Source organism: Episyrphus balteatus, chromosome 3 (assembly GCF_945859705.1).
Source record: "Episyrphus balteatus chromosome 3, idEpiBalt1.1, whole genome shotgun sequence".
Taxonomy (NCBI): domain Eukaryota; kingdom Metazoa; phylum Arthropoda; class Insecta; order Diptera; family Syrphidae; genus Episyrphus; species Episyrphus balteatus.
The window spans coordinates 66,564,790-66,636,878 of NC_079136.1; the positions used below are offsets into that span (position 1 = coordinate 66,564,790).

At 31.1% G+C, this 72,089-nt stretch overlaps 5 protein-coding genes across 10 annotated transcripts in view; 4 read left to right on the forward strand and 1 right to left on the reverse strand.

The window, feature by feature from the left end:
- Positions 1-11,444, forward strand: part of LOC129916923 (uncharacterized) — a 59,300-nt gene extending 47,856 nt beyond the window's left edge. For 3 of the 4 annotated variants that reach the window (XM_055997136.1, XM_055997138.1, XM_055997135.1), the window contains 9 exons: positions 99-350; positions 3,556-3,662; positions 6,688-6,797; positions 6,877-6,955; positions 7,018-7,115; positions 7,181-7,384; positions 7,448-7,590; positions 10,466-10,614; positions 10,982-11,444. In XM_055997136.1, the coding sequence (XP_055853111.1) occupies positions 99-350; positions 3,556-3,662; positions 6,688-6,797; positions 6,877-6,955; positions 7,018-7,115; positions 7,181-7,384; positions 7,448-7,590; positions 10,466-10,614; positions 10,982-11,090 (1,251 nt within the window). In that variant the 3' untranslated portion in view covers positions 11,091-11,444. The remainder of the gene's footprint in view (positions 1-98; positions 351-3,555; positions 3,663-6,687; positions 6,798-6,876; positions 6,956-7,017; positions 7,116-7,180; positions 7,385-7,447; positions 7,591-10,465; positions 10,615-10,981) is intronic. The other variant, XM_055997137.1, reaches the window with a different exon arrangement.
- A 4,891-nt stretch (positions 11,445-16,335) lies between these two features.
- On the reverse strand, positions 16,336-42,222 carry LOC129913788 (uncharacterized). 3 transcript variants are annotated; one of them, XM_055992642.1, is made up of 17 exons: positions 42,039-42,221; positions 41,532-41,949; positions 33,290-33,921; positions 32,786-33,206; positions 28,825-29,300; positions 26,970-27,829; positions 25,548-25,705; positions 25,348-25,481; positions 25,029-25,280; positions 24,835-24,967; positions 24,653-24,768; positions 24,416-24,585; positions 24,273-24,354; positions 21,323-21,565; positions 20,710-21,258; positions 18,019-18,255; positions 16,337-17,959 (listed from the first exon to the last, which is right to left on the reverse strand). In XM_055992642.1, exons 2-17 carry the CDS (start codon positions 41,788-41,790, stop codon positions 16,955-16,957), a joined length of 5,727 nt encoding a protein of 1,908 aa, XP_055848617.1. In that variant the 5' UTR covers positions 41,791-41,949; positions 42,039-42,221; the 3' UTR covers positions 16,337-16,954. The 3 variants fall into 3 exon arrangements, with proteins under 3 accessions (XP_055848615.1, XP_055848617.1, XP_055848616.1); XM_055992641.1 differs by having other exon boundaries at positions 25,348-25,493; XM_055992640.1 differs by having other exon boundaries at positions 16,336-17,959; positions 25,348-25,705; positions 42,039-42,222.
- Positions 42,223-46,412: 4,190 nt separating this feature from the next.
- Positions 46,413-63,848, forward strand: LOC129914473 (uncharacterized). The gene is made up of 4 exons (XM_055993742.1): positions 46,413-46,666; positions 62,903-63,058; positions 63,117-63,353; positions 63,414-63,848. Exons 2-4 carry the CDS (start codon positions 62,903-62,905, stop codon positions 63,609-63,611), a joined length of 591 nt encoding a protein of 196 aa, XP_055849717.1. The 5' UTR covers positions 46,413-46,666; the 3' UTR covers positions 63,612-63,848.
- On the forward strand, positions 52,729-54,060 carry LOC129915049 (zinc finger MYM-type protein 1-like). Its single transcript, XM_055994505.1, has one exon. The coding sequence runs from the start codon at positions 52,729-52,731 to the stop codon at positions 54,058-54,060; it is 1,332 nt and encodes a 443-aa protein (XP_055850480.1).
- On the forward strand, positions 55,460-62,666 carry LOC129914471 (uncharacterized). The gene is made up of 4 exons (XM_055993741.1): positions 55,460-56,001; positions 56,102-56,920; positions 61,933-62,409; positions 62,481-62,666. The coding sequence occupies exons 2-4, from the start codon at positions 56,126-56,128 to the stop codon at positions 62,565-62,567; spliced, it is 1,359 nt and encodes a 452-aa protein (XP_055849716.1). The 5' UTR covers positions 55,460-56,001; positions 56,102-56,125; the 3' UTR covers positions 62,568-62,666.
- Positions 63,849-72,089: the final 8,241 nt, after the last annotated feature.

Below are 72,089 nucleotides of genomic sequence, written 5' to 3' on the forward strand. Positions count from 1 at the left end.
TTTTAAGTTTGTGCTATATTTTAAATTAAAGTTAAAAACATTTCAAAATTGATAAAATTTATACTAAACATTCCTTTTTTCTTAAACTTGTCTTACAGGTAACATGTCAGGAAGCATCATCAACCGAATTTGCACCACGCGTATCAGCAACATGCAAAGCCGGAACAATGAACGTCAAAGTCCATTTTAATGGACCATACTCGGGAGCCGTACATGCCAGAGATTTTCGCATTCCAAGTTGCATGGTGCTGGGCAATGGCTCGGATACAGTTGGATTTAGTTTGAATTTATTTGCAAACCAGGGACAGCCGGATTATTGTGGCATTCTGGTTAGCAACGTGAGTGCAGATGTAAGCTAACAATTTTTCATTACTAATACATACTACTTTGCTATATTTTTAGTATAATAAACATTTATTAATAAATACCTACAATATTCAGAGATATTATGTTTAACTGTAAATGAAACATAATTTGATGTGGATCGTTAATTTTGTGTTTTGGTCAAAACGAAGAAATGCGGAAGTCTTTTTTTTCCATAAAAGAGGTTTTATGATTTTTTTTTAGGAATGCAGCAAATCGGATAGTGACACATTCCTTTTCGCGAATATGGATACAAAATGTTGTTTATTATATTATGAGTGATGTTAACGAAATGCCCCATAATGAAAATGAAGTAGCTCAGTTCTCAGAACATCATCAGAACAGTAAATATGAGAAAAAAGGAGAATATAGGCAAATTTGTTGAATGTGGACGTTTCACGACCAGGAATGAATTCGTTATTTTTTTGATGCAATTAAGTCTTACATACATTGAGCAGAAGTTTTGGCCTTCTGAAAAGCTTCAGAAGCGGATAAAATGCATTTTTTCATTTAACACTTTATGTAGATTGTTATGTTATAACATTAACGTCTATTTTCAGTGCATGCTATTCCATTTTCCCTAAGTTTGAAAATCTTTATCTTGGATATCCGACCAATAGAACCCAAAATATTGGCTATATAAAACAACAATTTTCAGCCTGTTTTGTAAGTAGTGTTTTCTTCAATTTTTTGTTAGTTTAAATCGTTTGAAAACTCTCAAATAAAAGAAAATCTCGAATTTATTGGCTTAAAAAGCTAATATTTTGAGTTCTATTGGTCGCATATTCAAGATTGAGGTTATCAGATTTAGAAAAAATGATATAGTTCTTTCAATTCATTATTTTCATTAATGGCCGCCTAACGCCCAAAATGCCGATTACCCTTTAATCAAAATCTACCTTTTAATAGATTTAATTTTAAGACGAAACAAAATATATCTGTTTCGAATACGTCCAATGAGAGAGTTTCACATATAGATTTTAAATGAATTCCATTTCATTTGTAAGAAATAAAGTAGGATATGCATTATTTGTTTCCCATTACAAATTAAAAAAAAAATATTTGCTGCAAACAAAAAAATTTGAAAAAAAAAATTTTTTCAAATGAAAAATATTTGCATTGAAAAAAAATATTTTATTGCAAATAAAAAATATTTGCATTAAAAAAATATATTTTGCAAATAAAAAAATTTTATTGCAACTAAAAAATATTTGCATTGAAAATAAAACTAATGTAAACTAATGTATGGTCAAATAGCCAAAATTGTAAGAAATTCGACAAATATTTAAAAAAAAAATATTTAATGCACACATTTTTTGCATTGTTTTTTTGTTATGCATACAATTTTTTATTTGCAATACTCATTTTTTTTAATGTAAATTTTTTTCGTTGCAATAAATATTTTCTTTTTTAATTTGTAATGGAAAATAAATTACAAAAAAATATTTTTTACATCCCTGATTTAAATTTTAAAGACAAGAAAAGAGGATCACTTAACATTTACCGATTTATTAACACTTTTTGAACATAGAAAAGAAACTTAAATATCTTCAATGCATACATAAATATGTTAAGATGAAAAAGAAAAATAATTGGGCAAATCCAGCAATTTTCTTAATAAAAATTCTCGGCACATAAGACCTATGGAATTTTTTGGACATAGTTCTAATTTATTAATTTAATGCCCGATAATGTTTTTTTTTCCATTGAAATTATTATGCCGCTGGACTCTGGAATTCCCTTTATGTAATTTTGAACCATATATGTATACCGAAATTTAATTTATGAAAAAGACCTATGTGCTCTATGCTCTAATGTAAATATCTTCTAAAAATACATGTTTAAACCTGAGATCAGAAATAAATCTCAACCTTTTGAAATCTTCTTTAATAAATCTTATTTGTTGCCATTTTCAATAAAGTTCATAAAATAACCTCTATTTAAAAAAAGAAAAATTTCGGTCAAAGTCTGAGAGAAACCTTTATTATGTATTTTTTTATGTTTCGGTCAAACAGTGAGATTTGTCGCTGAGAGAAAAAACTTTGAGAGTCTATTCTTAGTTGAACTTAATAGATAAACTAAGAAAAAACATCCTTTTCATATTTATTTTTGCAAAATAAAGACATTTTTGACATATTCAACATTTTCCTATGAATTAACCATTTTTGATTTATTTTCAGCGAAAACGGTTAAAGGTTGACCTTTTCTATTTATTTTTTTTTTTGCAAAAATCTCAACCATTGAGAGGTATTTTAAAAATTAAAAAATAAATCTCAACCGATAACCTTTACTTTTTATTTTTCAAAATAAATCTCAAACCTTAACCGAAACCCCTCTCAGAGAGAAACCAATTGAAAATAAAGGTTGACTGTTATTTCTATTCTCTGGTTTAAACATTAATATTTTTCATATCTAAGATTTAAGATTATAAATTTACAGGATGTAAACAGTTTATATGTTAAAAAAAATTTAAGTACCTTAATTTGTTTTGTCAAAAAAGCATTGTACCATGCCACTCCATCTCAGAAACATATTCAAAAAATACTAGAAAGCTAGATATATCTTTTTTTGTGTCGTTAACATTTTTATATTAACCGTTTATGAGTTATAATGAGCCTATAAAACGAATGTTTGAAACTTGACCTAAAAGAAAAAACGTATGTCCTCTTTAACGACTCTTCACACGGTATCTTTTTTTTTTATTTTTTAAACGCAACATTAAGGGGTCACCGCTAAAAATTAAAAAAAACAAAACAAATCTTCAAGGTAAAATCATTAAATATAGTTTTTTTTATTAACTTTTAACAATGCGGATATTATTTCGCTTCAAAATTAACAACTTTAGCTTGTCACTACTTGAAACATTCCCGCTGGCTATGCTACTCAACCATAACTATGCCTCAAAACAATAATAATAATAATAATAATATTAATAAATAATTGAAGTGAATACACCCACAACCGTCACACTTCAAATTCAAAATAATTTGCTTCCTAATTCATGCCAAAAACTGATGTTCAACTGCCACAACAAAATAACCAGCCAAAAACTAGCTTTAATTATACTTTGCAAAGATGGGTTAAAATATAATATTTTGGTTTAATACAAGATTATTAAAAATTGATTAATATTTCAGTTAATGGTTGAACTACGTATAAATAACACTTTTGGTTTTTTTTTACTTTTCACAGAAAACTGAAGAAAGATCAATCCAACTTGCTGTCAGAGTTCACAAGACACTGGAATTGGCTGATGATAAGTTTTATGTGATAACCTGTGGCAAAACTGGATTTCCAAAGTAAGTTATTTTATTATTCTTTTGTATATCTAAATTTCCTTGTGAGGGGGTGGAATCTTAAAATCTTGATATCAATTTAACAATAGGAAGGTAGTTGATATCAATTTAACAATAGGAAGGTAGTTAAGGGCCATTTGCTGAAAGGAAACTTAAATATTTAAGGGAGCAGGTCGCATTTTAGTGCGCACTTTTTTCCATAATCAAAGCGATTTTTCAGACTCTTTATAGTAGGTACATTAGAGTGACCGCAACTCCCATAGAAAAAATTTTTTGTCGAATTTTTTTCGGGGGAACCCCATAAAATGTTCCGCCTTTGCAGATTTTTAGATAGCCAAAATTTCAGCTCGATTGGATAACTCTAAATGGTGCCGACACTCGCTCAAAGTATCAAAAATCTCTGTTTTTTCACTGTTTTTCGAAGAAAATTAGCTCTAGCTCCCAAACAGATCGGGTTATTTTCACTTTTTATATATTAAATTAAAGGTAGTGTTGTTACACATAATTCAGATGCTAAATTTGTTTAGTTTTACTAAAAAAGAAAAATATTGTCATCAATTTAAATTTTCAGTACTTACCGCAAAAAGAGCTGAAGTGCAAACTCGATTTAAAATTAAACTTTTTTTTAACTGTTTTATTCTGCGGATTGGGATAGAATGGATGTTTCTCTATCTCTGGGCCCTCGGGTAGCAAAAGTATGAGGTATAGTCGTGGGGTGAAAGAGCTATTAACAATGAAACTTTCTATGTTATTGGATCGATGTAAGGCATCTGATAGAAATGCTTCTCGCATAATTATAGCTACAATAGAAGCACTAGGGCAAAATCCAATTGACTTTGTAGTTTCAAAATCAAACTTACATTCAACAAGAAAAAACTTTTGCTTGGTTTAATGCCCCAAGAGCTTATCTGGCTCCTAAACAAGAAACCTGGTACATATATACTAGGGTGTCAGTTATTTCCCATAGTGATGTTTTCCGGGGAGACACCCCCTAGATCGAAAGCCTAGGGCCTAAATAAGTTTTATTGTTTTTTAATTATTATTGGTTTTTAATTCTTTTTAAATATTGCATTACAAAATTTGTGAATAAATCAAAAATTTCAATTTTTTGAAAATTTTTTTGGAAATTTTTGCCGTTTTTATAATAAAAAAATATTATTAAATACTTTACCCTTTCTTGTTTGCAACTTTTTTGATGTAATTTTTTAGGTGAATAATTTTTAAACAAAATTCAATAAAAATATTGTAAACATATCTTTTGTAGTTCGAGAAAAATAAATTTAAACGTATAAAAACGGCAAAAATTTCCAAAAAAATTTTCAAAAAATTGAAATTTTTGATTTATTCACAAATTTTTTAATGCAATATTTGAAAAGAATTAAAAACCAATAAAACTGCATTTAAAATTGTGTGATAGGTGAAAGCAAAAACTACGAAAATAGCTAATAATTTCAAAAACCGAAATAAAATATAAAAAAAATTTTTAACGGGAAATTTTGAATGTGATCTTTTAAAGTAACTGTTTTCCAACCAGTGCCTAGAGGCACGGGTTAATGACCTCCAAACATTTTTTTTTGCTAAATTCCCCTTATTTAGGCCCTAAGCTTTCGATCTAGGGGGTGTCTCCCCCGAAAACATCACTTTGGGAAATAACGGACACCCTAATATATACATACATACATTATGTGTTTTAATTTACAAAATTTTGAAAACAGAATTTTAATGCAGTGCCTTGACCTACCAGAATTTTGCAGCACAGTATTAAAGACATATAATTTTGTACATAAAGAATTTTTAAAAAAATTTTAAATTTATGTTTCAGGCAGTAAAAAAGATATTGGAAAGAAAATACTAAATATGCTCAAACAATTTTCCATATATAAAAGAATATGGTCCGAAGTATTGCATTTTCTAACGGTAATATTTCAAAAATTTTGACTTCGGATTCGAGTTCAGCACACCGAAAACATTCAGAAAAGTATATTTTTGTTTCGGCAACAAAAAAATGTTTAATTTTGTTAACCAGTGTATTCATCATCAAACAAAGTTTGAAAAAAATTCATCGACCCGTTTTCAAAAAAACAAATTTAAAAAAAAAAAAAAAATATATAGGTATTGAAATTTTTTTTTAAATCTAAAAAGGCGTTTTTCGAAAATTGTATTTATTTTAATTTTAAAATTACCTGCTAAAAAGCTTTCGTTGAAATTGTTTGAATAATTAAAATAGAGTCAGAAATGAAGAAAACGGAACCATTCATTACGGTTTAAATAATATTTGTATTTATTTCAAAAGTACGACGTTTATAGCCACACAGCACTCAAAAGGTTTAAGCGAAATCCTTAGAGCAATTTTTGAAAAAGAAAAAACAAAATCATTACAGCCATTTTTGAGAAAAAAAAATTATTTCATTAAAGTTTTATGGCAAGTACTTGACTTTAATTTCTTTTCTACTTTCTTTTAAATGTTTTTTTTTAATGATGAAATTGAATTAAATTCATTCTTTTATGGATACTATAAAAATCTTTTTGGTAAAAACCGAATATAATTTATTTTTAAAATGTAAAATCACAATCAAAAATTGCTGTTCGTGATCTCTTGAAAACTGAAACAATGGAATTTAGACACCTTAGCATTCTATTACATGCGCTGATATGCTATGCATATAAACTGAGTTGAAAAATCAACAAAGGTAAACACTTTTTACTTAAAATTTCGACTGACCACTACCTACATAATGTTTTATGGTCAAAAAATATTTCAAAAAAAAATCCCAGAAAAAAAATTGGCAAAAAAAAAGTTACACATGCACCATAGTGACCCACTGAATTTAATATTTCAATGACAATCCGACAGCCACAAATAAGGCTATAACTATTTTTTTATATATTTCCTCAAAATAAAAAAATCTTGGCTTATGGTATAAAGTGCATGATTTGGTATGAAAAAGGAGTGTTTTTTGTATCTTGTATCTTTGCAATGAAATTATTGTTTTTTTTTGGTAACAATGTTTCTATTAATTTTTTACAGAGACGACAATGCTCATGTAATTTTGAAATTTTTCGAAAAGGATCGACGAGTTCGGGAAACAGTTTACGGTCGTAAATATACAATTCGAGCCGAGTTAACGAAACCAAATGGTAATTCCAAATTTATTCAAATATTAGAGAGTATAGATAAGACTATTAACTATTTTTTTTTTTTTTTTCAAACTTATAGCAACCAACGGTATAAGGGTATCAAATTGTTTTGCTTTCGATAAAAAGAACGAGAGTTTTCTATTAATCGATGATAAAGGGTAAGATCATTTTAAAGAACGAATAAAATAAGGTCAAATGAGCACATATGTCCATTTTGCAGTTGTCCCTTCAACCCAGATGTGATAACTACATTCTCACCAAATTCCGATGGAACATCAGCAAGTGCTACCCTCAAATCTATGTTCAGATTTCCAGAAGGTTTGTTTTTGATTCAAAATATCAACATTTTTTTATATTAATCCATAACTTTTTTATGATCACAGGCTCTGAAGTTCATATCCAATGTGATGTCCATCAATGTTCAAACAAATGTGTCGACGATATTCAATGCGACGATCCAACTTCGATTGCTGGAATTAGTTGGGCATCATCAAATGTTAAAGGTGGTCGTACTTTGAATGACACAGACGAAGGAAGTCTTCTTGGTGCAACAACTGTATTTGTTCTTGATCCAGCAGAGGCTCGGTGTAGGATAAAAATTATATTTCCTTTAGAAAAAATCTAGAAATCTATTTACAATTTTTTTTTAGTATCATCACCTCTATGTGAAGATGGTATTCGACCATCATGGTTATTATGGCTAACAATTACACTTGGAGTGTTATTCCTGATTATGTTACTTATGAACATATTCCTTTGCACTGCAATGAGTTTCAGTTGTGCACGAACTGAGGTAAGATTTTATAGTGGAGTAACATATAAAGCAAATTATTAGGGAATCCAACAGCTCCGATTTTGATGATCTTTTTTAAAATAAATTTTTTTTAACGAAACCATTTTTTTTTTGCATACATTTCATAAATTAAATAAAAACAAAAGATTCTCTACGTAATTTAAGGAAAACAAATATCACAACAAAAACATTACTGTTAAAAAAAGAGCCAAGTTCTCCTATGTTGAAATTATGCTGGCACAAAAAGTACTGAAATGTAAAAGTGTACCAAGTTCTAAAGCTTGGCTTTAAATTTGTATAAATAGAATTCAAAATTCTATTTATAAAAAATTAAAGCCAAGCTTTAGAACTTGGTACACTTTTACATTTCAGTACTTTTTGTGCCAGCATAATTTCAACATAGGAGAACTTGGCTCTTTTTTTAACAGTAATGTTTTTGTTGTGATTTCACTACTTTTTGCAAGGTTTTGCTGTAGAACTTAAAATCTCTATAATTGAAGAAAATTCAGAGAAAATGGGCGGTTACCACGCCCCTTGTCTATAATTCTCAAATTTAAAATTTTTTCTTTTGTATGAACTACCAGGTCTAACATTCTACCAAATTTCAAGATTCTACGATAGTTAGAAGTGCTCTATAATACTTGATGAAAATTGAGCGGAAAGAGGCGGTTGCCACGCCCCCTGGCTAAAATTCTCAGATTTCAAATTTTTTCCTTTTTATAAACTACCAGATCTACTATTCTATCAAATTTCAAGATTCTACGATAACCAGAAGTGCTCTATAATATTTGATGAAAATTCAGCAGAAATGGGCGGTTGCCACGCCCCCTATCCAAAATTCTCAAATTTTAAATTTTTTTCTTTATATAACTTATTAGCTCTACCATTCTACGAAAATTCAAGATTCTACGATAATCAGAAGTGCTCTAAAATATTTTATGTAAATTAAGCGAAAATGGGCGGTTACCACGCCCCCTGGCTGAAATTATCAAATTTTAAATTTTTTTCTTTGTAAAACCTACCAACTCTACCACTCTACCAAATTTCAAAATTCTACGATAGTCAGAAGTGCTCTATAATAATTGATGAAAATTCGGCGAAAATGGGCGGTTACCACGCCCCCTGAATTGAAAATCTCAAATTTTCGATTTTTTCCTTTGTATACACCTCAAGTCCTATCACCATGTAAAATTTCAAGTTTCTACGATAGCGGGAAGTTCTCCATAATTTTGATAATCTGTCAGTGAGTCAGTGAGTCAGTTACGGTTTTCGCGATTTTTGAAGTCCTTTATCTCAGAAACTACTCATCGTAAGAAGCTGAAATTTTGTGAGGAATTTGGGTTCGGCGAGCTTAACAAATGTAGTGAGTTTGAAACTTCTGACATCTTTGGTGTGGAAGTTAGAGGGGGGTCGAAAATGGCCTGAGTTGTTTCCTGTAAATAAGGGTGTAGTGCCAGAGTTGCTAGAGAACTTGGCTGGGCACTATCGTGCCCCTTGATATGGTAGTAAAGGACAATCGCTTAAGCGATAAATGCAATTTTCTCACAAACTGATTTTAAACACAAAAAGAGATATTTGAAGACAACGGCAACACCTACAATATTTAAAAACACATTTTTAATAAGCTCATTCCTGTCTTTAAAATTTAAATCCACTAATTTTAATTAAGAGTTTTTGAAAAAAAAGGTCCTCAGAATTTTGAAAAAAAAAAATGTTGAAAACTAAATTTAAATGACATTTTTTAAAACTTTTTCGTAATAAAATATGAACTTATTTTTTAAATTTTTTTGAACCTTAATAATATCAGTTGAATTCGGAAGGTGAAAAGGTAATAATATTACACAGTTTTGAAGAAAAAAAAATATATAAAATTACTTGAATTTCATTGAATTTTTTTGATAAAAAAAACTAAATTTTTGTATTGAAATAATTGACTTTGAAATACGACTTTGACCTTCAAACTTTAGCTATTTAACTTTCAACAATAAGGACCTTATATTCAAATGTTGAACTTTAAAAAAAAAAATAAGTTAAATTTTTTTTCAAAAACTTCTGTTAAAAAAAGTTCTTCAAAAATGAAATACTTTCTAATTTTGTTCATAAACTGTAATAAATTTTTACATTTCCTTTTATAATTTTGAATAATATTTAATATGGCCAAAAAATCTTGAAAAATAAATGTATATTTTATTATGAAAAAGTTTTAAAAACGACATGTTAAAATTTGTTCAATAATTTTTTTTTTTTCAAAATTCCCTGAGTTTAAGGAGCAGTTTTTCAAAAACATTAAGGTCCATTTTTTTCACTCGGAGTTGAACATAACTTGAGAATTTTTATATTATATTTATATTAAAAACTCTCAAGTTATGTTCAACTCCGAGTGAAAAAAATGGCCCTAAATTAACTTAATTTTACAAGTATGTAGGAATAAACTTCTAGCTTTTGAAAAATGTATATTTAAATATTGTAGGTGTTGCCGTTTTGTTTCTATTTGTGTTTGAAGTCAATTTGTGAGAAAATTACATCTATCGCTTAAACCATGGAAAATTTTTGTTTCCTTTAATTTCCTAGAAAATCTTCTGGCATCAATTAATTTATGAATTTATTAAGCAAAAGTTTTGAAAACATTTTTTTTTTCTTTCACAAAATTTTTCAATTTAATTTTAAAAAATCAATACGGCAATATTGGCAATTTTGAACCTATAGAGGTTAAAGAACTTTTAATTACTGACGTTTGAAAAAAAAAAGATCATCAAAATCGGAGCTTTTCGGCCGGGTTACCTAATATTGCCATTTTTTGAGCTTTAGTTACTCAACTTTTGTTTTTTTTTTTTTTGTGAAATTTTACCAATTTTACAAATTTTTTTAATTTCAGATAATTGAAAAAGATGCATCAATCATTGAAGAATACGACCCATATAGAAGTTGGCATGGAAGCCAATATGGTTCAAGATATTCCCTACATGGACGTGAAGGTCATAATAAAGGATATGCGAGTGGTGGCTCAACGATTCAATCGAATAGGTCTGATAGATACTAAGCATGTACTACTTCCATTCTACTTCTCCTCAACAAAACACTCCACATAACATTTTTGTTTTTTGATTTTTTTTTTAAATATATTGCTTCTATTTTTTTTATAAAGATCTGTACAGTAGCAGCCTGCCAAAAAAAGACACAGTTAATTTTACTCATATTTAATTTAAAAAAAAAAACATTTTTGAAATATTCTAACAAAATTATGATATTTACTATATTTTTTTTTATTTTAAATCAATGATTTTTTGATACATTGTACAACTACTACTTTTTTTACTATTAATTATTTTAAAAAATTCAATTACTCCTAAAGATATGCAATAATATAAATCTTAAAAAACTGTTCTTGAAGGTCATTACCAATTGATACCGATCATTATGCAATTGTTCATTCACGTCCTGGCTCTAGACATTCCGGTGTTTATGGACATCGATCCAGAGGACCTCCTAATAACTTTTAAATTTGATTTGAAGAAATTTTTTTTCAAAAAAATAGAAAAAAAAACCCATTTCAAAGAAATCATATGTGTTCGAACTGAGAGAGAGAGTGAGAGTGACATACAAAAAGAGAGAAAGAAATACTGAAGTGAGTCTTGAAAAAAATTCTGTTTCAAAGAAACAAAGGAAAATAAACAAAAAAAAAAATTAAAATTTTAAGAAAATATTTTCGTACTATTTGCATGCATATGTCCAAGTATTTTGAATTGAATGAAAATTACTTTTTAAAATTTTATTTATTATTTATCTTATATAGACCTTCAAGGAACTCTGAGAGAGTGAGAGTGTAAATTTTTAAGAGAACAAACAAAACAAAATTCCTACTAACAACAATTTTGATGTATTATCCAGGATCCTTTGGATCGTGACTCTCTGATTTAAATGTTTTCTTTATTATTATCATTTAAGTGCTGTTAATATTCTTTTTGTAAAATATTGTGAAAAAAAAACAAATCTTTAAAAAAATCTATTCGTGATTCTAAATTTTAATTTAATTAATTTCAGCTGAAGATGAAAAAGAATGATATAAAAAAGAAGTATATCGTATTAAAATGCTAATATTAAATAATTTTGTTTTAATTTTTAAGTCACTAGATAAATAAGAATTTTTTTTTAGAATTAAGTTGAATAACACAAAATTGTATAAAAACTGTAATTATAAAATTGCACATATACATTATAGATCTGTAAAAAAAAAAAAAAACAAACAATAAATTTAAAACGAATAAAAATTAATAATTGAACTTACTGTTTTCTCTATGCATTTTCAATTTGTTAACCGATTTCTTATTTTGTTTTTATGTTCCTTACCTCAGAACTTTGAACTGAGTGAACCACTTTTGATGATTTTGTTTTGTATTTGAAAGCTGATGCTTGCAGTTGGATAGGTGGATTATGGCCACCATCATTAAACCATTATATAAGTATATGTTTCGATACATAGAAGTCGTTTTTTTTTTAATAAAAATGATTATTGAATTTAAAAACCGCAGATAAACTAACAATATGGCTCGTATGCATACAAAATAGTAAAAACTGGTACAAGAGAATTAATAAGTATAAACAAATTTTGATTAGCACAAAATTTGGATAGAAAAAGTTCAAACTTTACAATTTTTCAAGTAAAAGCATTTACTATTTTTTATGCATATCATTCTACGTAACAAAAAATATAAACAAAAATTGTTGAACACCGTAAAAACAGCATTTCTAAAATGATAAATTATATTTCCCACAACCAGAAACCTCTCCTTGTCAGTGAGAATGAAAAATTTAATCAGCCCTATCGGCAATACAATTTCCTTGGAAAAATTTCTCTATTCCGAAAAATCGGTATCGGCAATACTTTTTGAATGGAAAAATTTCCTAGGAAAAAATTCCCACACAAAAATACCTATCGTTAATGAAGTTTCTCCCCCGAAGTATTTCTATCATATTTTTTATGGGGAACAGATATTTTGAAGCCAAAATGTACGTGTTTTTCTTTCAAAATATTCTGTTAAAAATATTAAACTATTTACTTCCTTAATCCAACAAAAAGCAAATGATATTGCAACTGGATAACGCAAAATAGTAGACAAAAATAAAATATAAGAAAACCTTTAAAAAAAAACATGGAACTAAAGGAGACCATTCCGAGAGCATTAGTTTGCTGCTTTGGTCGAAGAAATGATCAAATTATGTGGAATGCCTCAATTTATTTCAGTTATTTGTTTATCATGTCAAAAAAAAACAAAGCTTAAGAAACTTTATTGATTGATTCTTTAATTAAAATTAAAAACACAAAACTAATTACATGTCCATCTGAAGAAACAAACAAAGTAATAAGTTGGGCAAAAAATAAAAAAAATTATTGAATAAAAATCCACAAATCAACACCAAAGAAAAAAATTATATAAATATTGACTATTAAACATTTTAATTGTTTTTGTGCACTAAATACAATCAAATTAGAGTTGTCAAAATTTTCGAAGACATGTGTTCGAAGGTTTTTTTGTTTTGTTAAGTTGGCTGTACTTCTTTCCCGAAAACGAAATTCCGATGGAGATTGCCGATAAGGAGAAAAATTCCCGGGAGAGAAAACCTACTCCCGGGGAAATTTCTCACGTGAGATTGCCGATAGGGCTGAATAAAATAATAAAAAATTTCAGTTTTGCACATTTACCTTACTTATTGTCAGCATCAATTTTACTTGAGAAGATTGCTGATTACACTACCCCATCACAAGCGAGGAACCAACGTAAGCACGTTACCATTCTATAATTTTACCATTCTGAAATACCCAAATACCTAAACTGTAAGTTCTTACCAAGTCGAATTCTAATCTTCTGGTTGGGGTTTGCTTGCGAATTAAAATCAGACTAAACTACAAGGCACTTTTTCTGAATCCCTTTGAAATCAATCATCCCTGAAAAGTCCAAAAAGACCAGAGAATCATATTTATATTGAATTTCATATCGCAGGTGGTCATGGCACAGAGGAATAGGTAGATGACTGCAGAGCCAGATATCGTGGGTTCGAACCCAACGGTCGGCTCAGAAGTTTTTTCTAAATCGCCAGCTTAACTGAAGCCACCTGTGCGATAACATGAGACAATTGTTAATTGTGTTATATTATGTGTTTCTGTTGTTCTTTCTATTCTTTGTCTTTCTCTGTTGTTTAAATGTCTTGTGCTGTATCAGCCAAATGGACTAAGTTTCCGGAGCTGTAGTGTGTCTAGTCCGTAGATTTATCTTCGGATTAGATTAATATGTAATGTAATGTAATGAATTTCAACTGAGCTCTGCATACATAAGAAAGAAAAATATTACCTAAACAAGGTTTCCTTAAATAAAATGTTCCACATACGCCATAGTGACCGTTTAATATTGAACTTAAAAAAGTTATACAAAATTTACAAAAGGTGAAACAATTACGGCTACTTTAATCCGTAGTGAGCTGGCTAAGGATTAAATCGAGCATTTGTTGATAAAAGCATAAATTTACATGGTTGGTACTACCCAATATAAAGAAATTTGCCCGTTTTGAGTTCCGTCCGGAACTTGCATAATGTATAATACAAGAATTTCTGTGTTGAACGCACATGTTTTATTTTGTCCAAACTACATCAAATGAAATATTTTTACTGATATGATACATCTTCCTAATAATATCAAAATAATTTGGCCATCATGTAAATTGTAACTGGCTTTTTAATGAATAGTGTTTTACCTTACGAACAACATTCAGAAAATGACTAATTACTCTTTTCTTCTGTGGCCGACACCATTATGTGCCGCCCGGTACCACCCATACTACCTACGCCACTGGTTACAGTCAAATTATTATTTCGATAAAAGATAAGTGATGCCAAAAATAAGATCGATACAAAAATAAAACCAAAAATAGTTTTTTTTTTGTGAATATCTCGACTTCTGGATGTCCTAATAAATAATATGGACATGAATTATTTGTTTTTTTTTACGCATATTCATTTTTTCTCACGAATCCCGAAAAATAATTTAAGAATCCGATAGTAATGAAAAATTTCATACAAATTGTCTTTACGACCGGATTTTGTGATTGGTTTTTCAGGATTCGAAGAAGGTTAAACAATGCAAAAGATCAATCCAACATTCCCCAAGAAGAGTGAAGAGTTGTTTAAAGCTCTAATAACACTGGTCAACAAGGTTTTTGCCACAAGAACCAAAATATACTTTTCTAGTTGTTTTTGGAGTGCTAAATCCGAATCTGAAGTCAGAAAAATTTGATTGGCCTTCGTTTTTGAAATATTACCGTTAGAAAATGTCAAAAAACGTAATTTTGGCTGTTTTCGAGTTTATGTTTTTATGTGGAGTAATTAATTGTGAATAAATTTGTAACGGTGCCAATAAGAGCTAGTTTTATTCATTCAAAAAATGTTTAAATCTTTCCGATATCTCTTTTATTGCCCGAGATATTTAAAATTTAAGTAGCGGTCTTTGAATCAGAAACAACACTGGCCAACCAAATTACACTTTTTTTGCCACAAGAATCAAAATATACTTTTCTGAAGGTTTTTGGGTTGCTGAACTCGAATCCACAATCAGAAAAATTCTATTAGCCTTCGTTCTTAAAATATTACCGTTATAAAATGCAAAAAAGGGTTTTTTTTATAACGGTTATATTTCAAGAACGGAGGCTAATAGAATTTTTCTGATTATGGATTCGAGTTCAGCAACCCAAAAACCTTCAGAAAAGTATATTTTGATTCTTGTGGCAAAAATTCTGTGGCCAGTGACTTAAACTTTAGATTAAGTTTAGTTTCTCTTTGACTTATTAAATGAAACTTAAGATATCTCGAGCAATAAAAGAGATATCGGGAAAATTTAAACAGTTTTTGAAAGAAGAATATCTGTTCTTATAATAACCATTACAAATTTGTTTATAATGAATTACCCCACATAAAAATAGAACCTCGAAAAAAGCCAAAATTACGGATTTTGACATTTTCTAACGGTAATATTTCAAAAACGAAGGCCAATCAAATTTTTCTGACTTCAGATTCGGATTTAGCACCCCAAAAACTACTAGAAAAGTATATTTGGATTCTTGTGGCAAAAAAAAAGTTAAATTTTGTTGACCAGTGTAATTATTCCTTATTTCGTGACCTTTTTGAAAGTTGAAAGTAAAGTAAATTTTACTGTTTCGTGGGCTATAGCTCTAATATTAAACGCTCATCAACAATGACAAAAAATAGTTTCCAAATTGAAGGTATGTTGAATATTTAATGAATAATGAGAGTTGAAAAGCTATAGCCGATCAGTGCGTACCCAAAACTCACCTATGGACTGGACAGGCCAATCGTGTCAGCTGCAATAGGATATTAATAGGCAAGTCAACATATTTCACTAGGATCTCTTTCAATTCTTTGGTGAAAAAGAATGACACTCAACCGATTAAAAAAAAAAATAAATTTTTAAAAGAAATAATCCCATTTAAAGAATAAAACAAACAAATTTTATGTAATACAGATTAGAAAGAACATTTTTTTTATTTATTATTATTATTTCAGAAATAAAACATTTACATGAATTTATTTTTTTTTTTTTCATAACTTTAATTATTATCATTCTAGTGTTATAATTATTAGGGTTTAAATGAATATGATTTATAAAATTCATTATATTCTTTTTTTTTATTTTTTTATTAACAAATCTTTGATTAAATTAGATCACAAGCTGAAAAATATACAAAAAGCGCATTTCTATGAGCAAATATTCATTTAATAAAAAATGTTGCAACAAAAAAAATATAAACGATCTTAATTTTATTATAATATACTATAAGCAAATACTTAATAAAAATAAAACATACTCATATTTCAAATATATAATAATTTTAATAATAATAATAATAACATACCTCCGCCAATGTGGTGACGATGTTTTTGGATTAAAATTTAAAAATAAAAAAAAAATCTTATTTCAACGCATGCATTGTTAGTGTCACAAATATAGAAAATAAAAAAAAAATTAACAATTTTTTTAAAGTATAGATAGTTTTAGTATAGTTTTGTGGGAAATAAAAAAAAAAAAAACAAAAAATAAAGAGAATGGCACTACAATTTGTTTCGATTGTCAGGCGCAAAATTTAGGACCTACCTACACCTACCTCCTTAAAACTCACACACACACTCATGTTAATCCGTCTTTTTTTCTTTTCATCTTATTTTTGTTTAGTGTTTTTAGATAAAAATATTATATTATATTAAAAAATATTTACATTTCGCGCCTTATGAAATGGTTTTAATTTTATAAAAATCGTAAAGTGAAAAATTTTGTTGCCACACCAGCTGCACGTCCCTATGCTAGCCCTCGTCACAATATTTCAAAAGACTCTGGCATACAATTGTCTTGAATTTCACACTCAAACTATCAAAGATCGAATCGGTATCATCCAGCCGGTATTCTTCATTGTGATTGGGGTCTTGTGTGATGAGGTTTTTGAATTTCAGGTTAAGATTCTGTTCCAACTCAGTGTTGTTGTTATTAAAATAGAGCACATAGGACAACTCTAACAAATAGTAATCGAGATCGGATAGGAAGAACTCCTCACATTCGTTGAGGTCAAATTTCTTCGTAATAAAGTGCACAAACAGGCGATAGATAAAGAATTTAAGGTCCTGCCTTCGCATTGGAACAAAACTAGTGTCTTTGGTGAAATACTCAAAGATTTTTAATGATTTTGAGGCATTTGAGCAATCGCTCAAGCAGAGAGTAAAAGCGTCGACAAATTTAAAATTCAACATTAGAGTTCTGATGCGATATTCGAGACGTTTTTTCGAGAATTTCTCAATCTTGTCGGGATTGTAGAGACCATGAAATACATATAAGCAATAGTGAATGAAATTACGTAGCTCACGACTATTCTGACTGCACTCTGAACTGAGATCATCAGATGGAGGAAGACGTGAATAGCTTTGCTCATCGGCAGATATGTCGTTGGAGCTGTTGTTTTGGTAGGCTGGACAGGAGAGAATTATAGAGTCGGCATCGAGGTGGCTGAGATTTTCAATACTTGAGATCATGTCGTCGGATTCTTGACAGGGATTTGTTGTCAGTGGTGACTTCATTGCTGATTCGTGGGGTTCCAGGGAGATGCCGGCTTCTTGAATGAAATGTGGCTGATACTCGGGAATTGTTTTCAAATATCGCACTGGATCGTAGTCCAGGCGTATTCTTGGTCGTGGTAGATTGATTTCTGTTGGTATTTCGACGCATTGGCTTTCGTAGCGCATTAATCGCTTCGTTGTGGGTAGGCAGACGACACGTTGTTTCACTTTGTCAAATAATGCTCCTAAATCTCTTCCACACTGTAAACAAATTTGATATCATTTAAAAGTGCAAACAATGTAGAAAGATAAAAACAAACCTGTCCATTGGCATTGCCTCCAAAAGCTTTGACGATGTAATCTCGGGTCATGACAAGAGTAAAGTCGGCTCCACATTCGACATACATTGGATTTTCAATGTTGTCTAGAGCAGCAGGCCGATTTAAAGCTTTTCGTTCCTTGTCTTCTGTTCCTAGTTGATGTTCTAGATTTTTACCCCACGTGTAGAGCACTCCAGTGGATGTGACCATTGCAAAATGGAATAAACCACTTGAAACCTAAAATTCAATACAATTTTTAAGTTTATTTAGACTTTCTTTTAAATAAATTTTTTTTAAGTAATAATACTAATGTCCAATTTCATAAAGCCCATATCAGGCTTTTACGTCCTAAAAACGTCATTAAAAAATTTAAAAGTCTGATAAATGTTTATGAAATTAATTAAAAGACAAAGGTTTTGTTGCTAACTTGGAATTGGCATTTATAAAAAGATTTACATATCTTGTGTACAAAGTAGTAGATAACTTAAGTAGTTACAAAAATAAGTGTTGCTCAGGGCACTTTTCAGAAGGTACATATTGTCCTGGTCGTCTGTGTTTATTTATACAAAATCTTAAAACATATCTTTCAAATATTTGAAGTTCTTTAGCTATAATTGGAGATATGTTCAACTATGAAATGAAGCTTATGGGAGTTTTATATGGAAGGAGTTAAGTGCTTTTATCCACAAAGGATGATTTGAAAAGGAAATTTTAGCTGGGCTGCAGCAACTTTGGTTTTATTAAGGGCAATACGAGCGTGGGAATCATGTCTGAGTCTTCCATGGAAATTAATACCTAGATATTTTATCTGTTTTAAAGAGGGATCAGGTTGCCATTAAAAGAGAGCTTGCGTTGCCTGCTTTCTCTGACTGCTAGATGGTGGTCACGAGGGGAAACGTTTCTAAAATAAATGAATTCCTTTTTTTTATAGGTAGAATTTAAGGCTTCGTGAAGGGTTTCATTGGAGTCAAAAATCACTTTTGAATTTCATTGGAGTTGGAGGAACCTTTTTTATTGATCGGCAACAGTACAGCCTCATTCCACATTTTTTGGAAAGTAAAAATTATTTAAGAAACTATTAATAATAATAGTCAAGGGAATTATAGCATCTTTTTAAAAAGAAATTGGATATTTTGTCAGGTCTAGAGGATTTTTTATTGTTTAAACTTATAGTTGTTGATTTGATAGTCAGTCAGTAGAAATGAATTCACTAGAGGTTTGAAGGTCAGGCTTGGTAGTAATTGAAAAGAAATAGATGTTTTGATGATTATTCCAAGCTAAAAATCCATTTTGTGAAGTAGCTATTTCAACTGCGGTTACCGGATTGATATGAAGGTTTGGATTTGAATACAGATCACTAAAAAAGATTTGAAAAACAATAATTTTTTCAGAATCAGTGAATAGAGTGTTGTTTCTATATAAAATCAAAGTTTGAGATTGATTCGACTTATTTTTACGACCAGTTATACAGTCCTTAACACATCGATAGCCTGACCTATAGTACTTTTAAAAATCATCTGTTTGTTGTACATTTTAGATGCGAACAAATTGTAATTTGTAGACACTACTCTGTTAAGGATGCAGACAAGTTTTATTTGATTTCTTGAAGTAAACGCTGTTTTTTAGAACTATTTGTTGAATGTCATAAAAATAGGCGTTTTTTTTTTTTTTTGTTTTGTAACATCAGGATAGCCTTACCCCATTTATTTTAGCTAAACCGAAAGTTATTTGATATTTTTTTTAACAAAAACAATTTTTTTCTTATTTTACAAGTTAAACAACGAACATTTGAAGCTGTAGGAACAAGATTGCCAACTTAGTTTTTTTAAGCTTTTTTTCCACGTTTTTATCCATAATTTGTTAGAAACGGGGCAGTGTCCTAAAAAATAATATGTTGGACTTTAATATTATTCTGGCATTAATATTAAGTACATTTAAAATTGGTTTTCTAAGGTGGGGCTATTACTTTACAAATGACAAAAACAGAAAGTACTCAGTCATAAAACGAATTCCTGACCATATCAATAGTTCTTCCTTTCATGCTATGAAAACAATTTATAAAGGTTTTAAAAAGTTATTTGTATTAAAAATATATTCAATATCAGATAAACTAGTTGAAAGTCGCAACAATACTCGAAGAAAAAGGACTTTTAATACGAGACGAAAAATCATTCTTTATTCAGTACTTTCTGTTGAAGGTGAAGTTATCCATGTGGAACGCACTGTATGATTTATTTCTTTGAAAATCAAAGGTGAAGGTTTCAGGTTTGGAAAAGTCTGGTTTTGAGACTTTCGTTGAGATCGATTCGAATTTTATCTTTAATAATTTTGCTTCAGCAAGAAATACGAGCAGAGAGTTCAAAAGTTTTTCATTGTTATGGAAAATGCGTTTCGAATACCATTTCCATATTTTTCTAGTTTTCATAAGGTTTGGTGTCTGTACTAATGTTTTTGTAAGAGCTTCTGATTTTTTTTTAAATAGAAGAATGGTTAATCATGAATGTATTTAGAGCATTTGTGAGAAACTCAATTTGATTGCATATTTCATAATTTTAGAGATTAAGGTCATTGGAAGAATTATTTTGCTTGGGGAAATTAAAAAAAAATCAAAATGTGATGAAACCTAAAAAAAAACAATAACAACTGACTTAGCTTCAGAGACGGACAAAAAGGTTAATTATAACCACTTACCTGATGTATATCTCCAGCCACTTCTGTTGTATCAACCAAATGAGGTGCCATATGTTCATTTGTCGTATCGACTTCAATAGGCAGAGGTTTTTCTTCAACAACTTTTGGTTCCACATCCAAATCATTATCCACAGCTTGGAAACCATCAACCAAATCAGCACTACTGTTGCTACTTCCTTCAGCAGCGGTGCTCTCAGCAGCACTATCATCTTTATCTTTCTCAACAATTTCATCTTTGTTTGTCTCGTCTTCAGATGGTTCTGTTATTTTGATTTCAATATTTTCTTTGGTTTCGCAGGAATTTATATTTGGTTTATTGTCCGAATCAGATTTTGCTGTTGGAACTTGGGGAGGTACCACTTCAAATTTCATATTCACATTTTCATCGTCAAATGATAGAGTTTCTTTGAAACGTTTGCTAATTTCTCTTCTTTGAAATTCTTCAATTTTTTGTTTGGCATTTGCTCGGCGTTTAATTTGATTTGCCAAACGTAATGCTTGAGGTGATGAGCCCCATGTATAAAGTTGATTATTTTCATCAACTACAAGCTGAGAAATTAACAAGAGTATTAAATGTTTGTTGTTGTGTTGGTTAAAAAAATATTATACTTACATTAGAAAAGAATTTGGTATGAATCAGTCTTATTTTTGCGCTACCGCTTATATCGATTTTGATTGGGATAAGAGATTTTGTGTGACTTTCGGCATTTGAATCATTTGCGTTCTTGGAGCCAATTGGACCAGTACCTAATTGGCCAAAATGATTCGAACCAAAAACGTAAACTTCTGTAGATCCGTATACACCTTTGCAGAGAACCAAACTGTGTGCATGGCCCAAGGAAACTTGTATCACTTTCTGAAAATATTAATAGGTAGATTTTTTTAACAGTTACTCATACTTTTACGTTCGAGAGATTTTATTGCTGAATGTGATTCCTTGCTATAAAGGTATGCTAAAGTATGCTACTAAATCATTTGATATCTTGCATAGGACGATACATTAAAAAAGACCACAAATATCTTTAGGTTTGTCGGTTCATCTTGATTTTGGTCTCTTTGAAGTTTGAACGAAAAAATATTTTTTTTTTTCAATTTTTTTTATTGGACTGTGAGAACTGTGCAGACACGGTATTTTGTTTAGATTTTTGGGGTAAGCTATAGAATGTCCAAAAACAGATACAGTAGTCCCTCGATAATGTGAATTACCGATAATGCGAATTTCTCTAAAATGTGAATCGCCAAAAATTTTCATTGTCATCTCTGTAATGTGAATTTCGAAAATTTTTAGACTCTATAATGTGAATTTCCTTTGCAAAAGCTTGCATGTTTTTCTCGTTCGTGCACGCAATCTTTGTATAGGTCTGAAAAGTGGATAACTGTTATTTGTCTTGATATTTCTTAAGATATTGAAAGCAGCTGCAGGTCGGAGATTTTTGTGCGAACATTTTACATTTTTTTATACCAAGTTTTTTAACGTTTTTTTACTTGTACTTTATTGATTTTTTTCTTTATTCAGTACAGGCTTAAACTGAGCTAAAAATAACTGTAATATTCATTGGTTTTAAGAATGTTTTAATCAGTTATATGGCAATTGGAAAAAGTTCCAGTAATGTGAATCCCTCTAAAATCCGAAAACGCCTTGTTTTAATTAGTTCACATTATCGAGGGACTACTGTCTTAACAAAATTTTTGTCCTATTAGCACTAATTCTCAGGTTAAATCCTTATTTGACTAAACTAAGATACAAATCCTTTTGCACCAAAATTTTAAATTTTAACCATTTTGAGATGATTAGTATCATTGACTACTAGAAAAAATAAAAATCGTCCATACCTACTTACAGGTTTGATACCTGTTGGTGTATGTTTGTTTTCAAGAGAATGTTTTCGTTAGATTTGACAAGAACCGTTATTCAAGAATTGCAAATCAGCGGCCACTCGAGAATTTTTTTTTTTCAGCCGAAAGAATTTTAGGTGCAGGGAACTAAGTCCACTGAGGGACTTAGTTCAGTTCAGTGGGAACGAAATCCATTTTAGTAAAGTGGTTTTCGTTTCCATGCAAGTTGGGATTGAACTCCACTCTCACACTAAAAAAAAAAAATTAAAAGGGAATTCATTTTCAACAACTATCGGACTATCAAAAATAATAAAATAAGAACTGGGCGATTTTTCGTAAAAGCGATTTTTTGTAAAAAAAAAAAAGGGGAAGGGTCGTAGCTCTCGATTTGTTTTCGGAATGTATGTCCCACTTTATTGGGTCATAAATCTTAAATCAAATTCGCAACTTATATATCTCACTACTGAGACGTAAGTCCCAAAAAATAATTTCGGGACTCATGTCCCACATATATTTTTTTATGTATCTATTGTAATATTTCAAATCGGGAGCTGATAAGATATTTTTGACTTTGCATGCGAGCTCAGGACATCAAAAATCTATAGAAAAGTATAGTTAAGTGTCGGCACCAAAAGAAAATTAAATTTTGTAAAACAGTGTAATAATAAGTATTAAAATCGCAAAAATACGAAAATTTTCTCTAAACAAAGTCCAATATAAGATTTGAGTTGCATACTTATGTTTGTTTTAAAGACTCGCGACCTTAAGAAACCCATGTATCTTAGTTCGCTTGAATTCAGTCACACCCTCAGGTCAAAATGTTCTTTTTGTCTGTGACAACCCAAAGACATAGATACCTTTTGACAGCCATACCAAATCAAAGTTTTGACCTGGGCGTGAATATATGCTTCTTAAATATTTTTTGGTCCTTGACACCGAATCCGAAGTTTATTTCAATCGATCACATTAGGTTTTCGAGATAACCTCAAAAATTGTTCACAGATATCCTGAAACGAAAATCATTTTTAAGGTTATGTCGACAACTTGACGTATTGGGTTGAATTGAACTTCGTTTTTAGTTTCCGAAACCGAAAAAAAAAATATAATTAACATAGCGTCATATCAGATAAGATTTTTTTTTGTTTGGCTGTGTAACTATCAACTAAAAAATTTGATGCACCCAACAGTTTAACCTGGGTGGAAAGCGTTATTTGGGCTTGAAGTCATAACAAATCATTGAATTTAAATTATTTCAAACAGTTAACAAAACAAAAATAATTTGTGTCTTTGTTTATGTTTTTAATTTTTTTTTATTTAAAATGTATTAGAGTAAATGGAGTAAAGAATCATCCACCTGTAGCGTATACACAAGGGCGTTTTGTTATTTTAAAGTTTTTGAGAATCAAGTTCGTAAGTGGAAAAACTATTTCAAAATAATTTAAAAAAAATCCATTAATTTTTGCAAATTTGTATTTTGACGCTAGATGGTGCCCAAAGAGGGTTAAAGTTTTTTTCTAATTATATGTTGACTTATAAATATAGCTTTAAAGGAAAAGTGTTTGATGAGGTTCTTGCCTACATTAAACACCGTTTTCAAAAAGTTATAAACCATCTTTCAAGGATTTTAGGCTTATTGAAACAAGCATGTTTAAACAAAACAAGCATATTAAAAGCATGAAAAATAAAATAAAACCCTTATGTTGGATATGTAAAATAAAATAGCTTACCTTGTATTGAAAGAAGGGCACCAATTTTGGCTCTGGTATGTTTTCAGTAGTTCCATGACCTAACTGACCATAAACACCCCATCTGCAAATTCAATCAATAAATATTAACAGTTTGAAATAAAAATTAGCCTGCTTTATGTTACCCCCAAGTATACAAGAATCCATCAGCAATAACAGCATTATGATATTGTCCAGCTTCTAGAGCAGATATATTCTTTCCATCCAATGCTCTAACTAACATAGGTTGCAGTGACATTTGCATATCATTACCAATACCTAATTGGCAATAATTATTATTTCCAAAAGCGTAAACCTAACAAATACAAATAAAAAATGTACAATTAAATGTTATTTTTCTTTAAATAATATTTTATACTTACTCCATTGTTAGTAAGCACCAAAGAATGTTGTCTACCACAAACAACAGCATGAACTTCCAAATTTAATTGTGTTAAAACGTCCAAACACTTAACAGCATGCGGAGGTTCAGGTGGGTCTTCAATTTAAAAAACAAATCAATAAAATTATAAGATTTGAAACAGAAAAACAAAAAAAAACATACCCGAAGACTTAGTAACACTAAAATTACAAGGCACCCCATTTGATCCCCAAAAATATGCAGCGCCATCTACTACACAAGCACAATGCGCAAAACCCGCTGATAAAGGTGAAAACTTTGACGATTCAATAGCAAACTAGATAAAAAAAAAACTCAAAATAAAGACTTATATAATTAAAAAAGGTATAAAAACAAACCTGATTGTCTTCATAAGTCAATCGAAATGAAGAAAGTGCATTGGAAATATTATCCTGCTTCGATTTGAGCGACTCCATGTGAATAAGAACAGCCAGATAAGTTTCGATAAGACTTTTACAATAGTCAAATATATACGATGAATTATTGTCGTTGTATTCTTGTTTGCGTTGATAATTTGCGCGGGCGGACGAAGTATGCGAAACTATTGGCCGAAAAACTGCCGAAAATGGACTTAATTGTTTTTCCAAGCGCTACATTAATCCGAACAAAAAATGATTAAATTAATATTTTATAAAATTTATGAATATTTCAATTTACCTTTAATACACATTCCCTTATATTTTCCAATTTATCTTGAATAAAGTTAAAATAATCTAATGCCACATGTGACAGATACGTTATGCTCTCCATGAAAATTGGCTCACTCAAGTTGTACAAGCACACATTTAACTCTGAGTACCACCCTAAGTGAGATTCATTTATTTTTACATATTTACCACAATGGAACATGGTGTTACCAAACTCCTGGCCAACAACACTGTTGAGAGCTAAGAACGTATCTATGCATGCACCTCTGGCTTTTGCTAATATCAATGCAGCTGAATAGAGTCCACTCTGGCACAAAACAATACTGGTCATGTTTGTGTGGAATTTTGTATTTGTTACCAAGAAATTCCTATAAAGAGAAACATAAAATAGAAAAATATAGAAATTCGTTTACTTGAATAAAAGTTAATAATCATAGAAACAAACTTTGTAAATATAAACGTGTTAAATTCTCTTTGATCAAATAAGTCTTCTGTAAGAAATATAAAATCTAATTATTATGCTTTACCGAGCTGGTTGAGCTATCATATGAAAAATGGTATGGTTGGTTCTATGAACTCAAAACTTAAATAAGAAATTCTTATATTATACTAAATTCCTTTGATTTTGAAAATATTTAAGTTTTATAATATGAACGAAAATGAAAACTGAAAAAACTGCTTCGGGAACAAAGGGATAAATACCGAAAGCTGACGGAATCAGAGCCGAATTATTGTGGAACCCCTAATAAGAAACGAAAAGCTTGTAGATTCCTAAATAAGCAATGGAAATCATAATTTTGTTCGAAACGGCAGTGTTTGGAATTTCCAAAATTTCTATCTAGGTATATCAATCAGAAACAACTTAAAACAATAAACCACACAAAATTATTAAATGATGAACGTCAAATTTGACATTAAAATTTTAAAATGTGTTCTTCTAGAAGGCTTATTCATTTCGTACTAACTGATTCCAAAAACATTGGACCATTAAAAAGTTATAAAATTCCAAACTCAAAAACACAATTTTTCCCATGTTAATTATATGGGAAATAGAAATTTGCGATGCGGCAGTACTTAATATTAATATTAAGGGCTGTAACTTTTACAGTATTTTTTTTTCGTCATTTCCAACAATATTTTCGAAAAAAAAATAATTTTTTTTTAACCAATCTAGTATATGTATATGGCACCCACAAATGCGAAGCTGTTGGGATTTTTGTTTGGGTGTCCCAAACTGTTCGAAGTAGTTCCTAAATGACAGTTCTGATTCTTAAAAGAAGAGAAAAACGATTCCGGATTTGTAGACGGCATCGATAACAAAGGTTCGATGTGAAAGAGCTAAAAAAGTACTATTTTATTAGAGAAATTTAAACTTTCCGGAAACCCATATGTTATTAAATATGCATGCACACAGAATAAAATTCTTTTTAAATAAATAAGTCTACTTACTGCCCCTCCCCTCCCTCCCCCCACATCTATCCACTATTAAACACAACCACATCACAAACTTACCATAAAGGAATATAATTCTTATCCTTAACCGCTTTTTAAATAAATAAGTCTACTTACTGCCCCTCCCCTCCCTCCCCCCACATCTATCCACTATTAAACACAACCACATCACAAACTTACCATAAAGGAATATAATTCTTATCCTTAACCGCTTTTTCTGCCAAAGTTATCAATAATAAATTTGCCAAATGAAATTGTGACGACGGTGACATCTGCAAATTACTAATAGACTCATCCACACCATAATGATAATCACTGCATGGTTCGCCCTCATTAACAACAACACCCTTGGACGGTTTTTTTGGTAGTATTGGATGAACATCTTCCGAATGACGAAATGTTACATCTTCCATAATATTATTTATAATTGCACTGCAAAAATATTGACTACGAATAATGTATATAGATTTAAGAGCCATTGCACACAAATGCATTAAAGCATAAGTTTGTCCAAACATGGCTAATTTTAAAGCCGTCCGAATCGGTTTAATCCGAGCTGCATTGTATGTTAACAATGCTTGAGCTACTTTTTTCTTCCGTAGCAAATAATCACCAGCAAATTCTATGCAAGCTTCAAATGACAAATCAAACGTGTTACAAAACTCATGACATTGATCCCATTTGCTAGCCACTGCAGCGTCGAGAAATATTGCAAAGGGCTCCTTTTTCAATTGAATATAGTAGACATTTTTATTTGTCACCACATAGCAGGGATCGTAACAGATTTTAGGGAATTCATTCTTCATAATTTCCATTTCACGCAACGAATAACTGTCTTGACTGTCGACATTCTTAAAAAAGTGTACATATTCTACGGGTGAACGAATTTGCTTACGATCTAAAAGTTCTGGTTTGTCTTCTTTGTTTGCTGTTGGTTCTGTGGTAGCCTCATTGTTGGCATAGGTTGTGATTTGATACATATTCAAAATTGTTTCGTTTTCAAATTTAAATAAACCCAGCAGTGAAATGTTGTTGAATTTCTACAAGAAAAAAATAAATTAAATAAAAATCGATCTTTGAATGATTACACTGGTCGGCAACGAAAATAGAGGTAGAACTTTTCTAAAGGATTTTTGTGTGCTGATTCCGAATCCGAAGTCAAAATTCCACTGGCACGTCACGTTTTTGAAATACTTGAATATTAACAGGTCAAAAACGCGTTTTTTTGGGTACATTTGACGTCGAACTACACTACTAAAAATATTTTTTTGCAAATCTTCTAATGCAATCTCAAAACGCAATATTTAATCGTTCTAAATATATTTACATTTTTTCAAGATTAATTTTTTTCTCAAAGATATTGGAAAAAGAAATCTATGATATCTCAAAACCAATGGACCAAAACGCGGACTGTTACGTTACATTCATACTCATATTCTATCACAAAATTATCTGAAAATCCATTAAATTGAATAATTTTCAAACCTATAATATGGAAGCAAGTCGAATGGAACAAAAAAAAATACATTTCATAATGACAATCTCAAGTTTTGTTTGATGTTGTATTTCCGGATTTTTTTTATTCATTTTTAAGTAACTTGGAAACACTCACTAATTCTCGAAGTAGAAACAGTTTTTTTTTTTTCACTGTCGTTTGTGTAATTTGATCATTTGGAATGTGTGTAACCTACAAATAATCATAAACCCGACAAATTTTAAATAAAATTTTTATCTTCGTGGTTTCGTTTTTCGCGTTTTGGTCCATATAATAAATTATACTTTTCAGTTTACGACTTCTGATTTGGATTTTAAAAAGCAATATATTAAGGAAAAATGTTTTTCATTGAAAATTAGTTTTTTAGACTTTATAGTGAAAATAGTGATGAGTATAGCTCAAAAACTAGACGTGTTAGAACAAAACTGTAAAAAGTTTTGAATTCAGCACACTAAAGTCAATTAAAATCACCTTACAAAGTTCTTGCTCCCGACTCTTTTTTTTAATTTTTGCCAACCAGTGTTGTTTTTTGATACTTACATCTCTATCACCATTTTGAACTGATGCCATTGCACTGCTTATTACACCTACAGCATTTACCATGTCACTGTTTGAGCTTTTGTTATCATCATCACCACCATCCATGTTATTTTTTTGCTCTTCATTTGTTTCCATTGTTATTGTTGTTCCAGTTTCTTCTATTGATGGGGTTTTATTTAAACTAACTGGAACATTGCCTCCTTCCTTTTCAACATATTGAATTGAATACAAAATGTTTGAACTAATAAGAATCTCATGACAATTGGTGGGAATTTTATATAAAAACACTGGCTTCAAGCTTATATCCATGCTGTGTACGGATAGAGTATTGGTATGACTGTGCAAGGCACTCAGTAAATAGGTATGTCGCAGATTTTGTAATGTATAGAAGGAACCGGCCGACATTGAAAGAATTTCTGGAGTTAGGGTTGGTGGGTCCATTACTATGAATCCAGCTATGGAGGTCTCGTATGCGCCTGAAATAAATATTACATAGAATTTTTTTAATAAAACAAAATGAACACACACAATAAAAACACATAGTTTTGTCATTTTGAGTTATTATGTGCTACTAAAGTATCTAAGTTTTTATGAGAAGTGCACACACAGTGCATTTAAATTCAAATGGACGATTGGTATGAAAGCGTTTTGTATCATCGAGCGAGAGTAACATATGAGAATGGGGTAAACTTATGGTAACTCGTATACCTTAAAACTCACCACGCTTAAGTCGTATTCGTGCTAATAAAACAAAAGCTAATTTAAAAACTATGCAAGCAGGAGTCAAATAGGAAACAAAAAAAAAGGAAGAAAGAAAAATGAATCAAATCGAGGATCTTGGTGTTATATTTTATTGTATTTTTTAAAATAATTTTTTTCTATTCGGATATTTTTTATAGATTTTTTTTTAAATTAACAAGAATGCAGTACCCATAAACAATACATAAAACAAATCCATAAGATGTTTAAGAAATAATATAAAAGGTAAAAAAGGAGTATATGGTGAGCAATTATTAATTTAATTTTAAATTGCTGTCAGAAAGGCGACTCATTTAAGTAAAGTTTAAACTATGTCAAATCCAATGGTTCAAAATAATGGTATAGTTGTTGAAAGTTTCGGTCCAATGAATATTTAAGTTTTTGGACTCGAGCAGCGAACGCAACATTGTTAAAAATGCAAATAATTTCAAAAAATATCAAAATTTGTCAGTCTTTCTTGAATTTTAAATCTTCAAAACCAATGTATACCGTCTTTGAACTTTAATTTTAAAATTTCCAATAAATGGAACCTAATATCGTTTCTGTAAGCCTAACGGTTTCTAAGATATAGCTATTCAAATATCGCAATATTGAATTGAATAATTTTTTTAAATAGACTAGTCAGTTTGATTTTCAAAGGTTCAAAACTTTGAAGATGTCGTTTGGCTATTGACGCTTATGAAGAGATTTTCTTAGATCCACTTTAGAGTGCTGAGAAAGGATATCCAGTCCGAGATCTTTGATTTTGTCCAAGTATTTTGCATGCATCCGAATGAAGTATTTTGCATGCATCCAGCTCTTTTGACTGAAGACACTAGCAACATTGGGAAACGGCAAGACGACTGCGCTATGTGGTAACAGAGCGACAAGTTGATAAGGCGACAAGACAGAAGGGCTACAAGACGATAAGGCAACAAGGCGACTAGGTGACAAACTATAGAAAATATAGGTCATTTTGCTGATCAAAATCTATAACTCTTATGTTTTCGAAGTTTTGAGACTTGAAATTTTGTAGGTTTATAATTTAATATAATTGTGATGTGGATTTAACGAATTTTTCGGAACTTTGCGCACTTTTCGAAAACCTACAAAAATATTTTTGTCAAGACTAAATCACCTTTATTGCGACTTACAACTGATACAAATAAAATTTTTGTATCTTATTACATACTTAATTAACAAAAGTTTTGAAAACAGAAAATGTTGGTAAAAGTTATTGATTGAAATTTAATTGAAAAATTCTATTAAAAAAATTGACCAGGGATGGAGTCGATAGTTGATAGTTTTGCTCAAAAAATTGTCGATTTTGATTATCAATTTTATCGACTATCGCCTTAGCCGATTTCGCCCCAGTTTTCCTATAAATTTGGTTTTAAAACACCAAACTTTAGTATTAATCAACTGTTAATTGATATTTGACAAACACAATACGGGTGAATTTCCTATTTTTTTGTGTCTGTGTCCAATTCCTTACTTATATTGCTGTTTTAGGCATGGTTTTCGAATACATACTTGTTATAAATGGATCTTGTGTTATCTATGGAAAACGTCTTCATTTCTTGATGCTCTTGCACATTTTTGCGCATGATATAGTCTAAAATTATTGTCTTTATTCGATACTCCTGTGTATGTGTATTCCTGTGTTATTTGGATTTTAATTTTATTCACAACTGCTTTAGTGCTTTCAGGAGTTTCTATCGAAATCTCAATAAAAATTAACCGACAAAATCATGCAGATGAAGGATTCTTCCAAACAATATTGCTAGTTTCTTAATCAATTAACCTTATAAATATTTACTAAAGAAACAATAAATAAGTTGGCGTCGGCAATAACTTCAGATTCTTTAGGGAGTTTTTGGTTGTATTCACTTTGCCCAGATGACCCATCACAGCCCCATTTGCTAAAAATAAAAGCAAGTTTTTCATTCTAGCTGTTGTGTTGCAGCAAAAATAAAATTCCTTTAATTGTTACATTCAAATCGATGTAAACGCTCAAAGTTTTAGCAACAGATAAAATTTCTACCTTGGTTCGATGGACAAAGTCTAAAATTGTTTTCTTTTTTTCCGTGTTTTCAGTCCTTATAACCTCTACAATATTGGTTTCAATTCCTGCACTCACTGCTCGCAATCCTTGCAAATATGCCTCGAAGATGTGTTGTAATCTATATTATATGATAGCTGTATTTTTGCGCCTTTTTCTTGATTCCGAAGAATCTTCATATAGACAAGAATGATCTTCCTAGCTGCTATGAAGAAGTTGAAGAGATGCTGGGAGTTTATCGTCTTTCGAAAGCTATTCAGAAAACTCTGTATCAAGTCAATTGTTTCTAACCAATAAATCTTGAAATACAATCACAATACCTGTATCACAATATGGGACTTCCTATATAAAAACTACTTAACCCTCTGTAGGCACACCTCTTTTTTGTGACGTATATGAAATTGATTTAGAATTTTCCGAGGAATTTGAATATTGTATTCCCAATTCCAAAAAAAAATATAATGTCACCATCATAAAGAGACTTTTTGAAAAATTGTTTTTTTTTTTATCTGTGTCGTGCCAACCGCACCCGTATGCCGACAGAGGGTTAATATTAAAATATAACTTATTACGTTAAAAATAAAGAAACAATGTTTTTGGTTAGCTCCTAAGGCGCTAAGGCAAAAAGGCGTTCTTACTAACTCGGAAATATGGCAGGAAGATAGAAAATGAAAAATGGCTTTGAGTTTTCTTTATGTCTTTTCCTGTTTTAGATAAACGTGTTTCTGCTCAAAAGAACAATGTTTGAAACAATATCAGCTGCATATATGAATTGTTATCCAAATAACAAGTATTTGAAATCAAGTACCAAAAATGTAACATATAAGAATATTTTACAGCGTAATAAATAACACATAAAAACACTCACTGGCATAATAGGAATCCATTAAAAGCATATACATACATATACGTAGTATAAATTGATGGGAAACTTTACTTCAAGATCTAAACACATTAAAAATATTTACTTTAAAAACTCGAATTTCAATTGGTACAAACATTCATATTTATACAAAAATTGTAAAAACTATACAAAAATCAAAATACCCTTAAGAAAGTTCCTAAATTCCTAAATGATGTTAATTCTCAGGGAACTGCATTCAATTTGATAAAGAATACCATTTATTCTAAACCTATCAGAATTCATTGCTTTGTACTTACATTCTTCTAATTTTTGCCTGCGATCTGACAATCTCATTTTGATCGCGTTCAATTTTTGAGATCCAAGGCACTTTAGTGATGCTAATCGAGCACGTGCAGCTGGTAAAATACCATTTCGGTTATTTGCTTCATCTAAATCTGGGTTATTTCTATTTAATGATGTCACTGTTGTTGCTGTTGTAGCTGAAGTTGTTGGTAGCACTGTTGCCGTTGCTGGTGCCGCAACTTCCTTGGTCTCTGAAAACACCTCTTCTTCTTGTTGGCTATTGTCCGAAGCTGGATCTGAGCAATTACTGTTATTTTTGATGGGCGTTATTATTTGCCAGTTTGAAGAAACCGGTGAAATATCCCCAGGATACACATACGGTATATCACTTTGCTCCAATAGAAGCTTATATTGCTGTTTGAGCGATGATGTTATCTAAAATAATAATTCATTAAGTAAATTAAAACCATTATAAATCTCTAAAGAGATATCAAAAAAATATTGAAAATAAAACATACAAGCAAAGTAACACTCTCAATATTGTTGTCCTTACAAATGAGCAACTTAACAACAGATCCACTTTCGATTGCAGTACTAGCAACAAACGGGCAATTCGGGCTTAAACCAACAAAACATATGGAACCGTCCGAATAACCGATTATTGCTCGATGCCCTAAATTTACGGTTTGCCACCAAACCACTGACAGCGGATATGGACACGTCGACGAACACATAAATGACGTACACATGACTTGTTGGCTGTTACCCGTATTGTCTTCAGCAGGCACACTACGGGGCACACAGGCTGCAGCAGCAGCAGCAGCTGATGCTTGCATATTTATTGGTAGATCATGACTGCACGTATCTAAGTTTTGTTCGGGTTGTGACTCATTTGTTGCATCTTCGTTAATTGGTTTCGGATCGTCACCATCTTCTGGTGTGAGAATGGGCGATATTGATGAGAGTTTTGCATTATTACGTTCCGCTTCGTGATTTGGACAAGCCTTAGAGTTGGGACATTCGTGTGGTCCTACAAATGGGATTATGTACGAAGTGACCTGTGTTGTGCTAAATGTTTGATATGTAACTTGTGGTACTTTGCCGCCAACAACTGCTAGAGCTGGTATTATGTGTAATGTGTTGTCGAAACCTGTTTTAATAAATAAAAATTGAAAAAATAGTTAGTAATAGTCATGTTGTTTTTTATAAATTTAGAAATAGTGTTTTATAAAACAATTTAAAACTATACCCCACTTACAAAACCCTTATATCGGAAAAAGTATTCAGCTTTCAAATTTTTAAGCTAGAAATGTTTGGCGAAGCAGAGGCTTTTAAGTACAAGTCTTAAAGCTCAAAGAAATGTCTTTTTCAGAAATCTAACTATACTTTCGCTGAGTGAAATGCGCCGGAACTTCTTTTGATTGAATGAGTTATCAGTTTTGCTTCGAGAAGTCCAATTGTTTGAAGCCGTTGATGTAGCTTTTGTAACGGATGTTGTAAGCTGTGAAATAGGTCCCAGTAGGTTAAATTTGGTTTTGTTCTGAAAAAGGATATTATGCAAATGTTGTTCAAAAATTGACTCAAAAAGACAGAGCCGCTTTAGCTATACTTTCAGAAATTCTCACTTGCTATGGGTTTTTGTTTTAATGGATAAATTCCAAATAACCAAATTATTCATTATAACCTTTTAAAATTTCGTTTTATTTGCTTAAGAGCAAAAAAGGAACCACCTTAAAATTGGACATAAATGAAGACTCAGGAAAGATATCAATTTAATTCAAACGCAGAAAGAAAGGCAGATAACTTTGTCTATAAATAAAATTTTGAACGAATTTTTTACCAATAGTATTAACAGATCAATTTCTTTTAATATGGGTCAGGATACACTAAAGTAAGCATTTTAATATATCACACATCAGTGATGTCAATGTTTAGTTTCCCATGAACGGATATAGAAATAATTATTGGAATTCATACCATGAGGTATGCACAGACTATGCACAAAATGATTTGAAAGAAAAGTCCAAAAACACTCCATCATAATAGTACACAGGTACGCTGGGAGGGCAATAATAAAAGGTGGTCTATACAAACATATGTACATTTAGGTGGTCCTTATATTGCTTTTTGGCGAAATTCCACGGTAGATGGACATCAATTAGTTCTAAATAGCGAAAAAAAATCTCTAATTTTTGCGAATTTTTATTTTAACTGCCTAGTCTCCCGGTGGGTAATTCTATGAAGAAGTGGACACTAATTTTGAACAAATTTTGCAGACTTTTTTACTTTTTGCAATAGCAAATTACTATTTACAAACGACAACTCTTTATGCAAGTTCCAAGAAAATATTTTTTGTTATATTCCCTTATGGCTAGAAATTAAATTCAGGGAGTATAAATTATCTAAAAGTATTTTTAAAGAATTTCACTTGAATGTGACGAAAAAAAGAATAAAACAAGATGAATCTAATAGTGACGATGAAAATAATAAATTACCATTTAAGCAAGCTTCGTTACACAATATCCGATTTTAACCCTTTGTTGCCCGGGCAATTTTTTTCTCAAAAAAATTAAAAAAACGTTGAAAAAACTTAAAATATTTCTTGAATATTGCACCAGAAAAAAATATATCCATTGCATTAGTAAATATCATAATATTAGTAAACTTCTGAACTAGGTATTTGCTGATATATTTAATTGGGATAAAAGTAAAAAAATAAAGTTTAAAAGGTGGTTTCTTATTGTAACCACCGGAAAACAAAGGGTTAAAATTACTTTATTGAAAATGCATATAATCTTTACAAACATGAGTTACCAAAATAATTTTAATTTCTAATAAAATTACATAAAAATCAGTATTTTTTCGTAGAAATCGCAGTATTGCTGTGATTTAAAAAAAAAAAAAACAAACATTGATCAAAAATAATATTTTCCCTTTTATTCAAGGAACCTTTTTTTAAACGCAGTAAGCCATGTAACATTTTCCCTAACAAGTAAGACCCTAAGTTTCTGCCATGAGTATAAGTATTAGCAGATAAAGATAAGTGATATAAATTTTTCAAATAGAGCGTTACTGTAGAATATTTCTTTCTTAAAATATACCCAAGAATCACAACTTAAATTTTCCTGATATTCTTACAGGAAACGGGATAGCCTGTATATTGAGAAGGTGAAAACTGAGACCCTCACTGGTGGAACAGAATGCAAATTCGCTTGTAGCAAAGAAAATCGCCGTGGTACAAGATGTCAAATAAAATCGCTGAAAATGTGGAAAAGATGAACAGAAAATGTGGCATACTGAAATGCCAAGTGTGTTGAAAAAAAAAAATATTTTATCTGAACAAACCGACTAGAAACATCAAAAGTCATTGCGCTTGTAGCTTGAAGTAAAAGTCGATCTGACTTGTACCACAGCGAATTTCCTTGCTACAGCCACAGCTACGTATTCTGGCACCAATATACTAATTTCATACTTTTTAACTTTGACAGCGCTACAAGCCACAGCAATTTGTACCACCAGTTAATTGAAATACAAAATTAATTTTTAAAAATTAAAGGCTGAACTGATAAAGTATATGAAATGCTAGTTTAAATTCATATATAGTAAACTGGGCTTACTTTGCCACTCCTCGTATTTGTTTAAGATAACGTTCTTAAAAAAGTTATTAATTTATTTAATAATTTTCAATATAATGTCATTTATAAACAAGTCTCAAAAGAATAAAAGCAAGAGGAAAACCTCCTGATTTATTGTTAAACTAGTTCGATAGCAAAATGCTCAAAATCTCGAAAATAAAAAATAAAAGTTTAGAATGCAAAAATCTAGAATGTCCAATATTTCGAAAGTACAAAAATCTCGAATAACGTATAGTCGAAGCATAAAATTAAATCTCGAAAAATCTAGAAATATAAGGTGCGTTCCTTTGGAAACATTTATCTACTGCTTAGTATCTACTTAAAGCAGCTTTGAACTCATTTTTCAATAGAGTAATAGTAGTTGAAAGCAACTTTAAGTACTAAGCAGTAGATAAATGTCCCCAAAGGAACGCAGCTATAGGTTTATGATTTGTTTAAATAGTGCGCATAGTTTTCTTTTATGACTATTAAATTATTTTGATACATATTTTTCAATACAACTACAAAAATCAATTGCTTCGTCCCAAGTACAGTAAATTTATACAATTTAATATTTCCATTGCGGTACTTTAATATTTATACTTTGATTTTATGTTTGATATCCATAACTGACAGTTCTTCATCGTCAAACAAAGAACAATTATTTTTCGCATGTGGTGCAAATTTACTCCAATAGACGCAAAGTTAGACGGTTAACGATACTCAGCATCAGCTCAAAACTGCTTCAGAATTCCTAAAAACCTTCCTATTCTCAATTCAATAAAAGAAACAACTTTATTGTATATTTCTATTAACAACTTCACTGTCCAATGAATCATTTGTGATTCATGAATTGTATTTTTTTCCTTGTTTCCTACGTTCATAAATCATATAAGATTCAACATTATTACTAAACGAATATTATTCTACGTCCCCATATAAATTTGTAGAAAAACATCTCTACGTTCTTTCTTGAAAAAAAAAAAACATCAATATCACGTCCTATGAATCACATTTACACATACATTATTTTTTGTACCTCGTTTACAGCGTCCATGAAGCATATGTGATTCATGAACATGTATTTTTAATAACGGGTATATTTTATACAAAAAATCAGAGAAATAATTTTAATATCCTTTTGTAGGTTTTAAACAGCCCCTAAATATGACTGCAGTAAAAATTGAAATATATTTAAGAAAACGCATTTTTCCTAAATGAGATTTTTTTGTATATTCTAATGAGTAAATTAATTTAAAACGAACAAGAAAATATAAAAAAATTAAATAAGAATGAACAAGGATTACAAATTATTTGCACTTTTGTGTGCGGCGTTAAAGCATGTTAAGCAGTATGCAATACCGTCTTCACAATAAGGGCACACGGAGCCCGTGCCCAGGGCCCCCTATCTCAGGCGGGCCCTGAAGGAACGAAAATTTCTCTCACACATTAATTCTCAAAACATTTTTGTCAGGCGGACCATCTACCAAAAAATTTTAGTTTTGTATGTCAACCAAACAACGCTTTTTCTACACCTATACCAACATAACCCATATGATTTCAAGGTATTTTTTAACGCTGATTCCAACAAAACCCACAAACAAATCAATCTGACCATCCCTTAAAAGCAATGTACCTTATCTTCAAACCAGGAAAATTAGGACTTGCGGACATGGGATTTTTTAGATTTTTGACATAACTTATAGAATATCCAAACAAAGATAGAAACCAAAAAATAAGCATATTAGCACTAATTCTAAGATTATACCAAGATGTTTTTTAGTGCATATCCCAAAATTACCCCTTTTCTCAAAAAATACCATTTTGTCATATGTGCCCTTAATTATGAAAGTGGACTAAGTCACTCCTAAAAATGCCATCAAATCTAGCCTAAGTTTTTCTTTAAACAATGCAAAAAGTGACTTAGTCCACTTTCATAATCATGGGCACATATATATGAATGCTTTTTTGGCATTGCATTGTTTTGATTTTTAATGATAATGGATATAAAAACCTTGATGCAAAATTTGGTTCCGCTAACTTTTAAGGGTTTTTCGGTAGTAAGTTAGCAACTGTTATAATAATACGGGTTGACAGATGATATAATGTATCATATGTGTATAATACCATCTTCTCCATTTCGCGCTTTGATCTTGAAAATCGCGAGTTGCGGACATGAGATTTTTCTAGACTTTGGATGTATGTTATAGAATGCCAAAACGAAGGTATTGAGCAAAAAAAATTTTCTATTAGCATTCATTAATAGGTTAAACCCTTATTTGACTGGATTAATAGACGACCTGATCATTTCAATCTAATCTAAATTGAGTATTTTTATTACATTTTCTTAGAGTGTATAATCATTTTTAATAAGACCAACTATAACAATCATCTTATATCGTTTTTGGTCAATAATCATATTTGATTCATAGGACATGTTCATATGATATGAACACTTACTACGTCCATGAATCATATGTAAACACAAAGTAAAACTTTTTTTTAACAAAGCAACAAAACTTTTAATGGTAAAAAAAAGCATTTCGCTCATATCTGAGTCAGTCGCAATATTTTCTACCACAAAAAAAGTTTGGACGTAGAGAAGATTTTGAATCAATTTATGTAGGGACGTAGAATATTTTTTATATTTATGATCAGGGATAGGATGTTGTGGAATTTGCCTTTTTTTTCTTGCTTAATCGTACGACATTATAGATTAAATACAAACACGTTTCACGTCCCCCTCGTGCCAAATATATGTATTTTATTTTGCCTTTTCTTTCGTTATTGCCTTTTTTTGCCTTTTCTCTTGTTATTGCCTTTTTTGTCTTTTCCTATGTTTTTTTTTATCTTTTTAGCGTCTTAAAGGTAATGCCTACACACAAAACACTCAAATATACAAACAAAAAGCTAACTTACTCACTATATTACTTACTCAATATATCTATTCTATAATAAAAATTCACTACTTACCCCACACAAACAAAATTCGAATGAAAAGATCTACCTATGCAACTTGTTTGTCTGCTATTGCTGCCATTTATTGTCTTCTACGTTCTATTGCGCGTCCGACAACCGACACGTATCAGAGTTCAAAAGCTAGCTTACTTAATTTACAATACTCCATTGAAGAAGTTCTCCAGATTTTGGACATAATCCAGAGAGATTTGGAAGCTGCGAAAGGGGCAGTCGCAAAAGATGTTTTTGAGAAATACAGATCAATTTTTTTTGGCAAATAGTCAAAACGGTAACGAACTTATGCCTCAGTTCGACCCCAGAGCACCCGGCAAATGTTGAAGTGGGCGATGTCGAGTTATTTAATTGGGGTCCAGTCGTCTCTAGAGAGATATTTTAGCTCCTTTAGAGCACTCTTAAGCCTGGTACGCTGCTCGCGCTAAATTTTAGCTCCCATACAAATTATCGAAAAATTTTAGCCGAGCTAAAATGAGTCCCATAAAAATTATCGATAACTTGTGTGGAAATTTTATCTTGGCTAAAATTTAGCCCGAGCAGCGTACCAGGCTTTAAGGGACAATCGCAGGCGCTTGTTAACTGAAAATTTAAAAAAAAACTCAAGATTGTTCAAAATTACTGCAATTAATTTTTATATTTCATTCTTTTCTCAATAAATGCCTTTTTATGCCTTTTTGGGAGTTTTATTTTGCCTTTTTTTAAGTTTTTAGGTCCACAAGATCCTATCCCTGTTTATGATCATATATGATTCATTAGGGTGTCCGTTATTTCCCAAAGTGATGTTTTCGGGGGAGACACCCCCCAGATCGAAAGTTTAGGGCCTAAATAAGGGGAAATTAGCAAATTAACCCGTGCCTCTAAGGTCATACTTTCCCCATACAAATTTATATGGGAAATTTTTAACTCATATATAAAATTTTTTTTCTCTCGAGTTAAATCATCTATTTTTAAAATGTTTGTTGATTCTGGTTGGAAAATAGTTCCTTTAAAAGATTACATTCAAAATTTCCCGTTAAAATTTTTTTTATATTTTATTTCGGTTTTTGAAATTATTAGCTGTTTTCGTAGTTTTGGCTTTCACCTATCACATAATTTTAAATGCAGTTTTATTGGTTTTTAATTCTTTTCAAATATTGCATTCAAAAATTTGTGTATAAATCAAAAATTTTAATTTTTTTAAATTTCTATTTGAAATTTTTGCCGTTTTTATACGTTTAAATTTATTTTTTTCGAACTACAAAAGATATGTTTACAATATTTTTATTGAATTTTGTTTAAAAATTATTCACCTAAAAAATGACATCAAAAAAGTTGCAAACAAGAAAGGGTAAAGTATTTAATAATATTTATTTATTATTATTGTTTTTGCTAAATTCCCCGTATTTAGGCCCTAAACTTTCGATCTGGGGCGTGTCACCCCCGAAAACATCACTTTGGGAAATAACGGACACCCTAATGATTCATGGACGCTGGAAATACGGTGCAGATAACTTCTATGTATCAAATGTTATTCATGGAACGTAAAGAAAATGCCTGTTTTTCTGATACAAAATTATGAACGTAGCTACTTTATTTTACCAGTTTGTATAGGGACAGTTAAGTTGTTAATACTTTTAACATTTCTTCCATCTTCAAGTTTGATTAAAAAACTATTCCCATTTCGGTTTTGACTCAAATCTTAATAGAGATGTATCTCAAACAAAAAATGAAAACAAATTCCCTATAGGGGACCAATTTTCAGACAATAAAATAAAGATAAGAACCCCAAAAAATTGAACTTTATCAAAAGGTCAAACTAAGGGAAAGTAACTTCAATTTACCCAATTTCAATGCGATAACAACAATTCGGAATAACGCCCAACCAATTTATCAAAAAATTATACATTTTCCATTCTAATTAAATTAAAATAGCAGAAATCCTAAACACTACAAATTCAACCAAAAAAAAAGAACAGATAAGAATTGATCCAATAAGATATTTGTCATTCCCAAAATTCGCATCGAAAAAATACTAATTGGAATGTCAACTTCTTATTTTGATTCCGTATAGATCAATAACCTCTTCAATAAAACAATATCAAAAAAAAAAAAGGTACACATTCCAGAAATTCCCACTTTCCCAAAAAAACAACAAAAAAATTGAACAATTATTCACAAAAAAATGTCAACTTACACAAAACCAAAAGCCAAGTTCCACTCGGATCGAAACTGACATCATGAATAACTCTCGACATCCGCCTGAACCAGGAAATCAATTTCAAGACTTCTTGTTCGCCATTGCCAATGTATCGCAAAACAATTTCATTCTCTTCCGAAACAAGACACAAAAGTTGCTTCTGCGAATCATAATCGGAAACTTTTGATAGTTTGCAATTCAAATTTGTTATCAATGGCTTCAGCTCAAAGATGTCCAATTCTTGGAGTGATGGCATTCTTTACAGGAGATTCGTCGTCGTCGTTGGGCAGCGACGACGAGTTCTTTCACAAAAAAATGTGGAAAGTATGCGCCGCCAAATAAATTGTTCACAAAAGCACCTTTGGCCAAAGTTTTTTTCTTTTCTATTTTTTTTTTTTCTTATATTTTTAGAACTCTGCAGGACAAAAGAAAGAAAATGGACAGACAGGTAAATGACGGATAGAAAGAAAAAAATGATTTTTTTTTTGTTCTTTTTTTACTTACTTGAGCGTAGTTGTATTAAATATAAGCATAATCTCGAAAGTTGGACTTCATTCTATATCAGATATTTATTTGAAGAAATTTATTTTGCTTAATTTAACGATTAAAAACTAATTTGAGGGATTTTTATTTATAGAAAAAAAACTTTTACAAAATATTTCTGAGCCGTAAAATTTTTTCATCACGAAAAATGTTGAAGAGTGAAAAATAACAGGAAAACAAATGTCAAATGGTCGAGAATCGAAGTTCTTTTTTGCGTAACTAGCGCCAAGTTTTTATGAAGTAAAGTCATGAGAGAAAATTAGGTTTTGGGTTTGAGAATACAGAGGGCTTTTAAGTGGTTGCGTTCGGGTGAAAATAAGTAAGAAATTTGTGTTCGGAAAAATAACATAGGTATTCACATGCAATGAGCTGCGTTCCTTTGGGAATTTTTATCTACTCTGCTTAGCCTGGTACACAGTTCAAGATTTTAGCTCCCATACAAATTATCGAAAAATTTTAGCCAAGCTAAAATGGATCCCGCATACAAATTACACTGGTCAACAAAATTGAACTTTTTTTTTGCCACAAGAACCAAGATATACTTTTCTATAGGTTTTTGCATTGACCTACTATATATGGACTGCTAGTCGTTTGACTTTTCCATACAAAAATTGAAAAAAAATGATTCCACATCTTTCTAGCTCTACTAGCGGTATAACCTTAGACGGCGAAAAGAGGAAACTTTTAGTTAATGACATCTGTCGTTAAAAGGCAGTGCTTTCTCTGTTTTTCTATATTTGTTCCTTTCGCACTTCGTCAAAAATGTTGCACTTATTCTCCGCTTTTTTTTAGGGCGCTAGTATCGCGAAGAAACAAGTGGAACCAACCTGAATATGCTTCTAGCAGTCCATATATATTAAGTCAATGGGTTTTTGATATGCTGAACTCGAATCTGAAGTCAAAAAAATTTGATTGGCCTCCGTTTTTGAGATATAACCGTTATAAAATGCTGAAAAACGTCATTTTGGCTCTTTTCTAGCTTCTGTTTTTATGTGGGGTAATTCATTATAAACAAATTTGTACCGGTGATTATAAGAACAGATATTCTTCTTCCAGAAACTGTTTAAATTTTCCCGATATCTCTTTTATGGCTCGAGATATCTTAAGTTTCAGTTAGTAAGCCAAAGAGAAACTAAATTTAATCTAAAGTTTAAGTCCCTGGTCATAATATTTTTGCCACAAGAACCAAAACATACTTTTCTAGAGGTTTTTGGGTCGCTAAACTCGAATCCGCAATCAGAAAAATTCTATTAGCTTCCCTTCTTGAAATATAACCGTTATAAAAAAAAACCTTTTTTTTTGCATTTTATAACGGTAATATTAACAAGACCGGAGGCCAATAGCATTTTTTCTGATTGCGGATTCGAGTTCAGCAACTCAAAAACCTTTAAAAAAGTATATTTTGGTTCTTGTGGCAAAAAAAGTTTAATTTGTTTGGCGAGTGCTATTTCTGAGTCAAAGACCACTCCTTAAATTTTAAATATCTCGGGAAGTAAAAAAGATATCGGAAAGATTTAAACATTTTTTGAAAGAATAAAACCAGTTCTTATAGGAACCGTTACAAATTTTTTCATAAGGAACTACCCCACATAAAAACATAACCTCGAAAACAGCCAAAATGACGTTTTTCGGTATTTTCTAACGGTAATATTTCAAAAACGGAGGCCAATAAACATTTTCTGACTTCAGATTCGAGTTCAGCATATCAAAAACATATAGAAAAGTATATTTTGGTTCTTGTGGCAAAAAGCTTGTTGACCAGTGTTATCGATAACTTATTGTATGGGAATATTATCTCCGTTAAAATTTAGGTCTATCTGCGTACCAGGCTTTAAACATCCTGAAGCCGAGTTATTCCCAAAAAACGATATTTTTGGGTGTTTTAGCACCGGTTTTGCATGCGTTCATTTATCAATTGCTCGGCCATCTTTGGTGATAAAGAGCTCATTTTTTCTTTAAAATGCAGGACATGAACAGGGCTACAAATTAGGGTAGAAAAATGTTAATCATGATATAAGCTTTTTTCGAAATAATGACAAAAATGTGTTTTTTAACAACAAGAATTTGACTTTAAATGGCTGCCATTTTGTATTTACTCACTCAAATACAATGAAATTACATATAACGATAAAAAATATTATGAGGAAGAGAATGTATGTTTACTTTTTGGTCTACGACAATCTGGAGCAAAGATATTAGCTTAGAAGTAAAATATCCCAAAAAATGCATTTTTGTGAATAACTCCGCTAAAAAGAATGATCAGGTGGTGAGAAATTGGGTTTAAGCCTTTTAAATATACCCCTATCGATCCATGAAATAAAAACTGACAGCCCAACAAACAATATCCCTTCTATAAAGCTTTACAGGAGCTACGGAAACACCTATAAAGCTTTATAGAAGTAAATTTGTTAGTCGGGAGTGCCTCTCTGCGCAAGGTGAGGCCCTTTTTTCCGACGCTTTGACTGGAGTAAAAAAAAGTTGAAAAATCGAGGATTTTTTTTTTTTACTAAATCAGGGGGAATTTCGTGTATAAAGCCGGTACGTCCAAACTTCGTACTAATAAAAGAAAGCAGAGAGGTAAAATCCTTTCAAAATATCCAACTTTTAATTTTTTTTAGTCAAGAAACGACTGAAATGTAAGTTTTCAAAAATTAGCACTTTTTCTATATTTTTGACCTTTTTAGTTGGAAGCAAGTTTTTAAAAATCGATAAAATCGTAATAATTGGTTAGTTTTAGACTTTTAAAGTAAACAGACATCGAGGTATTGATTTAATATAAACTTATTATGGCAAATAAAAAAAAATTATTAGCATCCTTATGTCCTTGTGTGCAATTTTGTGTATGTGTATTTTTATAAATATACGGATCGAATGGATGGACGGACAGCCTTTAGCTTTGATATACAAATGAATTCCGTGAGTTAATTGAATTCAAAATCAATTGAAATAAAATTAAAATGTTAAAAACCAGTGCCCATGTTCTGTAACTTTTATCACTGGCGATAAAATATTTGAATGACTTTAAAATCCATTAAATCTCATCAAAATAAAAGAAATTTTGTACCAGATCATAATTTATTAATTCATAAATTCTGAATTTAAAAGAAATTTTGCTTTATTTATGGAGGATAGTGAATTTTAGAGACGTTGAAAAACGTTTATCGCCAGTGATAAAGTTACAGAACAGGGGCCCAGGGGTCGAATTACGGCATACGTTCGTTAACGAATGGTTGCTATGTGTCCCTATCGTTTTCTAATAATTAAATAGAGACAGAAATATTCAAAATGTTAACGTATGATCGTAATCGTGTGCCGTAATTCGACCCCAGCTCTCCCGATTTTGATTAAAAACAAATTTTTTAGAAGTTATTAACAGACATTATTATAAAACCATTTTCTTGATTTTTGATTTCGTAAACGACTTAAATGATTTCAACAAAAACGCTCCCATAAAATCGTTTAGGAAACCTTGATATCAAAATAAATATAAATTATGAAAGCTCATTTAAAAAAATTTAAATTTTTTTTTGAAAAATCAATATTTTCAAAACGATCCAACTAATTTTATATTTGTCCCGGGTTTCGCTTCCAGAAATATGGTCACCGTACCTATAGTACCTGTTTCGCAAGTAAAAACAACAACAAGCCCTATTCTGGCAAACCTCACTGCTTTACCTTCAGGTCACAAGAAACTCACAAGTTAGGCTAGGCGCACACATGCGATTTCAGTCGCGCGATTATTCAGTCGCAAAAATGGATCACAAGGATTTCAATGCCTGTGAACACACATGCTTCCTGCGATTAAATATTTGAAAATTGTGTCTACATTCATTGAAATTCTTGTCATTTAATTTTCGACTGAATAATCGCGCGACTAAAATCGCATGTGTGCGCCTAGCCTAAGGATAACTCGATTTTGTGAGGATTTATTTCGTACAAAATTATTTTTGGCAATTTTCCAATTTGTGAGCTCTGTGACCTGCTTAAGATCAAATTCATCATTCATTTTAAACACAAAACAAAAACAAATTAAAAAAAAAGAATTTGTGTTGTTTTTTCTTTGCAAATACAATTAAAAAATGATTAGGTACTGAGTTGTAGAAAAAAACTTAACTTATATTGCAAGAAAAAATGCTCTCAACTATTTATAAAAAAATGTATTTCTGTTTTCAGTAAGAAATTTATCTTAGTTATCACAACCATCCCATTACTCTTTTAATCGAAGGCTCAACAATGGCAAACCCCACTGTTACACACATAATTTTAAAATCTACCACCCTGGACCACGTGCTTCTGTGCAAAAATATTGATTTTTCTTTTGTTTGCAAACATTAGGAAAGTAAAAGTGAAATGAGGTAACTGTGTGTAAAACTAATCTGTAAAAGAAAATTGAAATAGGAAGTCTTGAAGAAACTTTATAAATAGAATAATATTGGTGATAGGTAGAGTTTTCATTGAAGTGAACGTTATAACAGACAATTAGTGTAGAAAATCTTATAGTTAACAACAACATAGTAAAATACAAATTAGTTCACTGATTTTTGTTCTTGAAACTGAATTCGTATCAAAACTCATTCTGAAAAGAAAAGGTAAGAAGAAATAAAATATTTAGTTATGTACATGTCTTTTTGCTCATTTAAATAATTGATTAAATCATTTTGTACTTCGTATGAAAAATTGAAGAAGATTTATTAATAAAAACACCCACACAATCAATTATTGTTAGCTTATCTAATATCTGATTTGACACACATCATGTGTTTCCAATTCCTATATACTTGATATTAAATAATATCAAGATAATAACAAAAAAACAATTTTTTTTGCTTAACTAAACTAACCTAATTTTAAAGTGCTAGTTTTTATGTAAGATAATAAAGAATTTTTTTTTTTTTGTTGGTCGTTTGGGAAAAATACCTTCATATTAGTAAGGGAAAACTATACACAGAGAAAACATAACGCCAGGGATAACTTCACTTCCGGTATATTTAATCAGAATAGAGTTTAATATTTTAGAAACAAAGTTAAATATACAAAAAGTATATGTAGTTGCGGTGACTATCCGTTCATTATAATAAAGAACTCCCGACGAACAATGTTGCTTCTGTAAAGCTTTATACATGCTTCTTCTTCTTCTTCTATAAAGCTTTATAGAAGCAAAATTGTTAGTTGGGCTGTTCATTATTTGGAGGATCTGTTTAAAAGTTTCCAAAAAATTTAATTTTTCTAAAAAAAAACTTTTCATACATTTTTTGAATATTTTTCCTAATTTTGAAAATTTATTATTTTTTCTTTCGTTTATCTAAAATTCAAACGATATTTATTAGAAAAAAATGTGATTAGAAGTACCTAAGTCATTTACAGCTGCAGAAATAAGGTGTTTTATTTCATCTCAAAAGTTCAAACCCTCACAACAGAAAAATTGTTTTATGAATAAGTCTGAAACTTTGCATATTAATTTCACGTATATAAAGCTTCAATGATTAAGACTCAGTTTAATCATATCACCCATATGTATAAAAAAAAGTGCCACATTTTCTAAAAAAAAACCGTTAAAATGCCTATTTCGATAGCTTTTCTAAATTGATCTCAAATGTTAGAAAGCATTTTTTTTTACAAAATAAGCTTAATTTCTCTGTAGAGAATTAAATGAAATTTTAAAACGTATCCTTGAATTTTCTGTAAGGTGGTGATTCGTTGTTTAGATATTTGGAAAAATAAAAACAAAAAAAAAAATTTGAAAATTTTGGTTTTTGAACAGTTCCAACGATCAATTTATTTTACCGTTAGAAATAAATTATTTTGTATTAAAAGAATGTAGCTTTCACATGCTTTTTATTTTGTCATGATGCGATCATTTTTTACTAAGATGCAGCCTATCGAATATCACTAAAAAATCACGATTTTTTTTGTTCCCTAGCTAGTGTAATTTTAGTATTTATCTAATATTTCGACCACAAACAACATTTCTCAAGATTCAATGGAACTCCCGACTAACAATTTCGCTTCTGTAAAGCTTTATACATGCTTCTTTTGCTTCTATAAAGCTTTATAGAAGCAAAATTGTTAGGTGGGCTTTACTATTAGTTTTTAGGGTCGTCGATGTAGTAAATGTAGTTGATGTAGCTTGTGGAGAAACAGGAAGTAGCTGTACCGTAAATAAAAACAAACATGGAGGTATTATACATAAAGCCTAGTACGCAGATCGCGCTAAACTTTAGCCGAGCTAAAATGTATCCCATACAAATTATCGATAACTTGTATGGACATTTTTTCTCGGCTAAAATTTAGCTCGATTTGCGTACCGGCTTTAAGCTGCGTTCCTTTGGGAACATTTATCTACTGCTAAAGCCTAGTTCGCAGATCGGGAAAAATTTTATTACACATACAAATTTTTTCTCGGGACAAATTTTGTCTTGAATATTTTTCCAAGCAGTACGCAGTTCACGCGCACTTAATTTTGCGCGGGCAGATAATGTTCGAAGCATTATTTTGGTGGCAAAATTGTGACAAGAAAAAAAAAATAAAACAAAATTGAAAAAAAATCAAACAAAATTAAGAGAGACTCGAAATAAAATACTTGGAAAGTGAAGACGAAATAAATGTAGGATCGCTACATTTAGTACACACAAAAAATATGCTAAATTAAAGCCAAACATTTGGGCAAGAAGAGAAGAAGAAAATGTTACACTTTTGCACTTTTACAACAATACAATAAGACCATTTGCATTTCAAATAATTCCAAATAATTCCATCTTTATGTAAAGAAATTTGTCTAGGATTTAAAGTTGAAAAAGGCAGAATAAAGTAAATGAAAACTATTCGGTAAAAGAATTGTGCAAAGTAAAGAAAAGAAAAGCGAAGTAAAGTAAAGTCAAATAAAAGTCAAATAAAAGTCAAATAAAAGTCAAGTTAAAGTCAAAGCAAAGTTAATTTAATTATTTCATATTAAATCTCTTAATTTAATAAACATTTAAGACCAGTTGTACAAACGTGGTTCAGTCCGGATCAGGAATTTAACTCGCCGATTTCGACGGATTAGCAGTTGATCAACTTTGGTTCAAGGATGGATTAAGCTATTTCAACACACATATATGCACCTAGAACCAGTGCTCAGAAGATAACAGTTGCTGAACCACGGATTAAATATTTGTACAACTGGCCCTAAAACTTTTTATTTCACGTCATTAATTCCATTTTTTCCCTAACAACCTATACAAAATTTTATACCATATGAAGCTCAAAATATATATAGCGATCAGGTCTATGAGACATCTACAAAAAGAGCTAAAATTTTTTGAACTCGATCAAATTTCATTAAAAAAAGCAAAAAAAACATTTATTTTTATGTTCTCACGCTATGGAATCAATTTTTTTGTTTGACAACCTATAAAAAATATATACCATGTGAAAGCTTATTACTTCACCTTTCATATGACGTATCAATCTCATTTCAAAGATACCTACAAGAGAAGTTAGAATTTTTTAAAGTCAACCATGTCGAATTTCCAGACTGAGATTACGGTACTTCCCACACTGGTTTCTGTTCGGGGGGCAACAGATATCTACTGGTGTTTTGAGGTTTTTCGCAAGTTTCTTGATTTAACATTGTGTAGCTTGTAGTTAATCTACCATTACGTGTGATATACCAAATGAAAGGTAATTGTATCAGAATGCTCATAAAAGTTTAATAAAATTTCTATCTGCTCTTGGTCAAAAGTTATAACCTGTTGAACTCTAAAATTTTATTTTACCGTTATCTCAAAATTATGTTTACGAAAATGATTGAAACTTCGCACATATATAGTCGTAGTCATGGTTTATCATTACTTCATATACTTTATTCCTGTATCTATTAAAGAAAAAAAAGATAAAAATAAAAAACGATGAAAATCGGTTAAAAACGGTCAAAAAACGTGTTTTTTAATAACGTGTTTCTTCCTTTATTCAGTCAAAACTCACTAAACGATTCCAATTTGAAATTTGCACATGTATAAATAAGACCAAAACCTATATGTCTTATAAGTTTCAGATTTTTTGAACGCTCCAAAAAAAGCTAAAAATCAAAAATTACCAAAAAATACCCCTAAAAAACAAGGTGTTTTTCAAAAATTCATATTTTTGAAATTTCATTCATATGTTGGAAAAAAATCCGTATCAGACGCCTAATTTTTTTCCCTCATCTTTCACTTGGCATCTTTAGAATTGTCAAAAAAATTTCCTTTACCCAAAATCATCATTTTATTGTCATAGCCCCAACACGTGTACAACGTTCAAACAAAACGTTATAACTTAGTTTCAAAATTTTTTAGAATTTTTTCCTAAATGCAGTTATTCTTAAATTAATCTCATCTATCTATAGCAAAAAAATCAACTCTCTGCGACTTCGCGTTTAGATTTTAGCCCAAATTTCATCTTTCCGTTTTGCCCCTGTTTACCCTATTAAATGGAGGAATTTTTAAAAATCCTTTATTTGAATTAAACTTTAGGTTATTATCTTTCATATAAGCTATAGAAGATTTTTGTATCTCTAATAGTTTATTTTTAATTTTGAATTGAAATTTTTTGCCGCACTGAGAAAGTGCGAAAGTGTAGCGTTAGAAAATGGCGTCACTTTTTTGTGGTGGCTGCCATATGGTTCATCGATTTATAAGACGTTATCACGTCAAAAGTAGTTCAAAGCCACAGTACACATAAAAAGGTAATATATTCCGAACTGACATTGGTCGCCAGATTGTCAAAACATGACACTTTGGCGACCAATGTCAGCTACCGAATTCTTAATTAATTAAAATACCGAAGAAAAACGCACAAAAACCGATAAACCACGCACACCACTAATTTTTAAACAATTATTTATCATTTTCCGCGATGAAACACGAAGAAAATTTGTTATTTTTCAATTTATAATATTTTTAAATGACATTTTATAAATTAAAACAAAAACAAATTTCCTGTTTACTGCCCATTTTTGACAAACAAATTTTGACAACGTTCGGAATATATTACCTTATTATGTGTACTGTGGTTCAAAGCAGAGTAAGTGCCTGGCTACACAGTGATTTTTCAATCGATTGAAAAATCACATGCGGTGGCTACACACTGGTGTGCCCAATCACGTTCCACTTTTATGGCGTTTTTAATTGGCAATCCGGAATTGTTCTTCGATTCGGAATCCCAATTGAACAGTTTTTTTTTATTCCGAAGAATCTGAAGTTTGGTGTGAATGTATTTTTTGAGTTTAACATGTTTCACATATATGTGTATTCGCGCCAAATTTCATTTGTATTTGTGCTGCAAACATTTGTATTGCTGACATTTAAATCTATGAATGTGTGAGCAGTGCCGGATTAGCCTCAAGGCAAACTAGGCAGCTGCCTAGGGGCCCCGCTTGAGCTAGGGGCCCCTCGCTCTGACTACGAACAAAAAATTTTCTTGGAGATGCACCTTCAATAAATAACAGCATTACATTTTTTATACTTGCCATAAATATAAGAAAAAAGAACAACAAAAAAAGAAACAGTGTATACGTGTTTATAATGAATTATGACTCCCATGCCCATTTCCATCCTAATGGGCCCAACCCAGCGATGCCAGAATGAGAGATTTTTACCTTTTTTTCGGATTTTCGACAGTCAGCTCAAATTTTTTTCACGTTTTAATATCTAATAAAAGTTAGTAGGAAGTACAACTAAAGTTAACTTTCGAACAGATTCGAAAGTAGTACAAAGTAACATAGCAGGGCCCCAGAAAAAAACAATATTTTCAAATGTTACAAATACAAACGCATTAGCACAGGGTCGAAGTGCAGTTGGATAATACATTTTGGGAGACGAACCAAAATGAAATGAAAATAAGAATGGATATTATGTACATAATTTACACCCCTATTCTGGCAAACCTCACAAGCCACAAAAACCTCACAAGGTGATCATAACTTGATTTTTTGAGGATTTATTTCTCACAAACTTCTTACTAAGAAAAATCCAACTTGTGAGTTGTGACCTCCTTCAGAGCAGATCACAAATTCGAAAGTTTTTGTGACGCCAAAACCTCACAAACTCAAATTCAGCTCACCTTGTGAGGTCGTCATAACTTGTGAGGTTTGCCAGGGGCTGTTAGATTAAGCAATTTTTTTTAACTCTTGTGTTCAAATAGATAAACCAACTACTGTAGTTATTTTAAGTTTTATTTTGTTTTAAATACATTATTTACATACATACATATCTATGTATACATGTATTTTATCTTCAAAAATATTTTTATATTTTTGTTGGTGAAGGTATACTAATTGAAAACAAACTTAAAAACCATTAATTTTACAAAAATATCTAAGAAATAAAATGGAAAAAAACTAAAACAAAAAGTGAAAACAAACTTTTTTGATGGAAAATAAAAGGATTCGACTTGCCAAGTCTGGCAACGCTGCAAACTATAGAGTATAGAATTCGTGTCGCATCCGTTAAAATAAACACATCCGTCAAGTCGGATTCGAAAACATGTAAGTGGTGGTAAAATAAAACGAGAGTGGCTTATGTATTCTACATCTACTGGAAAAGTATTCTGTTTTCCATGTGTTCTTTTTGGTGAAGAGCAGAGTCGATCGCAATTCAAAACTGGATTTTCTGATTGGAAAAATGCGACAGACAGAATGCAAGCCCATGAGAATAATTCAAAACACCAAGAATGTGTTCATACCCTTATTAGTAGACGCCGTATTCATGGACGAATTGACACCTCTTTGGAAATTTCCATCAACAAAGAAAGAGAATATTGGACACAAATTTTACAAAGAGTAGTATCGGTCATCAAATTTGTATCATCTCGTGGACTGCCATTTCGTGGGGATGATGAAATTCTTGGTTCTCAGCATAATGGTAACTATTTGGGAATTTTAGAATTACTCGCCGAGTATGATCCTTTTCTTAGTGCTCATTTAGCTAAATATGGCAATAAAGGAAAAGGAAGACCATCATATTTGTCTTCAACAATTTGTGAGGAATTGATTGAAATATTGGGAAACCGGGTTTTAGAATTTATTGTGAACGAAATTATCGAAGCTAAATATTTCTCCATAAGTGTCGATTCCACACCAGACATTTCTCATACTGACCAGTTGACTGTAGTGCTGAGATATGTCAAGTCAAACGGAGAAGTAGCAGAACGTTTTCTGGCCTTTATTCCAATGGCCAGTCATAAAGGGGAAGAACTAGCAGAAGCAATTTTGAAATTTTTAAATAAATATCATATTAACATCAAAAATGCGAGAGGGCAGTCATACGATAACGCTTCAAATATGTCAGGTTGCTATAATGGCCTACAGGCGCATATTAAAAAAATTAATCCTCTCGCACATTACGTTCCATGTGCAGCGCATTCCCTAAATTTGGTGGGAGTGCGTGCTGCAGAGTGTTGCATTGGTGCAATAAGTTTTTTTGGATTTGTGCAGACCTTGTATAACTTTTTCTCCGCATCAACTCATCGCTGGGGAATAATGCAAAATAACATTGAAAACGGATTAGTTCTAAAAAAAGTATCTTTTACAAGGTGGTGTGCTAGAGCCGACGCAACGAAAGCTTTATCAAAAGGTTTCCTCGATTTTCAGAAAGCTTTGCAGTCTATTATTGAAGACAAAACACAAACAACACAAATAATTCACGAGGCTCGTTGTTTGTTCAAAGAATTTGAAAAAAAAGAAAATGTAATAATGACACTTTTCTGGAATGCCATACTGGATCGGATAAATGCAGTAAGCAAATCCCTACAACATCCAGCCATCGAACTTACAACAGCAGTCGATCTTTTAAAATCGCTCTTACATTTTTTGGCATCGCAGCGGGAATTGTTTGATGAGTATGAAATGCAGGCAAACCAAAAAACCAACATCGAATACAGTGATGAAAATCAGAGGGTTAGAAGAAGAAAAAAGTATCATGATGAAGGAAGTGGAAGAAGTCTTACTGAATGGAAAACAAAAGTTTAAAATTGAAACGTATTTGCCAATATTAGATATGCTGTACGGAGAATTATCGCGAAGATTAAAAGCCTATGAGGAAATTAATTCTCTCTTCGGATTTTTAACAGATTTCATGACAAAGACGAACCAAGAGATCAAAGACGCATGTATAAAATTCATTGAATATTATTCTGACGACATCGAGCCACAGTTTACTAATGAGATGGTGCAATTCAAGTTTTTTATGTTGCAATCAGAGGATGCACCAGAAAAATACAAAATTGTGGATGCCGAGAAGTTACTCAAAATAATTTCAGATAAAATGGTCCAATCAACGTTACCAAATGTAATGATAGCCTTAAAAATATATAGAAGTTTGATGATTTCTAACGCGACTGTTGAACGTCATTTTTCAAGACTAAAACTTATAAAAAATTGTCTGCGTTCATCAATGTCCCAAAAGCGATTGAATTCGTTAGCTATAATGGCGATAGAAAACGATGTTCTGGATGAGGTCAATTTTCAAGACATAATAAGCGATTTTGTTTCAAAAAAAATTAGAAAAGTCAATATTAAAACTTAACTTGGAAAAAACATTTTTCTTTCTTTTATTACATAATAATAAAACCAAAATTGAAACTTTTGCGTATGATTTAACTCTCCAGTTTTATAATGAAACCGTAAGTATACTTATACCTTATGAATGCAAGATAATTTCTAATAACTTGTAGTTAATCGAAATTGTCTGAGAACCATGAAGTTGTTATACATATATGCTTTGTTGAGATATCACTGCATATATTTACTACAGTTATTAATTTATATATCAACTGCAGACTGTTGTCTAAGATGTTTCAAATGTTTTAGTTAAGATTTATAAAATGACAGATTATAGCTGATTATTCCTCAGGAGGTTACCTACACCTTCTAACCTAGCTCAAAAAGAGCTTATAATATCGAAAAACCATCGGAAAAGGGCCCAAGAATTACTCTGCCTAGGGGCCCATGACATGGTTAATCCGGCTCTGTGTGTGAGTGATTCTGCTTCTGATTCTGTTTTTAAAACCAGAAGAGAAATTCTCTTTTTTTCAGAATCAGAACTGTCAGTTTTGCCCAATTGAACGCATTTAGATTGCCAATTAAAAACGCCATTACATTTTCTAGGAACAAACGTCAAAAAGAGGAAAAATTTAGCAATGGAACTGTACTACCCTCAGAAAATTCAGTTCCCTTCGTGAGCATCTTTCCCCTTCACTCCTCATCCCTCTTGCCGGCAAACTCACTGCTTAGGCGATTGAAAAATCACCGTGTAGCCAGGCACTAAAGTTCTAGGTAGTAGATAAATATTCCCAAAGGAACGCAGCTACAATACGTCCATGAAAACAAAGCTACTTCTAGTACTGAGACGAGCGAAAATCGTATTGAACAAAAATTATTATCTACCCCAAATGGATCCGAACCCTTTATATTTCCACTTTCTTGTCTTTATGTTTGTGTTCGTTTCTGTATTGATTTTATGAACACGACTATTTATTACTTGACAGATGACAGATTAGGCCGAAAAAGAAAACCAAACCAAAGTAATCACGAAAAACATAAAAGACAAACTTTTTAAACTTTTATTAAATAAACAAATTATTTAAACTATCTTATTTTTCAATTACTTTGATATATATGTAAATATATAAATAAACATAAAATATAACAAAACATTAATCAAAAATATCCAATATGATATGTAACAAATTTTCGTTTTGAGTGTATACAAAAAAAATCTACTTATTTTTGCAATCCACTCCACTGATTGATTTTATTTTTGTTTGGTGGAGTTCCATTAAAGTGAATTTATTTGATTATTTTTAAATTTTATTATTTCTTGCACAAATTCTTGATGTTATCCAATAGACTCTTGTGTGTGTTTGCAAACAAATTAATCAAATTCTGATGAATTCCAAAGAAGTAAACAAGGTGCGTATATAAATCAATAATAGCACTATAAGAGGCAAAAACAAGTTAGGTGATTTTTTACCTTTTGAATAGTTTATAAATCTTCTTTATTTATTTCCAGTAACTAAATTAAGAACAACAGGAAATGTCCCAACGTCAAACTCAGTCTGTTTCACCATTGGCAAGGGTTCGAAACCGTTCAACTATCGCAAAATCAGAATTTCAAACCTCTCAAATGCCCAGATCAGAAAGTCAAGGTCAATCTTCCAGGAATAATACGCCTGGAAGTGCTGCTCCATCGAATGACGACCAAACAATTATTAATTTACTTAAAACTATTGCGGAAAACCAAAACGCATCAGTTTCATCATTTTGTCATGGATCACCTCCTCATTGCCATTGCCAAATGCATCCTCCAAATGAATGTCAAACTCAAATACAGAATCAGTCTTCTCTCAATAATAAAGTTGATTCAGCTGCCATAAACGAAGAGTCATCAATTAAGACTTTATTGTTAGCTTTTCTTAAAAATCAAACTCAACAAAATTCTGCATGGAATCAATGCCCAACTTACATTAGACTGCAACCAACAATGCATCCTTGTCAAATGCTTGCAAATCATTGTCAGCATCAAAAGCCAAATCAGTCTGTAAAACAAACTTCGACTCCATCAGCACCAGCACCAGCTGCTGCAACCAAAGAGGAGGATCCATTTACAAGAAGCATGCTGATGACTATTTTGGAAAAACAAAATAAAATGGCTGCTCAAGTAGAAAAACTCATACAAATGCAGGAGGTAATTATGAAAAGACTAGACGGGCTGCCATTACTACATTCAGTACCAGTACAAAATCGGATTAATTTTAAGAAAATTGATACCGTACAAGAATGCCATGATTTTGAAGAGAATTTAAAAAATTTCGAATACGCTCAAAATATGGTAAGTTAATAATAATATGTCATTATAAAAACTAGATTTTAAGTCTTATTCTGTTAGCCCTATTTTTAACATTTTTAATTCTCTGGTCCTCTTCAGGATTTGTCACATAAAAATATTTGATTTAACCCTCAACTGCATACGAAGCCTAATATGGTTTTGTCTGTTTGTATGCACTTTTCTCTTCTCTGTCACAAAAAAAATGGTAAAGATTAAATACAATCCTCTTCTTTGTGTTTCTGAGAACCCATAGAGATAGTTTTTTTGTGTGTCCGACACAAAATAAAGGTGTATTTTATGATCACAGGTGAGTCGATCAGTCGTGTGCATTGAAATCGAAAGTGTAGAATATATTCATACTTTAAGTCATAGAGGAAGGAATACCTAGAGACGCGACTTCGGTTGGTTTTTCTCTTCCACCCTACAAGCTGCAATGAGAGGAAAAACTCCACAGTGCTTATATGTGGTAGTTTTCCCGTGCATTTTAAATGGCACCAACACATTCAACTGTGGAGTTGTGCTCAAAACAATTAAAAACAATTTAAGTGCTCAGTAGAGGAATTAATTCATAAAAAAATAATATAATAAATTCAAAACACGAACCTTTTTTTTATTTCTGTACATATTTATTGAAAGGTGGGTGTCTGGAGTGAGCTATTTGAGCTATTCAAGTTCATGTACAAACCAAAATCATGTTTAAATTCAAAGTTTGAGAGGACATCTACTGGTGAAAGAAAGGTATTAAACGCATTATACCCATTGTATATATATTTCTATAGTACTATCAATCCATGAAAATACTTTAGTGACATCTTTTGGTAGATCTGCACTTCAATTTTCTGCATAAGGTTCAAACATAAAATAAACTAGCGATCCCAGCGGTGGCGACGCAAAACAGAAAATTCTACTTCATGAGAGTACTATAAGAATATATATACAATGTTATACCTTTCACACGTATTCACAGATAGGAAAACAAGAGAAAAATAAGAGAGATGTATACCAATTATCTGAAATTAAATTTGCGGGTGTTTTAGGCAAGGGGGGTACGAGTCGGCTCTCTAGGTATTCCTTCCTCTATGCTTTAAGTGTTAATTACTGCGTTTGTTTGGAAAGTAAAGTGGAATTCAAAATTTATTTTTAATCGATTGTCTAATTGTGTATGCTATGAACCAATTTTTGTTGAAAAAAAAATATTTTCCTGGTCTTGGGAGGGCAAAAAGTACGGAAGCCATATTTGGCTTCGTATGCATTAAGAGGTTGTAAATCTACACAATTTGTTAAATTTTTTTGTTGAAAAATTTTGTTTCTTTACATTGTTATTTTGCTTGGAAGCTATGTTTTGCTTCAGAAATGGAGCCCCTTCGCCTTTAGAGACATTTTTCCCATGTTAACCCCATTTCCAGCGGCATAACCACAAAAATTTTAAGAGGAGGGGGGCTCACCTATAATATTTTCAAACATTTTATTACTTTTTAGTTTTTGTAAGATCTGGGAGTGGGTGAAAATGTTGGAGCAAGACTAACTTTGACAGTGGAAAGAATGGAACCAGAAGAAATATTTAAAACGGACAAAAACAAATTGCTTTTCTCGGTTCCATGTCTTAAAATGAGCCAAATTTGTATTAATTCTTAACCTTTTGTAATGCAATGTATTTATTTTACTTTATTTTGTTTTTAAATGATAAATATTTATCTTTTGATATTTTTAATTGTATTCTTTACATAATCTGAATAAATAAAATTAGTAAAATTTCTTACCCCTTAATGCATACGAAGCCAAATTTGGCTTATAAACAAATTTTTTAAACAAATTAATTTAAACAAATTTTTTTAATGAAAACCGTTTTGAAACAACCAAAAGAACCCATGTAAAGCATTTTTTAATTTTTTCGTCCGCTAATATTAATTCATGCAGTAGAGGGTTAAGCAGATTGGTTCTCCAGGGAACGATCCATTGTGCACCTCGGGTATTGAGTGCGGAAGAAGGAGGGTATGAAAATATAAAATCGTAGATTAAGGAACCATCTTTTATTCACCATGAATTTAAAATTACGTATATCTTACCGTCTTTTTTGAGACATTTCCCAACTCGTTGGAAAAGTATTTCTTGTTAAATTGTTGTTTTGCTAATTCGAGATAGACTAGGCACTCACAAAGAAAGTGATATGAATCCTCCTCCAGCATTATTTGTTCCTGATAAGACATCTTTTAGTCTTTTGTTCCTGGACACAAACTTGAATCGATGAAAGCTATGAGTTTCACTTTTCGGTATCAACAATAGTTTCGTCCATTTATTTTGTATGCCTTCCATGGAAATATTTGCCCTTCCCTTTCCAATAGAGTTGGGCATTTGAGTGATCGATCACTTTAGTTCAAATCACACTAATGAACTAGTTCTGTCTTGTCGAGCTTTCTGGTTCCTGACAAAAGTCTAGAAGAAGTACGTTTTGCTTTCATTAAATGGAAATCATAGTAATGCAAGGACCAAGATGCTACTTGTTTTTTGTTCTTGCTTCGAAATAAGAGTAAGGGGTGCTTGAAGAAGAAACGCTGATACTGGCGCAAGCGACCTTTTGTTCTAAATCTAAATCTTGAGGTAGAGCAGAAGAACTGATTTCGCTTAATAAAGAATTGGATGCAATTTCATATGCACTTTGGTTTCTGCACCCCTTCTTTAAACGTCTGTCGGGTTAAAAGGGCGCTGTCGACAAGACAAGGAGACAAGAACCAAATTTGAAAATTCCCTATTCAGATGGGACTTCTTTTCACCCAAAAAATATATAAAAAAAATGATAAGGTGAGCGCAAGCTGTTTTGTAATGTCATATTACGACTGCTTTAGGCTGTTTAGTTTGTTGAAACAAATCTTTTTCGCTATTCGCGAACTAAATTGAACTAAGTAAGTGAACTAAGTTCTCTAGTTCACCAAGATTAACTAGTTCATGGAACTAGCTCGTTCGCGAACTACACAAGCCTACTTTCCAATTGATATACCGACAGATTTTCAATCGTGTGTTGTACTAAAATATATTATTTGATTAACTCATAGTTTTTAAACGTCCGTTTTAATAATAGTCAATCTTTAACAAAGTTTTGAACTTAAGTGAGAAAGAAGACGAAAAAGAAAAATCAATTTTAATGCGATATTTCTTCATAGCTAAGGTCCTCTCGACAAAGATGATTATCATTATTCATTACATACGAGAGTAGTCTTCGCTTATTTGTATTACGACGTAATACAAATAAGCGAATACGTTCTTTTAGTGAGTCTAAATAACTTTACAGGGTTATCAAAAAAATACTAAAAAAAATCGCAGCCATATATTTTGTGAGTTATGGGCATTCGAAAAAAAGTCGAAAAAATGGTCACCCTGTGACGGTTTTTCATGTGCCGTCACTACAAATCTTAATTTTTCTCATTTTTTTACAAATCGCATTAAAAAGGTGCCTGAACTTTTCATTCAAGGTTGGACATATCGACAGAAGTTGTTGAAAAATTCAAACTGTATACCTACTTCACCGGGTGCTTTTAAATTTTTAGGATTAAGGATTTCATTATCTTGATCTTCCGAATGTAGAATATCGTTCAAAACCAAAGGTTCTGTATATGAGAATGAGAGACATGATTTGAAGTGCAAAGCATGATTATCAGCGAATATAGTTGCGCCTATTACGAAATTAAACCCGTTGAATTCTTTTGCTGTTTTTCAAAACTCATTTGGTTGTTGTGAAATTCGACTTTTAAGGGAGGCATAACATTTCTATACACTCTTAACAGAGTCTTTGATTCTTAATGCGTTATTTTCAGGGCTTCATTAAAGCATGTGAAGTTTTACGATAGGTAAATATTTAATGAAATAAACCCTATTTAAGATAACAGAAAAGACAATTTTTTAGTCTTGGCATAACAAATGGGATCAAACCAAGATAACGTTCCTTAAACCTGCAGTTGGCAGCATACTAGTTTTATTAAAAGTCATTCGATAAGGATAAAGGTCAAGAAAGTTACAATGCTTAAGCAATTTGTTGCGGACACTTGATTAGCTTTTATAATCGAAAGTTTTTAAAAATGTTCAAACCTAAAGGGGAATTCAAATGGCTTGAGTAGTGATACAACTTAAAAAATTAACCTCAAGGTCATTTCAAGAAAACCGTTTTTATGGTAGAATATAAATTTTTCAGTGGTTTTGGTCCTGAATATGAATTGAGGATTTTGCATCAAAAGAGGGGCTTGTTTAAATGGGGACAGATCCAAACATTAAAAAATCGCAGTAATTATTTTATAAATATTTATATTATTTAACTTTATTAGAAACAAAAATGTAAAAATATGCAAGTTTTTCAATATCATGTCATTTTAAAATATTCGTGAAATAATAAGCGAGTTTTTAATTTCCCCCAAAAAGTTAAATTTGGAATTATCCCCTTTTCATGCAAGGTTTTCAATTGCTTTGCATCTTTTTAATGCAAAACATTTAAGGTTTTATCAAAACCTTAAACCACGATATACAAACATGCAAACACAAAAACAAAATTATTAAAAATAATTATTTTTGATGACTTTATGTTTTATATTTTAATTTAAATCGTACAATTGTTTCGACACCGTCGCGGTGTCATCTTCAGCGATCTGAATTCGACTGAAAAATATTTAAATGGCAGGGTGTAAAATTTACGCAAAACTGCATACAAGATACAATCAGTGTCGGTTTTAGCACTTTAGCCCGCCTCTCCAAATATAAAATCTTCATTTTCAAATAATTTTTTTCAGCTCATAAAGAAGCAATGGTCCTATTTATAACAACTTTTTGGGGAGTATAGGCTCCTTATGAGATTCTGGCCTTGAGGGTTTCATTTGCAAGTACTTTTTAGTTTATCATAAGTTCTTACATTAAGATTTTTAAAATAGACACAGATTTTATTTAGAACTGATTTAATTAAGACAAAAAAAAAAACAAATGTAAAATTATTTGTATGCTTGTATTTTGACTATTTTCTCATCTTTTCGTTTCAGATAAAACATTTTGAATCGGTCTGTGGTGGAAGTAGTGAATTGTATGGTGACAATGTGGCATATACTTTAATTGATCAAATATTTACTCGTCGCCTATTTACATTAGTAACATGGACTGGTGTCTCACGAGGAACTGAATCCAAAGAAAGTTTCTTACAATTCGAGCGTATTTTCCAGTTTTTCTTCGATTTAATCAGAAAAAGCGACTCAGAGTACAGCATAAAAGCATTGAAAGACTTTTTTCAAAAAATTATTTCAAATTCCAAAAGACGTTTCGAACATAAACGGGCACGTATTTCACGTGTAAAGCACAATTTTAAAAGAAAGAAATTATCACTGCCAAATCATGAAATAACTTATGTTATGAATTTACATAATTCAAATAATGATAGAGAAGAAGAAATTATAACTGATGAAATAACAGATAATGATGATGATTATAAAGACAATATAAGCATATTATCGAATGAATGTAATGTAAGTAAAGTTACTTGTTTCATTGTATTTTTTTCTTATTGATGTTCAATTTGGTTCTTTTTTTATTTCAGAATGATGAAGTGGAGACACTGGATGTAATGATTAAAGCTGAGGAAGACGATGAAGAACATTTAATGACAGACGTTTTAGACAGTTAATTAGCTTAAGGTTATTCTGTATGATCCATGTACTTTGTTTTTTTTTTTTTTAATTCACATAAATAAAAATGTGGCCTGTGTTCGTTAGAAACTTAAAAATTTGTTATGTATTTTATTTAACGAAATTCCAAAACTCTTTTCTCTGTTAAGAATCTGAAATACTGTCACATTATTTTGAAATGGCAGTTTGTAGTAGAGCTTCAAGGAACTCTTCTTTTGAAATTCTGATTGGAGCGATTCTCCATTAGAGAAAAAAATGTATTTCACAAATATGCATTTTTCAAAAATATTTTTAAAAAAACCTAATTTTTATACGATTCCATGGCTTTTTTCAGATGAATACCGTTCAAAGAAGTCGTTTGATTCAGTTGATAAAACAACATTTCCCATACACAGACCCCTGCGATGTAGATCATGTCCTTCAATGGGAGATTATCGCAGAGACTTTAAATGCTTTGGGACCTCCACAAACGATTGATGAATGGATAGAGGTAAATGCAATGTTTTGATTTTTCAAGATTGGCTTAACATGTTATTTTTTTTTTATAGAACTGGGAATCTATGAAAAATTGCGCTCATGAAAAACTTAAAGCAATTAATAAATCAAAAGAGAATGATAGCAGTGAAATTCCTAAGGATCTCAAACTTACCGAGGAAGATCATCGTATATTAAAAATAACTGGCTTCCAAAATGATTCAAATAAAATGGCTAAATTAGTGAAAATGCTTGATTGCGGTGCAGTATCACCTTTTGAAAATGAATTCTCAGATTCAGATGATGGTTCAGTGAGTTATTTGATCATTTTTTGTTGTGTAAAAAAATTAAATAAATGTTTTTTTTTTCAGGATATTGAAGATATTAAAAACAAGCAACTTGAAGAAGTTGGTGAACTGAAGAATGGTTTAAATGATGTCAAGGAAATAATAGCAGAAAGAAATATTGCTCTAGAACAGCTTGAAGAACAAAAGAAAATTAATGTTCAATTAGCTGAGCTGTTGGCGATATTTAAATTGCCGCCAGCACAAAATACAGAGGCAAACTAGATAGACGCAATGTATTTTGTGACGAAAAGTACATAATACAATTTCAAGCAATAATATTTATTAAAAGAAAACAACAAATTCTTCTAAAAAAGTGTTCATCTATTTAACTGCTGTCCAATAAGTGTTTTTAATACTCATAGTACCTTATCTTGGGAATATTCTGTTTGTTTGTAGTTGGAAATATACGTTATATATAAAAATCGACCAAATTATAATCTCGAAAATATGTAAAATATAAATAAATAAATAAAATAAATATGTAATATGCGACGAAAGGTTTTTTTTGTTAAAGAGCTTCTTCAAAATAGTTCTGTGATCTTAAAAGTTTATGGTTTTTGCGAACATACTTAGATAAAAAGTTTTTTCTTATTAATTACATCGTAAGTGAAAAAAAACAGATTATTATACAAAATTGTAATATTCTTATATTATTTATTTAAAAAAATATTATTTTTCTCTTTATAAGTTTTAACGTTAGCCGATCGAAAAATGCAAATTTACCTGTGTTGAGTTATAGGTAATCATCGAGTGAGACATTAAAAGGTCTCTTTAAGCTCTATTCATAACTGCAAACCAAAATTTTCTCCGAGGCCTAGTTGCTGAAATATTTGTGATCGAAATAATTTTATTTTTTTTTCTTCTAAAGCTGATATTTTCGGATCAAAATCCGAAACAAGTTTTGGGTTACAGGTACGAGTTCGCAATGAACAGGCCTATCTTTTAATGTAAAAAAATTAGAAATTTATTTTTTTCGGATTTTCACGAAAAAATCAAGGTTAACCCCTTGCCTAAAAAAAATACTTTTTCAAAAATTTCCTCCAAATCCATCGACTTAGACGTTAAAAAAAAGGTCTCTTTATTCATAACTGCAAACAAAAACTTTCTTCAAGGTCTGGTTGCTGAAATATTTGTGATCGAAATATTTTTATTTTTTTTTCTAAAGCTGAAAGTACAAAAATTCTTAATTTTTGAGTTTTAACCCAGTTAAAAATATTGAAAAACCATTTTTTATAGAAGACCAGTTTTTCAAAGACAACTTTTCGATAGGAATCATCGTTTAAGTGTAATATGCAAAAAACCGTTATTTTCGAATTACAAAACCTACAAGAATCGTGCATATACTTTTTTATAGCCTAAAAAGTCTACAAAGTTATCTTGAGTGAAAGGGTGTTTTTTTTTTTTGAGAAATGATATGATGAAATATGGAACTAATACCACTAAAACTGGGACAAAAATGTTACACCAAAAATGTTACACCAAGAGTCTTAATACTATGTTTCCACCTACGCTAAATCCGAGATTTAGCTTAAATCACGAGATTTATTCTAAATCTCGGTTTGAGGGTAGCTGAAAATCTTGGTTTTAGGGTAGGTGAACCCAAATCCACCATTTAGCGAAGTAGATTTAGAATAAATCTCGAGATTTATTCTTAATCTACTTATGTCGTTTTCTATTGACTTTTGAGATTTGTGTGTAAAAATTTCAGATTTTCCACTGCAAATAGAATATGAAATCTAGTTTTGTAATTGTGTACGAAATCTGTGCGTATAAAAAAAATAAAACAACAAATGTTCAGACAAATGTCAAACAGAGGAGTGTGTGTGAAAGTGCGTGTGTTTGTATGCGTGAATCTTGCTAAAAATCCAGATTCAGATTCTTGAATCTCAGATTCATTTTTTTGTCTTTTTTTTGAATCTCAAGACGCAAATAATAATAATAATAATAATTTAACTATATGCCTGTAAGACCTAAGGTCTTTTAAATGCAACTGCACGGCACTAGTTAGAAGGAATAGAAAGATAGGAAAGATTTTTTGTTGGTACAGTGAATTGAGAATAAGATGATTATTATCTCATATAGTCCCACGGGTGGTTTCCAAGCTGGGGAATTAAGAAAAGAATGCTGCCTGAGGTAGGGCTCGAACCCACAACCTTCAGGTTAGCAGTCAAGTACTACATCCACTGCACCATTGCCACCCGCAATGGAATCTGAGATTCTTCCACTATTTCCCCTCTTCACCCCCCCCCCCCCCTTTCAGCTGTCAAATTCACAAATCTCATTCTGAGATTCGTCAATAGAAAACGACATTAGCTAAATCTCGGATTTAGGTCAGGTGGAAACGTAGTATAATGTCGTTTTCGATTGGTTTCACTCAAGAATTCACTCATTCTGAAATCGAATGGAACAGGTCAAGTCGCTTCCACTCAATTCTGATTTTTTTATTTTGTATTTGTGAAATTTCAAATGTCAAATATTGATATTATTTTTTTTTTTTTCAAACGAAAAAATTATAAATTGAATTATAAGACGAAGGAAGAAGAAAATGTTTTAAAATAAATCACTCCACTGCATTAAGGTACCCATTTTAATCTTTTTATTCATTTTAATTTTTATTTTAAATCAATTTAAATTTTTGAATGATAACAAAAAAAGAATGATTGAGTATTTTTTTGTTGACATTTTAGTATTCATGTATAAGTGCTTCTGATTTTAAATCGAGAAGAGAATTTCTCTTCTGAGAAGCGTTCTGTCTGTCAGTTTTGTGCGAATAAAACACTTTCAGAAGGCTTCTGAATGATTCCAGACGCTTCCGGAGAGCAAATCGAAAACGCCATAAGTGTCTATTTTTTTTTCGATTGGTTTCACTCACTCACTCATTCTGATATCCAATAAAACACTTTGAATCGTTTTCACTCAATTCTGAAATTTTATATTTTAATTGGTGAATAATCAAATAATTTTTTTTTGATTTTCGGCTAGGAAATTTGGTTTGACGTTTAATTATTTAAATATTAGTGATTTTTAGTGAATTCTGTTTTGAAATCAAGAAGAGAATTTTTATTCTGAGAAGCGTTCTGCCTGTCATATTCGTGCGAATCAAACACTTTCAGAAGGCTTCAGAATGATTCAAGACGCTTCCGGACTGCCAATCGAAAACGACATACATATGAGAACTTCATGGTTTAAAGTTTCAGTGAAAACAAAAATGATGAGTAACCTTAATGAAACCTTAATGGTAAAAACTTTAGGATAGAAAGCAAGAATAATGGGTTTTTATAAAAATATTTTGGTGGAAAGTTGTCTTTTTCAAAGAGACAGTAAAATGTATAATTAGTCCCAAAAAGCCAATAGGTGTGTTTTTTATTACCACCGGTCTTAACTGGACAAAAAAAACGCCTCGGGGCTTAACCTGAAATCTTGGCAGCACTGTATATTGAATATTCCGAAAACAGCAGACACAACAAAAATTTAGAGCTGTCATATTTTTCGCTTTCGTCTTTTTCTTGTATTTTTCATGTATGTTTTACAAACAGATATAAAAATATATGCTAGCAAAACTAGTTAAATACATTTGGTCCTTTCAAACGTCAGTTTTCACGTTTGTAAACAAATTCTAAACAATTTATAAACAAATTAGTTTGGTAGCACAGATTTAAAACTGTTCAAAAAGTTAAGCCCAGAGAAATCTCCGGGCTAAACAACTAAGCCCAAGGGACTAAGGTGTTGTTGTATTTAACATGTAAATTGCTTAGCCCAGACTGCGTTTTTTTGTCCAGTTAAGACCGGTTGTAATAAAAAACACACCTAATATAAAAGTCGTTACTTTTTGTTAACGGCTGTTTTTAGTTCATCTATTTAACACCTTATCTACAGACACTGTGTTGTATGGTTTTCCCGTTCATTTCAAGCTCGTCCGATGATGGGTAATTTGACAAAAAATGGGTTTGGGGGTTTTTGACAAAAAAAACAACAATTTAATCAGAATAATAAAGAGTGTGAAATTCAACGTAAACGCACTCTCAGCAGTGTGCACCTATCTACTTTATTTTCTAAAAGATGCTTAAAAGATTGGCCTTTGTATAGGGTCGTCATTAAATTAACAAACGATCATGCTTCATCTCATCGCACACAATAATATTTTTCGTACATTTAATTAGTAACGACTTGAACTTGAACCTTAAACATAATTTCCCACAGCTATTTATGTGTTTCTATTATTTTCAATATAAATCTTATAGTAAACCCAAGCAAAAAAACAATATTGCAACACCTTGCGAATCATCTTTTTTTGTGCGATATCTTTAATACCTTCTCAGTGCTGAGACTGGCTGCACTCCAACTAGGTATCTGTTAAAGGCAAATAATAAAGATCGAAAATAACTTAAATGGTTTGCACCTCCATTTATCTGGTAAAATTATTAGGACCGCCCCAATCAAAAAGGTGCACAGGTTTTGCCATTAAATTAATGCGCGATCGTGCAAATTGCTGTCTCGAGAGATACTACCCCTTTCGCACTGCGGCACTGCGAATTGCATCCGCACCACACCAAGACTCTCGCACTTGTGGGAGTGCACGCGAAAACTTTAACAAGAAAACGAAGCAAAATAAGAAAGACAGCGATTAGTAAACACCAACTACAAATCCAAATCGGATTCTGGACGAATGTGATCGTTGTTTGGTCCTGTGGAAGTGATCTAAATCGGAACCACTAGAGAATGATCGTTGAGGTGGCACAGAAACCAAAAACAACGACCGACACGATTGCAACACCAAAGCTTCACAGCGTGTATGGTTTTACCTCCGGCTGTTGCAGCAGATGCAGGACAAAATGCGCACACCTTTTTCTGTCTGGCCAACGCTGCTGGCAGGAACCCAGGATGACCAAAATGGGAGTTACCAATCGCAATTCCTCAACCATATTCTGACATGATCAAAACTGGGTATATGCTATGAGAATTATAAGAGTAAGATCTAATGTATGCACGTTTCGCATATAAATAAAATCACATAGTCAATAAAATAGATATCAATTTGAGGTTTATGTTTATAGAGTGGATGTTTATGGATGGAGTGTCTATTAACTCTTTTGATTTATTCAATATCAAATTATGATGTATGCTTAGAAATTGTTTATCAAAAAAACCAAGTAATAAAGTAAACACGGTAGGTACACATGTGTAATGGAAGGACTCAATTTTTAGAAAGCTCATCTTTTACGCGTTTTGGACGCGTTTCAGACGCGTTTCGGACGCGTTTCAGACGCGTTTCGGACGCGTTTTGGACGCTTTTCAGGCGATAACGTTTGTGATTTTTGCTATGTTGCTATGTGTACAAAGCACTACTTAAGGATGAGCGAAAAATGTTTCATGAAGGTGATGACAATTTTCAGTTTTTAGAAATTTTAATAGTTTTAAGTCAGCAGTTAGGAAAATAACTTCCGATCTTCCTTTTACCCTGGATGCTGACAACATTAATTTAATAGTCCTGTTGGCCTTCTCAAAGACCATTTCGTCGGTATGCTGCCAAAACGCACTAAGTCATATTTTAAGGATTTTTAGATTTAAATGCAAAACGGTTTAGAATGATGATATCGATCTACTGAAATACCGCACTTAGAAATATTTGACGTACTTTATGAATTATTTGAGGTATCTTTTAGCACGAAGTCAGAAAAAACAACTTTTATACTGGCACAACGCACTAAGTTGACTTAGTGCTATTTGCCTGTAACGCAAGAAAAATGATATCACTACTAGTTTACAGGAAAAAAGCATTAATGAGACTTAATGCGTTTTTCCTGTCTTCAAAACAACATTTTTAAATTTGAAAAAATGACTTAAGAAGTATGCCATGAGATAAATGTAAGAAAAAAGCGGTCGAATGCAAATAAATCAATACAAATTGTAAGTTTCTCAGTGAGTAAAAATCAACTAAATTTTGTGTGAGTCTTAATTAGCTTTAAAAATGAATAAGAATTCTCGTTCTTGGGCAATACTCCAATTGGCTAAAAAGAATACAAATATTTTTGGTAAGTTGTTGTCTATTTTTGTAAGGAAATCATAGTTCCATTCAAAACTGGTGTTTTACTTTAAAATAGTTGAACAAAAATGTCCTTCGCAAGAAGAAATTCAAGAAATGGTTCTAGATGAAACCCTCGAGCAAGAAATTAACTTTGGTTAGATGATTGAATTTATTAATAAGGCATACAAATATTGGTTTTGAATAGTCCTAGGTGAAGAAGAATTTTTCAATGTTGATGAAGCCGTGACAGAAGCAACAGAAGAAATCGAAGACTGCATCTTGGATCCAAGTTATAATTGCGAAGATGAGGTCGGATCAAATGCCAACATGGAAGATCAAACATTACATACCAATCAAGACACAGCGGAAAAAGAAACTCATACAAAAAGGAACAGATGGAGAAAAGCTTGCCCACAAAATTGGAAAAAAAATGTCAACAAAAAAATGAGATCTAAGTGTTTGCCATACAAGGATAATAAAGGTAATTTAAAACCAAAAAAAGCTCCCAAACAGAATCCGGCCCATAAATGCACATTCAACTGCTCGAATATTAATGTGGACTCTCGACTAAAACTATGTAAATCATATTGGGCTTCGAGTTTTGTGGAACAAAAAAATTTTAATCTTCAGAATGTTGAATGCCTTGCGCCAAAATACAGGCGACCAAGAAACGAAAGTGCAATTCCGCGACAAACTGCCAAAAAGTATTTTTTTATTCACAATGATATCAAAACAAGAGTATGCCAACAGTTTTTCTTGAGTACATTAAACATCTCCAATCGATGTGTAATTAGCGCATTCTTAGGAAGGGACGAGTTTGGTGGTCACTTTTCTGCAGAAGATAAAAGAGGCAAAAAAACTCCAATCAATAAAACAAGCCTAGAGATAATTGACAATGTAAAAAAACATATCGAAAGTTTTCCGTCGATGGAAAGCCATTACTGCCGGAAAAATAGTCAACGCAAATATTTAGACAGTCAGCTTTCAATAAGAAAAATGTACGATTTATTCAAAAAACAGCATCCTCAAAGTACCATATCCGAAACCACATATAGGAGAACATTTTGCAACAATTATAATTTATCTTTTTTTGTACCCAAAAAAGATCAATGTCTTTTATGCAATAAATATAAAATTTCATCTACAGCTGCATAGCTCGATATGCAAGTCGAGTATGAAAGCCATTTACGTCGCAAAAAAGAGGCATTTTATGAAAAACAAACTGACAAAGAAAGGTCAAATGTGGATGAGAGCTTTAGATCAATTTCGATGGATATGCAAAGTGTGCTTCAAATACCATCAACTGATGTTTCTTTAACATACTATAAGAGGAAACTTATACTTCATAATTTTACAGTTTATGAATCGGGCTTGCCAAATAATGCTTTTTGTTACGCTTGGTCAGAGGTAAATTTCAAAGGTGGTAGCTGCGAAGTCGGGTCTTGTATTCTGAAATACATTGAGCAATTACCTGAACACGTAAAAGAGCTATCAATATTTTCGGATACTTGTGCCGGCCAAAACAGGAATGCAAATATTGTTGCACTGTTTTTAAATTTAGTGCAAACATCTAATTTGCACATTGTTGACCAAAAATTTTTAGAAAGTGGTCATTCTTACATGGAAGTTGATTCTATGCATAGTGCCATAGAAAAACAAAAAAAGTTCATGTCAATTTATTGCATCAATGACTGGCTAAATATATTCAAAGCTGCAAGGGTCCGAGATCCAAAAAAAAAACCTTTCGAAGCTATTGAAATGAAGTTTGAAAATTTTTACAACTTGAAGTTATTAGCCGAAAACCTTATAAAAAATAAGACAATTGACGCTGACGGCCAAAAAGTTAACTGGCTTAAAATTAAATGGTTTCGTTACGAAAAAAATAAACCGGGAATAGTTCAATTCAAATATGAATTTGGCGAAAATTTTCAAAGCTTGAACGTTTCTAAGAGCTGTCGTAGAGGAAGAAACCCTGTTCTTAAATTTATGCCGGTTAAAGAATGGCAAAAACTATACACCGAACCACTTAAAATAAGCTCAGCTAAAAAAAAAGACCTCATCGAAATGTGTAATAAAGGCGTTATTCCTGAAATTTTCCATTCTTGGTTTTCATCATTACCGTCACAGTGTAACATAAAAGATTACCTGCCAGGACCAGACGCATTGGATGAAAGTGATATTGAATAATTTATTATTTTAAATTCCAACTTGTTAAAACCTTCAAATATTTAAAACCCTCTTTCATTAATTAGTTTTTAATTGTTTTGTATTGTAAAATTACTTACTAACCTATAATAAAGCTCTTGTCTTTACTTTTGGACTAAAATCATGTTGTTTCCTTTAACTTTATATGTCAGAAAAGTATTGATTAAAAACAAATAATTGGAAATCACTACACGTAAAAGGCACTAAGTCACGACTTTTTTCATTTGCGTTCACATTATTATCATTTTGTTTTTCAAAAACGAAATAAATTTTTGGAAACAAATGTCAAAATGTTGAGTTTGTGTTTAATGGGATTATTTTACAAATAACAGTTAATATTGAATTTTCACAAGAGAAATAATCTTAAAAATCGATTTACTCAAAACTACTTTTTTTGACTTAGTGCGTTTTGGCAGCATACTGACGATTTATTATATATGATCACCCTTAACATGATTCTAAGCTTCAAA

What these genes read in the sequence shown, in the direction of transcription:
- LOC129913788 (XM_055992640.1), bottom strand. Translation starts at nt 41,790, where the DNA reads ATGCCATCACTCCAAGAATTGGACATCTTTGAGCTGAAGCCATTGATA. An exon ending in AAGAATTATATTCCTTTATG is followed by an intron (nt 25,706 to 26,969) that starts GTAAGTTTGTGA and finishes TTCTCTTTATAG; the next exon opens with GAATTTCTTGGTAACAAATA. An exon ending in TAGTGTTACTAAGTCTTCGG is followed by an intron (nt 24,769 to 24,834) that starts GTATGTTTTTTT and finishes TTTAAATTGAAG; the next exon opens with ACCCACCTGAACCTCCGCAT.
- LOC129915049 (XM_055994505.1), top strand. Translation starts at nt 52,729, where the DNA reads ATGCAAGCCCATGAGAATAATTCAAAACACCAAGAATGTGTTCATACC.
- LOC129914471 (XM_055993741.1), top strand. Translation starts at nt 56,126, where the DNA reads ATGTCCCAACGTCAAACTCAGTCTGTTTCACCATTGGCAAGGGTTCGA. An exon ending in TCGAATACGCTCAAAATATG is followed by an intron (nt 56,921 to 61,932) that starts GTAAGTTAATAA and finishes TTTTCGTTTCAG; the next exon opens with ATAAAACATTTTGAATCGGT. An exon ending in TATTATCGAATGAATGTAAT is followed by an intron (nt 62,410 to 62,480) that starts GTAAGTAAAGTT and finishes TTTTTATTTCAG; the next exon opens with AATGATGAAGTGGAGACACT.
- LOC129914473 (XM_055993742.1), top strand. Translation starts at nt 62,903, where the DNA reads ATGAATACCGTTCAAAGAAGTCGTTTGATTCAGTTGATAAAACAACAT. An exon ending in CGATTGATGAATGGATAGAG is followed by an intron (nt 63,059 to 63,116) that starts GTAAATGCAATG and finishes TTTTTTTTATAG; the next exon opens with AACTGGGAATCTATGAAAAA. An exon ending in CAGATTCAGATGATGGTTCA is followed by an intron (nt 63,354 to 63,413) that starts GTGAGTTATTTG and finishes TTTTTTTTTCAG; the next exon opens with GATATTGAAGATATTAAAAA.